The sequence below is a fragment of the Mangifera indica genome, chromosome 14 (assembly GCF_011075055.1).
Source record: "Mangifera indica cultivar Alphonso chromosome 14, CATAS_Mindica_2.1, whole genome shotgun sequence".
Taxonomy (NCBI): domain Eukaryota; kingdom Viridiplantae; phylum Streptophyta; class Magnoliopsida; order Sapindales; family Anacardiaceae; genus Mangifera; species Mangifera indica.
Genome location: NC_058150.1, coordinates 3,772,853 through 3,843,499, shown reverse-complemented (window position 1 = coordinate 3,843,499; position 70,647 = coordinate 3,772,853). Strand labels below are relative to the sequence as shown.

Below are 70,647 nucleotides of genomic sequence, written 5' to 3'. Positions count from 1 at the left end.
ATTCTGCAATCGAGTAGAGTTGCAGAACACTACTCAAGAACACAGGAAAATATAGCAAGCAAAGGATAAGACGCAATGTGACTTTGCTGGAAGATGTTAGCTGTATTCCGAGAAGGTTGCTTGTCCCAAATGGCTGTACCAAGGGCCTTTGCATAGGCACAAAAAGAACCCAAATTAAATTATGCAATGATGAGATAAGGTTAATAATTCATGAAACAAGTAGCAGTCACAACCCTAGGCTCCCTTGGCTTGGCTTGCTGGAATATTGTAGAATTACGCTGGAACTTTGGTTGCTGGATCCCTTGACCTGCACTCCTTTGTTTGGTTGCTGGAACAAATGGTTGGACACGCTACATTGCTGTTGCACTCTTGTTGGAACTTGTTGCGTGCCTGTGGGTTGCATTGTGAGAACCCTTTGTCGGCCTGCCTATTTCACAATTCCCGCATCGCGGCACTATGAGTCTGACCTCAATTTTTCCTTTGGTCCACCTGCTTTTCCTCGTTCTCGACTCTCCTAGTCTGAGTAACTACTTTGCCCTAGTGCCCTGCTGCAGTGCTCCCCCGGGCTTCCTGTCCTTGTATGTTGCTTATGGTGTTTTCCCTTAGATAGCCCCGATGCTCCCTGCGTTGCCTTGGAAGGTTGGATGCACCCCCATGACACATCCAACTTCTCCTCTTTTGTAGCCCCCACGACTATCAAGCCTACTTGCGGTGTGTCTCCACAGAGTGTCATGGCAGAAATAGACTACAACTAAAGCTCCCTATTCAATATAAGACTATTTAATATTTTATTATTTATTCTCATCTAATAAAAAACGAACTCATTTTGGTTGGATGGGTTAATTTCTTCATTTTGATGAATTGTAAAACAAGAAAGACTTTCCTTATTGATTTCATCAATTATTTTGATGATTATAATATTACGGTTGGTACCAGTATCCATATCAACCCAGGATTGAAGATCAATCTTATTTATATGCTATTATAATATAACAGCATTACAGTTGAGCAGAAAACAAAGCGAGAAATGGCCACACAAGTTTTAAGGTAAACACAACTGAAAAAAGCCAATCTGCATAGATTATATAAAGAGACGTCTTCAAGACTTCAACTTCATTGTTCCCTTGGTTTCTCATTTCTGAATTGGCACCTGCTTAAGAAAGCTGCTTCTAGCAGTTGTCAAACTGCGCAGAGCTTCTCTGATGCTGAGGCGACTGTCAGGTGACTCTTTGGTGCAGGAAAGTCCCACTCCAAAAATTGTTATCAAACAATCATTTTGTGTTTCTGGGTTTATGCTTTGGCCTTGAGTTTGAAGTTGCAGATTGTTCAGCTCAGCGTCTAAAACCAGCACCACGTTTTCGGGAAAATTTAATTCAACCCATTTAACTAGATTGAGCTCTCCTTTAAAGCTCTCCTGTATTGGACTCATTCCTGTGAAGAGTTCCAGTAACATCACTCCGAAGCTGTATACATCTCCAGCAGTTGATGGCTTCTCACCTAGACCGTATTCTGCATCATGAAAGAAAGGAATAATTGTGCTTTTCCAAGAAAATTTGGAAAAATCGTTTATATGAACATGAAGCAAAGAGTTAATATGGCACTAACCTGGAGGTATGTAACCGATGGTGCCCTTTACAGCAATTGTAGAGCTGACTGAAGATCTTGTCTCATGCACCAACCGAGCTAGGCCGAAATCCCCTACTTTGGCTGTCATTTCTTCATCCAAAAGAATGTTTTGGGGTTTCAAATCACAGTGTACAACTGGAATTTCACAGTCATGGTGAAGGTAGTCTAGCGCACTAGCAACATCGATGGAAATATTCAATCTCTGGAGAAAAGAAAGTCCCTTGCCATTTTCGTTCTTTCTCTGGCCCTGAATCCAGTCGGCTAAGCTTCCATTACTGAGGAACTCATAAACTAGAGCCAGAAATTCCATGTTTCTGAAGTCCAAGCTTGAGCATGAAGTAATCAGTTTAACAAGATTACGGTGCCTCACATTTTTCAAAGCCTGGCATTCAGCAAGAAAGCTCTTCGAGGATCCAGTCCTTTCCACATCAAGAACCTTGACGGCAACTTGAATTCCTTCTGGAAGACATCCTTTGTATACTGACCCGAAGCTCCCACTCCCAATCAAATTTTGCTGGTTAAAATTCCCCGTTGCTTGACGGAGCTCACTATATGTAACCATTTGAGGCTTTCCATTTGATGATTCAGAACCTCCTTTGGCCTTTGTTTTTCTTCTCCTCACTATGATCACCAAGGCAATAAAAAAACACACTGCTATTGTTGGCAAGAGGGCGATGATGATAATGTGAAATTTGTTAAGTCTTCCATTTCTCTGAGAGTTCTCACATCCCAGATGCCAGCAGAGTTTTTGGTTTCCTTCTAAATGGACATTAGAGATATTTTTAAAAATCCCATTGCTGGGAATTTTTCCTTCCAGATTATTGAATGATAAGTTCAAGGACCGAAGGGCTTCAAGTTTCTCAAGGTCAGAAGGAATGGAGCCAGAAAGTTGGTTTGAGGAGAGGTCTAGAACTTCCAGGCCCTTCACTTCTCCTAGAGTATTTGGGATAGGGCCTGAGAATTTATTGTTGGCCATCAATAGTTCCCCCAAGCTTTCACAGCTTTTGAATGAACTGGGTATATTGCCAGACAGGCGGTTGTCAGAGAGGTCAATGGTAACAACATTTTCTAGGACCCCAACTTCTTGAGGCAGTGGTCCATCCAGGATGTTCCGGGACAAATTTAAGATGGTGCTCAAACTGGGAAGATTTAGAATCTCTTTTGGTATGCTTCCATTGAGCCTGTTGTTGGATAAGTCCAGCGAAAGTAGACTCTGAAGATTCTCAAAACTAGTTGGTATTCCACCCACCAATTCATTTCTTGATAAATCAATCTGGTTTAGCTTTCTGAGATTACCAAGCGAATTTGGGATACTTCCAGAGATTTGATTTCCAGCCAAACCCAGATATTGTAGTTCCTCCAGTTGGCCTATTACATCCGGGATTCCACCAGAAATTGAATTGTTGTTCAAATTTAGCAATGTCAAGCTCCTGAGATGACCAATTGAGGTAGTTATTTTACCATAAATGCGATTACCTCCCATGTACAATTTTGAGAGCACCTTGGAAAGATTGCCAATGGATTCAGGAATCACACCTTCAAGCAAATTGCCGTCAATGGCAAGGAAGTTGAGACGAGTAATGTTTGCTAAAGAAGTGATGAATGCAAGGCCGTTATCTCCAGAGCTAACAATCCTGTTGAACCCAATATTGTACATCTTCAGAAATGGAAGATTTCCCAGGCCTGGTGGCACTGTTCCCTCAAGAAGGTTGTGTGCCATGCGGATAACTTGTATGTTAGTGAGGTTGTGCAAAGACCCTGGAATTCTTCCGGTGAAATTGTTGATGCAATAATTGAAGATTAGAAGATTTGGGAGTTTATTCCCAATATCAAATGGAATTTCACCGTGAAGTCGGTTTGAAGCTACAGCCACATCAACTAGAGACGTCATGTTGTATATGGAAGAAGGAATAGTGCCAATGAGATTATTTATGGTGACATCAAGAACTTTCAGGTTTCCAAGACGGCCTAAATCACTGGGTATCCTTCCACCGAGGCTGTTGGTGCCCAAGTTTAAGTTGGTAAGTGAAGAAAGATTTGATAGGGACGGTGAGATATTACCGGAAAGACTATTTCGCCCCAAGTTCAGAACCTGAAGCTTGGTTAGATGGGTGAGTTCTTCAGGAATTATTCCTGTAATCTTATTTGACATCAAGTCAAGGACCTGGAGCATAGTCAACTTGCTTATATTGAGCGGTATCCCTCCTTCCAAGCTGTTGGAGCTCAAGTTCAAGACTCTTAAACGAAAGAGTTTACCTATTTCGGCTGGAAGAGTTCCTCTAAGTTTGTTGTTTTGGAGCTCAAGGGAACCAAGAAAGGAAAGATTGGTAATATGAGGGCTGATGGTTCCTTCGAGTCCGAATCCAGATAGATTGAGAGCAATGACTCTGTGGCCAAATTCATTGCAGGTAACTCCAGTCCAGTTGCAAGGAGAGATATTACTATTCCAGGAAGATAAGAGTTTTGAAGGCTCCAGGTTCATTAATTGAGACTTGAATGAAAGCAAGGCCTCTTTGTCTGTATTGAGGCTTGGGGAAGCTGACGCCATTGGAAGTAAAAGACATTTGAAGCCTAGAACGGTAACCAAACAGACATTAAGAAGGAAAAACAAGGAAGACGAAGACATGGAAGTTTGAGCTAAATTACTTGGAGGAGTATGTTGCGTTTGAACACGTAAGTAAGAGTATTTATAACAGTCCATTCCAGAGAGAGGCCTAGCCAAACCTTACAAGGTCAGTAATAGTTCTGTATGGAAGTCAATTTTAAGCTCGTACGTTTGCAAGCCAATTTTCTAAAACCCAACGACCATTCAGGTATCTAAGTCTATGAAGTTGAAGGGAGGGGAAAGTATCACCACATATTGTAAGGTAAACGCCAGCTACAAGCAAGTGCTAGCTAGCTGAAACAGTTGACAATTAGCTCTGTATGGAAGTCAATTTTAAGCTCGTACGTTTGCAAGCCAATTTTCTAAAACCCAACGACCATTCAGGTATCTAAGTCTATGAAGTTGAAGGGAGGGGAAAGTATCACCACATATTGTAAGGTAAACGCCAGCTACAAGCAAGTGCTAGCTAGCTGAAACAGTTGACAATTAATCTTGGATCAATTCAGTGACAGTAATTTATTGACTAATACTCAGAACACTAATTATAACGCATTAAATCCCATGTGTGGTTGATCCTACTTGATCTTGGTCCGTTACTCTCTCTATTTATATAATATAAACCAAAGTTTTCGGAATTGGATCGGACATCAACCCGGTGGAGGGGGCAGTAAGGAGCATTAAGAAGGGGCTAGAGTGATTACCTGTAAAAAAAAAGCAAACACTATCGGTACAAGGGAAGCGGAAGCACGAAGAGCTACCATATTATCCTTTATATGGGTGATTCCTTTCGTTTCTTTTCCTATTCGCTTAGACATGAAATAAAACCCAGGTTGCTTGGCATGCTCTTTTAATGCATAAATGTAGTCTAACTCTTTAGCTATGAGGTTGCTTATCTCGTGGACCTGATAATAAGCATACATGTCCAGGATGCATCAGTATGCATTGAGGACACCTAAAATGGAGCAACCTCAAAATAACAGAGTATCTTCTTCGCAAATTAGTGCAAAAGGAAGGCTACTCCGAGGTCACCTCCAAAAAATGGTGTCCATCATTTCGAAGGATTATGAGCCGTGTAGTCCCTTAGCTCATTCAGATCAGCAGACAGCCCATATCAACCATTGATCTACTCTAGCTTAGACATCATGTTTGAAGACTGCTCTCCTATATCTTTTATGTCCTAAGATTTTGTCTCATCATATTGGAAACTAAAAGAAAAGAGTCTCATATCTAATAAAAGTGAGTAATATATAAGTACAGTGAATTAAACCTTAACACAAACAAATTATTTTTGTATAATATGAATTTCGATCTTTACACTTATATGCTCAATATATTTCGACATGGTATTAGAGCGCAAGCTATGTTAGCAAACTAGAATATTGAAGTTGTAGTTCATTTACTGTTTTTGGTTAAGCATTTTGTTATTTGATTATGTCACTTTAGTTGGAGTAAGTAATATGTGTGGCTTACCTTAAACTAAGGAACTTTTGCATATAAAGTATGGTCATAGGTATGGCTTTTTTGTACTTATCTTCTTGTATAAGTATCCTTAATTAATGAAGAAAAATGACTTCCGAAAATTTATCTTTCAGCTCTCTTTCTTTCATCTTTAAGCTAAAAACTTGCTCCTTTGTAGGGCTGGATTCGAGCCGAGCCAAGCTCGGGCTCGGCTCGGCTTTTTAAGGGTCGGCTTGAGTTCGGCTCGGCTCGAGTTCGGTTCGTTTTCAGCTCGGCTCGGTAACGGCTCGGCTCGACTCGTTTTTTATATTAAAACGATACCGTTTTGTATATATATATGAATCAAAACGACGCCGTTTTGTATAAAAAAATATACCGAGCCAACCCGAGCCAGCTCGGGCTCGGCTCGAGCTCGATCGAGCCGAGCTGAGCCCGGCTCGTTTCGGGCTCTAACCGAGCTGAGCCGAGCTCGAGCTCGAGCTCGAGCTCGAGCTGGCTCGGCTCGAATCCAGCCCTACTCCCCTGTTTTTCTAAAGCTTGCTGTAACTTTGCTGCCCAGTTTTTTGGAAAATTGCTGAAATCTTGCATATTAAAAATTCAATAAGGTATGTTTTCAGTCTGCTTTAAATTGAACATGGTATCAGAGCATTGAGATCTTAAGGGGTGTATGAACTTGTCCGAAAAAAAAAAATCAGTCTTAAAAAAAACAATTTACTCAGTTATTGCTCCATGGCATCCTTGTCTTCTTCTATGTCACCACCAATATACAATGGTGAGAACTATCACATATGGGCAGTAAAAATGAAAGCATTCTTGAGGGGTTTAGGATTGTGGCAGTATGTTGAGGAGGAGAAACAACCCTCTCCTTTGGGGCCAAATCCAACTTTGAACCAAATCAGAATGCATGAAGAAGAGATGACCAAGAGTCTTAGAACCTTGTCTATGATCCATCAAGCAGTAACTGATGCTGTTTTCACAAAAATTGTCTCATGTGAAACAGCCAAAGAAGCTTGGGACAGGTTGAAGGAAGACTCCTTAGGAAATGAGAGGTCAAGACAAATGAATGTCTTGAACCTAAAGAGAGAGTTTGAAGTGCTGAAGATGAAAGAAGCTGAAACAGTTAAAGAATATGCAGATCGAGTGCTCAAAGTGGTGAATCAAATCAGGCTAATGGGAGAGACCCTTTCTGATCAAAGGGTTGTGGAAAAAATACTTGTCACTGTTCCAGAGAGATATGAAGCTAAGATCTCTTCACTGGAAGACTCCAAAGACTTCTCTAAACTCACCTTATCTGAGGTGTTGAATGCCTTGAAAGCTCAAGACCAAAGAAGGGCATTAAAACAGGAAGATTCAACTGAGCAAGCCTTGAGTATGAGAGTTCAAGATAAAAACTGGACTGATTATGGCAACAAGAAACAATCCTTTGGCAGAAGAGATGAAAAAAGAGATAAGAACAAGTCACAAATTGACAAGAAAGGAAAGCTTACTTTGTGTCCTTACTGTAAAAGAAAAGGTCATTCTCCAAACAATTGCTGGTTTAGGCCAAATGTAAGATGCAGACTGTGTAATCAGCAAGGACACATTGATAAAGTGTGTAGAAACAAGCCATCAAGCCAAGGTCAGAATACTTAGCAAGCTCAAATTGCTGAAAATCAAGAAGTCTCAAATGAAAGTTTGTTTGTGGCTTCATGTCATGTTTTACAGAAGAATCAAGTACCTACAGCCTGGTTGATTGACAGTGGCTGTTCAAGCCATATGACACATGATGCTTCACTTTTCACCAATCTTGATTCTGCTTTCTGCTCCAAAGTCAGAATAGGAAATGGAGATTTGCTGGAGGTCAAAGGCAAAGGATTAGTCCTAGTTAAGACACCAAAAGGTACCAAACTCATACATGATGTACTTTATGTTCCAAATATAAGTCATAATTTGCTGAGTGTTGGTCAAATGATGCAAAATGGATATTCTCTCAACTTTGAGAATAATACATGCTTTATTTTTGATAAGAATGGTCTTGAAGTCATGTCAGTGGATATGAAAGACAATAATTTTGCTATCAAATGGCCACTTCCAGAAGCTAATTCAGCAAACACAGTTGTTGATGAATCAAAATTATGGCATAGTAGACGAGGACACTTCAATTTTTCTGCTTTAAAAAGTATGCATGATGATGAACTAGTTCTGAATTTGCCTGCTATAATTAACCCCAAAAAGTTGTGTGAAGTATGTCAATTTGGGAAGCAAGCTAGGCTGCCTTTTACAAAAAGCAGTTGGAGAGCAAATGAAAAACTTCAGCTGCTGCATTCTGATTTGTGTGGTCCCATAGATAACTTATCATTGAATGAAAACAAATACATGCTAATCTTCATTGATGACCTAACTAGATATTGTTGGGGTTACTTTCTCAAGCTAAAAAGTGAAGTCCTAGACACTTTCAAAAGATTCAAATTGGAAGTGGAAAAACAATCAGCAACAAAAATCAAAATTCTGAGAACTGACAATGGAGGTGAGTACACCTCTCATGCATTTGCTGATTACTGTAGAAATGAAGGAATTATCCATCAACTTACCACTCCTTATACCCCTCAACAAAATGGGGTTAGTGAAAGGAAGAATAGATCAATAATGGAAATGGCAAGATGGTTGTTATTTGAAAAAAGGTTGCCAAAAAGTTTTTGGACAGAAGCTGCCAATACAGCCATATACCTACTGAACATGCTGCCTTCCAAAGCATTAGATAATGCTACTCCTTTTGAAAAATGGCATGGAAGAAAAGCATCAGTGGATCATCTAAAAACCTTTGGTTGTATCTGCTATGTCCTTATTCCACAAGAGAAAAGATCAAAGTTGGATTCCAAGGCTGACATTGGAATTTTTATTGGCTATAGTTCAGTCTCAAAAGGGTACAGAATATTCCTTCCTCAAACTTCAAGTGTTGTGGTTAGTAGAAATGTTAAATTTGATGAAGCAAAGTCTTGGAGCTGGGAAAATAATTTAGATGACCATTCTCAGCCCATAACTTCTTCAGAATCAGTTTCCAAGGCTGAAAGTTTGTTGCATGAAAGTAACAATGATGAGATAGTTCCTGCTTCAAGAATGAGGTCACTTGATGACATTTATAGGAGGTGTAATTTAGCTCTGAAAGAACCAGAGAACTTTGAAGAAGCATCCTCAAATAATGAATGGTTAAATGCCATGAAGGAGGAATTGAATATGATCACAAAAAATGGAACCTGGAGCTTAGTGGAAAAACCTGCAGGCCACAAACCAATTGGAGTTAAATAAATTTTCAGAACAAAACTGAAACCTGATGGTTCAGTCAACAAACTCAAGGCCAGATTGGTGGTTAAAGGGTACATGCAGCAACCTGGGACTGATTTCTCTGAAACCTTTGCTCCTGTAGCAAGGTATGACACAATTAGGCTTTTAATAGCCTTATCCGCTAAAGCTGGTTGGAAGATACATCATTTTGATGTCAAATCAGCCTTCTTGAATGGAATTCTGGATGAGGAAATTTATGTTCATCAACCTGAAGGCTTTGTAATTCCAGGAAAAGAAGAATGTGTTTATAGGTTACACAAGGCTCTTTATGGGCTTAAACAAGCTCCTAAGGCTTGGTATAGTAGAATACATGGTCACTTACTAAGCCTAGGATTTGTATGCAATCAAAGTGAACCTACCTTGTACATTAAGAGACAAAATGATGAAGTTAAACTTATTGTATCCTTGTATGTTGATGACTTATTGGTGACAAGAGGAGATGTTGCTCAATTGTTGGAATTTAAACTCAGCATGGAAAAGGAGTTTGAGATGTCTAATCTTGGCCTGATGAAGTACTTTCTTGGCCTGGAAATTCTCCAACTTCCTGATGGAATTTTCATTTCACAAGAAAGATATGCCAAAGACTTACTGAGCAGGTTCCATATGACAAATTGCAAGTTAGTTTCCACTCCACTTGCTGTCAATATAAAGCCTATGAAAAATGATGGAGCTGAAAAAGTAGATGTCACTCAATATAGAAGATTAGTGGGATGTTTGCTTTAGTTGTGCTCTAGCAGACCTGATTTAATGTTTGCCACCTCTTTACTTTCCAGATTTATGCAAGAACCAAGCATCTTCCACTGGTCAATTGCCAAAAGAATTTTAAGGTATGTCAAAGGCACCTATGACTATGGCTTGTGGTTCTCTTGTCAACAAAAGGATGAGCTGATAGGGTTCTCAGATAGTGACTGGGCAGGATGCCAAGATGACTATAAAAGTACCTCTGGATACTGCTTCTGCTTTGGAGGAGCTATGTTTTGCTGGAATTCAAGAAAACAGGAGATTGTTGCTCAATCCACAGCTGAATCAGAGTATATAGCTGCTGCTAATGCTGCAAACCAAGCTGTTGGGTTGAAGAAACTGCTCACAGATTTGGACTGCCATTTCTCCAAGAGTGTTACTATATATGTTGACAATAAATCAGCCATCTCAATAGCTAAGAATCCCATTCAACATGGAAGAACCAAACATATAAGTGTAAAATTTCATGCAATCCGGGAGGCTGAAAAGTCAGGAGAAATAACTTTAAAGCACTACAGCTCCACTGATCAAGTTGCTGATATTCTAACCAAGCCTCTTGCTAAATCTCAATTTGAAAAATTGAGACACTTGCTTGGTGTAACAACTTCAATTTCTAAGGAGGAGTGTTAGCAAACTAGAATATTGAAGTTGTAGTTCATTTACTGTTTTTGGTTAAGCATTTTGTTATTTGATTATGTCACTTTAGTTGGAGTAAGTAATATGTGTGGCTTACCTTAAACTAAGGAACTTTTGCATATAAAGTATGGTCATAGGTATGGCTTCTTTGTACTTGTCTTTTTGTATAAATATCCTTAATTAATGAAGAAAAATGACTTCCGAAAATTTATCTTTCAGCTCTCTTTCTTTCATCTTTAAGCTAAAAACTTGCTCCCCTGTTTTTCTGAAGCTTGCTGTAACTTTGCTGCCCAGTTTTCTGGAAAATTGCTGAAATCTTGCATATTAAAAATTCAGTAAGGTATGTTTTCAGTCTGCTTTAAATTGAACAAGCTAGATGATGTACCGAACAGTCTAAAATATTCCTGGATACAAGTGACAATACATTTGTCCAAATGAACTCAACCAAAATGTTAGGCCTAATAGCGTGATTACATTTGAGAGAGGGTGTTAAAAACTAAAAGAAAAGAGTTACACATATAATAAAAGTAAGTGATATATAAGTGTGATAGATTAGACCTTAATACAAGTCAATTTGTTTTGTATAATATGAGTTTTGATCTCCATAATTATAAGTCGAATATATTTCGACACACCTATATTAGCCAATATAATACCTATTTCAGGTGAAATAACATTTTTTTTAGTAACGAGAAACTCTATTTGAACTAAATCATTCCTTTGGGGATTAAATTAATCACATTAAATAAATAAAAACCTAGATTCAGTAATCGGCTCCATAACCCTAGATCCAGTGAAAGAACATTCTTCTCCACTCCTTTGCCACTAAGAACAACCTTACTAGGCTGGACCCTTAGGTCAACCTCTAAAGAAAGCTCTAGTACAACTCACTTCGGAGCTCTCCTCCTCTTCACCAACAGGGCCACATTTTTGGTACATGAGTTTTTTGAATCAACATAATAGCGGGCTTTGTCATTGGAAGAAGTTTCAAAAGACATATGAGGATAAAATAAGCTAATACTATTAGTCACCGAAAAAGCCAATTGATGACCAACCATACATATGTCTACATGAAAATACTACATAGTTCTCTTAAAAAATGGTAAAAACCCTATTCACATACACAAACTAAAAATACAAGTGAAATTGAAAGGACTCATTCTTGAATAACTCTGAAGATGCGAGTACAAAATCGAATATAAAATGTCGAAAACTTCTCTCAGAGGGTTAGAGTTTCACTGAAGGGGCTGAAAGCAGTCAAAGGCAGCAAGACAAGATACATTGGATTCAATGTCCTTTTTGTAAACATTTGAGGAAAGAGTGGAAAACAATCCCAATTGTTCAAGACAACACGATGACACACGTCATCAATCCAATCACAAGTTCAAGACGCGATCAACAAGACATCCTAAACATTTGAATAGACTCAATGAGAACATGGCCTTTGCATGTGACATTCAATGTTTAAGAAGAGTCATCCTTACCACAGTGAGGAGATCATGGTCATCCACATGTCACTCGTTCAAATGTAGAGATAGAAAGTTTTTAAAACATTGTTTGCACTTAAAAAATTAAAGAGTAATTATTTTATGATTAAAACTTTTTTTCAATCAAACTCTTAGATATAACACCTAAAAAATAATTAACAGTTAGTAGATAAATACATCATTAGCCCACAAATTGAAATAAGGAGCAAATAAACACAATCTCATCCAAAAGTAGCAAAGAGGAAACATAAGTTAATAACCATCATAACTCTCATAATTTTTCTATCATTCAATAATAGTTTCCTATCATCATAAAATCATTTCATATAATTTCAGTAATTACAATAAAAATGCAATTTCTCCCTTATTATATTGGGATCACACAATGATAATAATACTAATCAAATTGTATGGTATCATATTGTACTTATTTAATTACATATATAATCTGAATCTTTATTAGTATAAATTCTTAATTATGGAAAAGTGGGAATTGAACTTTTATATCATTCTGGCCACAAATACTTACAACTTCTAGCACAATAATACTATTACTTCTCCAAGTACTAAGTTAATAACGTCTCTGTAGACTTCTTATTTGTCGGCTGAACGACACTAAAAATATTATAGTTTCTTCAAGTAATAAGCCAGTGCTCATCTCCCCAGAAATAGCTACACGACCACGATCTGGCTAAGTAGTTAATGATTTGATCGGCAATTGCTGGAATTTTTGGTTTTGCAATTGTTATGCAGACCATAGATGGATGTGGTGATTTCTGGAAGTGGAAGGCCCCAACATCCCTCGCTTTCGGTTAAACCGGCGCCTCCTGCATGTTAAAAGCTTCTAGCTAGCCCCATTTTGGTCTATTATCCATAGAATGTATACTGTGGATTGGGAGAGCTTAACAGTTGGGGTGCTGCTAAACCTGGATGTCATTGCTTGATTTTCTGAAAGGTGGCAAGAAAGTAAGAAATCCACATGTTTCTGTTTTCTTATTTTTTGAATTTGTATTACTGCAAGTATACTCCAATGTCTAGTTATTTATATGTATCGAAAACTATGCTGCCTCTGCTGATTGAAATTTGTTGCTCAATGTAAATTTGGCAAAAAAATTGATTGAAGAACTTTCACTTTCAGATTAACCTGGTAAAGAGTATTTACAGAAGTTGCTTATACACTGAATCAGATAGTTGGCTTCTCTGCCTTTATTTTCTGCGTCAAACACCACCCATAAGGTATCATATGAAATTCTGGAATCGAGTAGATTTGCAGGCCACTACTCAAGAACACACAAAAATATAGCAAACAAAGGATAAGACACAATGTGACTTTGGTGGAAAATATTAGCTGTATTCCTTGAAGATTGCTTGTCCCAAACGGCTGTACAAAGGGCCTCTGTATAGGCACAAAAAGAACCTAAATTAAAATATACAATGATGATAAGGTTAATAATTCATGATACAAGTAGCTGTCACAACCCTGGACTCCCTTGGCTCCCCTTGCTGGAATATTGTAGAATCAGGCTGGAACTTTGGTTGCTGACCCGGACTCCTTTGTTGGGTTGCTGGAAAAAATGGTTGGACACCCCACATTGCTGTTTGCACTCGTCTGAACTTGTTGCGTGCCTGTGGGTTGCACTGTGAGAACCCTTTTCGGCCAGTGAAATTCTCCCCCGCCTATTTCGCAATTCCCGCATCGCGGCGCTATAAGTCTGACCCCAATTTTTCCTTTGGTCCACTGGCTTTTCCTCGTTCTCGACTTTCCTAGTCAAGCGAATAATTTGCCCAAGTGCCCTGCTGTAGCGCTCCCCCGAGTGTCTTGTCCCTGTATGTCGCTTGTGGCATTTTCCCTTAGATAGCCCCAATGCTCCCTGCGTTGCCTTGGAAGGTTGGATGCACCCCTGTGACTCATCCAACTTCTCCTCTTTTGTCGCCCCCACGACTAGCAAGCCTATTTGCAGTAAGCCCCCACACAGTGTCACGGCAGAAATAGACTTAAACTAAAGCTCCCTATTCAATGTAAGATTACTTAATATTTTATTATTCATTCTCATCTAATAAAAAAGGAACTCATTTTGGTTGGATGGGTTAATTTCTTCATTTTGATGAATTGTAAAACAAAAAAGACTTTTCTTATTGATTTCATCAATTATTTTGATGATTATCCAACCCAATATTACTGTTGGTACCAGTATCCATATCAAGCCAGGATTGATGATCAATCTTATTTATATGCTATTATAACTGCATCACAATCGAGCAGAAAACAAAGAGAGAAACGGCTAAACAAGTTTTAAGGCTAACACAACTGAAAAAAGGCAATCTGCATAGAATATATAAATAGACATCTTCAAGACTTCAACTTCATTGTTCCCTAGGTTTCTCATTTCTGAATTGGCACCTGCTTAAGAAAGCCGCCTTTTAGCAGTTGTCAAACTGCGCAGAGCTTCTCTGATGCTGAGGCGACTGTCAGGTGATTCTTTGGTGCAGGAAAGTCCCACTCCAAAAATTGTTATCAAACAATCATTTTGTGTTTCTGGGTTGATGCTTTGGCCTTGAATTTGAAGTTGCAGATTGTTCAGCTCAGCGTCTAAAACCTGCACCACGTTTTCTGGAAAACTTAATTCAACCCATTTAACCAGATTGAGCTCTCCTTTAAAGCTCTCCTGTATTGGACTCATTCCTGTGAAGAGTTCCAGTAACATCACTCCGAAGCTGTATACATCTCCAGCAGTTGATGGCTTCTCACCTAAACCGTATTCTGCATCATGAAAGAAAGGAATAATTGTGCTTTTCCAAGAAAATTTGGAAAAATCGTATTTATGAACATGAAGCAAAGAGTTACTATGGCACTAACCTGGAGGTATGTAACCGATGGTGCCCTTTACAGCAATTGTAGAGCTGATTGAGGATCTTGTCTCATGCACCAACCGAGCTAGGCCGAAGTCCCCTACTTTGGCTGTCATTTCTTCATCCAAAAGAATGTTTTGGGGTTTCAAATCACAGTGCACAATTGGAATTTCACAGTCATGGTGAAGGTAGTCTAGCGCACTGGCAACATCGATGGAAATATTCAATCTCTGGAGAAAAGAAAGTCCCTTGCCATTTTCGTTCTTTCTCTGGCCTTGAATCCAGTCGGCTAAGCTTCCATTACTAAGGAACTCATAAACTAGCGCCAGAAATTCCATGTTTCTGAAGTCCAAGCTTGAGCATGAAGTAATCAGTTTAACAAGATTACGGTGCCTCACATTTTTCAAAGCCTGGCATTCAGCAAGAAAGCTCTTCGAGGATCCAGTCCTTTCCGTGTCAAGAACCTTGACGGCAACTTGAATTCCTTCTGTAAGACATCCTTTGTATACTGACCCGAAGCTCCCACTCCCAATCAAATTTTGCTGGTTAAAATTCCCCGTTGCTTGACGGAGCTCACTATATGTAACTATTTGAGGCTTCCCATTGGATGATTCAGAATCTCCTTTGGCCTTTGTTTTTCTTCTCCTCGTTATGATCACCAGGGCAATAAATAAACACACTGCTATTATGGGCAAGAGGGCGATGATGATAATGTGAAATTTGTTAAGTCTTCCATTTCTCTGAGAGTTCTCACATCCCAGATGCGTGCAGAGTTTTTGGTTTCCTTCTAAATGGACATTAGAGATATTTTTAAAAACCCCACTGCTGGGAATTTTTCCTTCCAGATTATTGAATGATAAGTTTAAGGACCGAAGGGCTTCGAGTTTCTCAAGGTCAGAAGGAATGGAGCCAGAAAGTTGGTTTGAGGAGAGGTCTAGAACTTCCAAGCCCTTCACTTCTCCCAGAGTACTTGGGATAGGGCCTGAGAATTTATTGTTGGCCATCAATAGTTCCTCCAAGCTTTTACAGCTTTTGAATGAACCAGGTATATTGCCGGACAGGCGGTTGTCAGAGAGGTCAATGGTAACAACATTTTCTAGGACCCCAACTTCCTGAGGCAATGGTCCATCCAGGAAGTTCCGGGACAAATTTAAGATGGTGCTCAAACCGGGAAGATTTAGAATCTCTTTTGGTATGCTTCCATTGAGCCTGTTGTTGGATAAGTCCAGCGAAAGTAGACTCTGAAAATTCTCAAAACTAGTTGGTATTCCACCCCCCAATTCATTTCTTGATAAATCAATCTGGTTTAGCTTTCTGAGATTACCGAGCGAATTTGGGATACTTCCAGAGATTTGATTTCCAGCCAAACCCAGATATTGCAGTTCCTCCAGTTGGCCTATCACATCGGGGATTCCACCAGAAATCGAATTGTCGGTCAAATTTAGCAAAGTCAAGCTCCTGAGACGGCCAATTGAGGTAGGTATTTTACCATAAATACGATTACCTCCCATGTACAATTTTGAGAGCACCTTGGAAAGATTACCAATGGATTCAGGAATCACACCTTCAAGCAAATTGCCGTCAATGGCAAGGAAGTTGAGACGAGTAATGTTTGCTAAAGAAGTGATGAATGCAAGGCCGTCATCTCCAGAGCTAACAATTCTGTTGAACCCGATATTGTACATCTGCAAAAATGGAAGATTTCCCAAACCTGGTGGCACTGTTCCCTCAAGAAGGTTGTGTGCCATGCGGATAACTTGTATATTAGTGAGGTTGTGCAAAGAACCTGGAATTCTTCCAGTGAAATAATTGAAGCAGTAATTGAAGATTAGAAGATTTGGGAGTTTATTCCCAATATCATAAGGAATTTCACCCTGAAGTTGGTTTGAAGCTAGAGCCACATTAACTAGAGATGTCATGTTGTATATGGAAGAAGGAACTGTGCCAATGAGATTATTTATGGTGAGATCAAGAACTTTCAGATTTCCAAGACGGCCTAAATCACTGGGTATCCTTCCACTGAGGCTGTTGGTGCCCAAGTTTAAGTTGGTAAGTGAAGAAAGATTTGATAAGGATGGTGAAATGTTACCGGAAAGACTATTTCGCCCCAAGTTCAGAACCTGAAGCTTGGTTAGATGGGTGAGTTCTTCAGGAATTATTCCTGTAATCTTATTTGACATCAAGTCAAGGACCTGGAGCTCAGTCAGATTGCTTATATTGAGTGGTATCTTCCCTTCCAAGCTGTTGGAGCTCAAGTTCAAGACTCTCAAACGAAAGAGTTTGCCTATTTCGGCAGGAAGAGTTCCTCTGAGCTTGTTGTTTTAGAGCTGGAGGGAACCAAGAAAGGAAAGATTGGTAATATGGGGGCTGATGGTTCCTTCGAGTCCGAATCCTGATAGATTGAGAGCAATGACTCTCTGGCCAAATTCATTGCAGGTAACTCCAGTCCAGTTGCAGGGAGAGGAGTTATTACTATTCCAGGAAGATAAGAGTTTTGAAGGCTCCAGGTTCATTAATTGAGACTTGAATGAAAGCAAGGCCTCTTTGTCTGCATTGAGGCTTGAATAAGCTAACGCCGTTGCAGGTAAGAGACATTTCAAGCCTAGAATGGTAACCAAAAAGACAAAAATTTTTAAATGGAAAAACAAGGAAGATGAAGACATGATAGTTTGAGCTCAATTACTTGCAGGAGTATGTTGCTTGTGAACACAAACACATACGGGTATCTGTAACAGGCGATTCAGAAGAGAGGCCAGGTCAAGACATAGCAGGGGCAATAACAGTTCTGTACGCAAGTCATTTATAGCCATTCGCTCAAAGCTTGTACTTTCGCAAGCCATATCTTACACACAAAGTCAATGAATACTAGTCTAAAGTGTTTCAACTAAAAACGCGCCAAAGTGAACAATCAACTGCACTTCAAATGACGTGGGAGCCCAACAACAACTCAGGTATTAAGTCTAGAAAGTTTTCATTTTCTTATTTATTTGTAGGGAAAGGGACTATTTTCTATTCAAATTTTCGGTCATTCACAAATTTATACTTATAAAATATATCATTTTATCTATAAACTTTAAAACTTTAAAATTTTATCATTCACCCCTCTCTCAAGGTTTTAAAAACTAAAATTTCAACCCATTCATAAAGTTTAAAAAGTTTAGATTTCACTTCCAAGGTTTGCTTTCTTCTCCGACCACCACTGATGGTTGACGCATTTCACTAATCTCCTATCTCTAACTACAAAGGACAATGAAGGATGACCCTTCGTCGTCCAGATCTAGAAGAATAGATAAAGGACGATGAAATGTCATCTTTTGTTATTTCGCTAGTGTGACGAAGAGATTTCTGTCTCTTCGTCGCACCTGCAACGAGGAGATGAAGATCTTTTCATCGCACCACTGTTGTCGTACCAAGAGAAAGAGAAGGTCGGAGACGACACCGAAGATGATATCGAAAGATGAAGTTGAAGAATGAGGGTGAAACTATTATTTTTGAAAGTTATAGGGGACAACTGAGTTTTAAAAAATATGGAAACCCTAGGTTGGGGGGTGAAAATTTACTTTTTAAAGTTTAAAAACTTTAGATGAAAGTAAAATGTTAGTTTCTAAAACTTGTAAGGCAGAGAGTAATAAACCTTATAACTTTTTAATATAAACAATAAAATGACTATTTTATCTCTCTCTTTAATGGAAAAAATTAGGCCAAACGAACTATTTCCCACCCAAACTATGCTGAATTGTTAAAGTTTCCCCCATTAAGTATGGAAATATCGTTTACCCACCCATGACAGGTTAAATTTAACAAAACTCTAACGCCTGAAAATTTCATCTCTTTTTGCCCCCTTAAACTTTAAAAACTAAAATTTTTCCCAGCCTAAGTTTTAAAAAATAGCATTTTCACCCTAGAGTTTCGTTTTGAAATCTTCAGAGACATCTCCGGCTCCATTGCCGACGACCTCTCCCTCTCGAAGTATCCTCTTCTTTCGACGATCTCTTTCCTCCCATTTGAACTTCCGATTGATGTCAGAGAAGCCTTAGAAGACGAAGAACTTCATTGAGGAAGACGAATCGACTTCGTCTGGGAAGACGATCGTCTTCCCAGGCGAAGGTCTTCCCAGAGGTCTTCTTTTGGGAAGATGACTGTCTTCCCTGACGAAGTTCTTCATCTCCCAAGTTTCTTCGACGTTGATCGGACATCCAAATAGGAGGAAAGAGATCGTCGGAAGGAGAGGATGTTTCGGGAGGGAGAGACTGTCGACAATGGAGCCGGAGATGCTGTCGAAGATTTCAAAACGAAACTTTAGGATGAAACTACAATTTTTTAAAACTTAGGCTGTGGGAAAATTTTAGTTTTTAAAATTTAGGGGGGCAAAAATAAATTATATTTTAGTTTATTTATAATATTATAGAGAAAATGATGATTTTACCCTTATCACCGTTAATTTTAATTACGTATGGATAGGTAAACGATATTTTCATAGTTAATAAGGGGAACTTTGTTAATTCAGTATAGTTTAGGTGGAAAATAGTCGTTTGGCCAAAAAATTAATGAAAGTTTGACCATAGGTGAGAATTAGGATTTTTTATTTTTCTTATATGTAAGTTTGAAAATGACCTAAAATTTAGATAAAAATTAGTCCTTTTCCCTTTATTTTTATAAAGAACTTCATTCCAATTAAATTATATTTAAATAAATAAACTTACAAAACCCAAGTCTACAAAGTCGGTGGGATGGGAAATATCACAACATCCAAGTCGTTAAGTAAACGCCAGCTACAAGTCAATGCTGAAACAGCAACAAGGGGTAAAAAATTCATCTTGGGCGAATTCAGTTCAACACATTTGACAAATTCTCGAAGCGTTAAATCGCACGTGCGGCTGAGCCTAATTGATCTTGGCCTTTTCTCTCTTTCTCTCTCTCTCTCTATAATTAATGCAAACATCATTGAAAAATTACTTATCACTTTGTCAAACTCAAAACATAAATTATGAGATTTGATTTGACTGGATTGTCAAAACTCTGACTCAATCAAATTCATAAACCCGTTATTTGAAAGGCATCAGAACTTAGTCACCAATAGAGGCTGCCAATTGGATAGAATCAAGGCCAAAGGGCTATTTCCCATTCATGGTCCTGTTTTCCCAAATTTCTCTGGTACCTTTAAAAATTTTATTTAATCACTAGCAAGTAATTAAAATTAATGATTTTAAAAATAAAATTATTATTTTATTTGTATTAAATAAATTTAAATTTGATTTGATTTTTTTTAAATCTTAAAAATTAATAATTTTTTTTACCTCAAATTTTTAAAAACAACATTTTTTCTTCTAGGATTTTCAATTTTCAGAATCAAATTTTTTATATCTTTTCTTTCTCCCTGGTGACATTCAGACGATGTCTCTTTCTCTTCGACGTGGCCTTCTTCTGATGATTCTCTTAGACATTATCATCGACAAAGACGAGGTCATATTGAAAAAGAAGAGACGTCGTCTGAAAGTCATTGAAGAGAAAAAAAATAGTGCTAAAAATTTGAATTTAAAAATTGGAAACCTTAGGAGGAAAAATGCTCTTTTTTAAAACTTGGGTTAGAGAAAAATTGTTAATTTTTAAGGTTTAAAGAGGGAAATGATATAACAACCGAACTCAATTAATTATAATACTCTATGGGTAGGTAAATGAAAATTTCAAAATTAACAAAGAGAAACTTGAGAAAACCACATACTTTAGATGGAAAATAGTCCTTTGGCCTAGAATCAATTTGAAAATTAGACAAAAAAGTTTCATACAAAAAACTTTGATAAACAATTGTAATAGGTCAAGTGTGGCTCACGGATGGTCTAAATCAGACATGAGTTTAAACAACAAACGCATGATATATATATATTATTGATAATTTAAAAAAACTTTAATTAAAAAAATATTTTAAAAAAATTAATGAGTTTGACTTGATTCGATTTGATATATATAAAATTAAATTATGTGTCTTATATTTTTATTGGAGTAACCTGGCCCATAGGTTCGATAAGTCGTGGTGATTTGATTCACTATCATCTCTAATTATCACCCCGAAAGTTTAGACATAACATTGATAGGGCACGAAATCATCCGGAAACAATAATGAAAAAACAAAATCAATAACAATCACAGTTTATGTAATCTTTCTAACAATAAATATTAGTTTTCTATTATTATAGAATCAAATCTAGCAACTTTAATAATTATAATTAAAGTATAATTACTTCTATATCAGATCATACGAGGGTGATAATACTTATCAAATTATAAAATAATATATTTTATTTATTCAATTGGACATGTTATCTTAATCTTTATTAGTATGAATCACATAAAAAAACACGTCTATGTGTATGTAGGCTTCTGAATTATAAACAGAACCACATAAGAAACATGTGGTCTCTTTGCCTTCTTGCATTGAATGCCACGTTTGTTTGTTCGCTATACTTGTTATTGGGGCTAATCTTATTTCATCCCCATCTTCTTGAATTATGGACATTTGTATTGATGGATGTACCAAACTAGAATTACATGAGCAATCAAAGGAACATTTCTATTTTGCCCGCTGAAGAGTGGAGGAAAGGCCGACATAGCCAGAACTAGGACAAAGACCACTCTTATTTCCACATTCAGCCCCGAATTGAATTCAGGGATGGGCCAGGGGCAATAACCCTGCAGAGGGAAGCTAGAATTAGCAACTTCACAACAAAAAATGAAGAAGAAAAGTTAGTGCATAAGGAAACCTTACTGGACAACTTCTTCATCTGTTGGTCGACCAAGAAAATGGTCCTGGCATGCTCTTTTATCGCATTAATGTAGTCTAACTCTTTAGCTATGAGCTTGCTTGTCTCATGGACTGAATAAAGGGCATTCATGGGCAGGATACATCAGCATGCAGTAGGGGCAACTGAAATGGAAAAACCCCAAAATAACCAATTACCTTCTGCTCAAACTAGTGTAGTACCGTGGTTCCTTCAAATCAACAGACAACCCATAGCAGCCCTTGATCTACTCCTACCTAGACATTGTGACTGAAGACTGCTCTCCTCCATCTTTTACGTCTCAGAATTCTGCATCACCTATATCGGCCAACGCAGAACCTACTTTAGGTGAAAGAACATTCTTCTCCACCCCTGAAGGAAATTCCAGTACAACTCGCTTCAAAGCTATCCTCCTCTTTACCAACAAAACCACATTTTTAGCGGTAGAGTTTTTAAATCAACATAATACTGGGCTCTGTCATTAGAAGAACTTCCAAAAGACATAGAAGATATTACTATTGGTCACCAAAAAGCCCAATTGATGACCAACCAAACATATGTGCAAATGTAAATACTACACAGTTCTCTAAAAGAAACCACAAAAACCTTATTCACATACACAAACTAAAATATGATAAGTGAAATTGAAAGGACTCATCCTGGAATAATTCTAAAGATGCGGGTGCGATATCGAATATAAAATGTTGAAAAACTCTCCCAGATGGGTTGGAGTTTCACTGAAGACAATGACAACACTCAACAAACAGCGAAACAACCTACATATGGACTGAATGTCCTCCTGATAAACATTTTAAGAAAGAGTCAAAAGCAATATTAATATAAAATTTCCGAACAGCAATTACATGAGCAAATATTAATAAAAGTTGAAAAATAAAAAACACATGCAATGCAATCAACAATATAATTCAAAACAGTTGGATGATGTGAATTCCTTGAATAATTACCGGTGGACTAATGGCTCCTACTTATCCTTTACCTTCATAATTAATAATTAAATATCATAAATAAACGGCCGAAGGACTATTTTCCACCCAAAATATTTTCTTATTTTAAAGGCCAAATGACTATTTCCCACCCAAGGTTTGATGTTTTTCCAAGTTTCCATCATTTAACTATGGAAACACCAAACACTCACCCATGGCCGGTTAGATTTAACAAAACCTTAACGGTGGTAAATTTAATCTCATTTTCCCTCCTAAAAGTTTAAAAACTAACATTTTTTCCCTAAGCTAAGTTTGAAAATATCGCATTTCCCCCCCTAGGGTTTATTTCCAAACCCTTTTACTTTCTCCGGTGCCATCACCGACCGTCTTCCCCTCCCGACGATTTCTCTTCCATCGACGGCCCCTCTCAACTCTTGCACTACGCATCCGACGCAGAGAGAAGTCGTCTGGGAAGACGATCGTCTTCCCAGATGAAGATGAAGACGACGACAATCGCAATTGTCTTCATCGTAGTTGGAAGATGAAGACGAAGATTAAGCCCGATCAAGTTGGAAGATGAAGACGACGACGATTGGGAAGACGAAGAATTTCGTCTTCCACGACTTCTCCGACTCCGATGGGGCGTCCAAATGGGAGAAAAGAGATCGCTGAAAGGAGAGGATGCTTCGGGAGGGAGAGACCATCGACAATGGAGCCGGAGATGTATTCGGAGATTTCAAAATGAAACCCTAGGGTGAAACTGTGATTTTTTAAAACTTAGGCTGGGGGAAAATTTTAGTTTTTAAAGTTTAGGGGGGCAAAATAGATTCTATTTTAGTTTATTTTTAATATTATAGAGAGAATGATAATTTTACCCTTACCACCGTTAGGGTTTTGTTAAATCTAACCGGCCATGGGTGGGTGTTTGGTGTTTCCATAGTTAAAAGGTGGAAACTTGAGAAAACATCAAACCTTGGGTGGGAAATAGTCATTTGGCCTATTTTAAATTCTCATCTCTTAACTTTAAAAATCTCATTTACCTACTGATAACTGTTTAAAATTAATAGAATTCTAACTTCTTAAAATTTTATTTTTTTTCTTCCTTAAACCCTAAAAACTAACTATTTTTCCTCATAGGCTAAGTTAAGTTTTAAAAAATGATATTTTCTCCGTTGGGTTTAATTTTCAAACTCTGATGTCATCTTTGGCGCCATTGCCAATGACCTCTTTCTTTCTCTAAGCTTCCTCTCCCTTTGACAATCTTCTTCCTCTCACTTAGATACCTGATTGACATTGAATGAAGCTAGAAAAATGAAGATTTCGTTTTTGTTTAGGAAAATAATCATCTTCCTGAAAGAAGATGTTTGAGGAGACAAAGAGCTTTGCCTTTTGACGAAACTCTTCATCTTTTCAGACGACATTTTCATTAACTACGTTTTAGAGGAGAGAAGAGAGGTGATGTGTTGAGGAATCTTTGTCGCAGATGATGATACTGGATTTGACACTGGAGATTGAAAACTAAACCTTAACAGAAAAAATGTTATTTTTTAAAATTTGGTCTATGAGACAAACTTTAATTTTTAGGGTTTTAGGGGAGAAGAAAAAAGAGATTAAACTCTAATTAATTTTTAATATTGTAGATAAAATGATGATTTTATTCTTGAAACTAATAAATATAATTTTCTATAAGTGAGTACTTAAGATTTTCATAATTAAGATATAAAAACTTGAGAAATTATGATACTTTAGGTAGGAATAAGTCCTTTGGCCTAAATAAACTCTCAAATCACTTCTGAGCTTCAATAAAATTTCCCCATAGCACGTATTTTATGCCAACGGTGACACCACTTGTACTTTTTTTCTTTTTCTTATCGCTATAACTTTATTTGAGTTAAGGGTGGGATACAATTTGATAGATTTTTTAAATTAAATTAAAAAATAGTTTAAAAAAATTTTAAATTATTTTAGATTTCAAACTAAACCAAATTAAAATTAAAAAAAATTATTGTTTACTCTAATTTAGATTACGATTTACTTCATTATTATAAATATTTTATAATACATGATATGATATAATATAAATACAAAATTATACATATCATAAGATGTATCAAATTAATATAATACAGTAATATATTAAACATTATGATATATATTATTGATACATTTTTCCGATAAAAATGATGGTGCAATAGATGTGTTTATGAAAAATTTTTAAATTTTAAAAGTGTTTATGATATTTTCTAAAATAATAACGTATCAATTATAATTTTTTATTATTTTATTTTTTTAAAGATATATCATATGATATGATACACCATATGTGATATGAAAATTGAATTTTCAATATAAGATTCGACTATCATAGTTTGAATCTTAAAAAAAAAATATATAAATTGAATTATAATTTTCTAAAATATAATATAAATATATAAAATAAATATCATATATATTTTAAAAAATAACAAAATAAATATAAAAAATAAGTTATATATAGTATGAAATATGGTTATGGTTTGAATTATTTTGAAAATTGTTTAAATCGTAATTTAAACTAAAAAATGATTTAAAAATTTTTTAATCTAAAATAAAATAAAATAAATTATAATTTTTTAATAATTTAATTTAATTTTATAATTTAAATTGAATTATAGACGCACCAAATATGAGTTAACTACTTTTTGGGGATAGAATAAATTATTAAACAGGAAATACTTTAATATGATGATCGATTTCTTGAGTATTAAGGAGGTGAGACTATTGGTCCAATGACAATTCTATCTATATGATATTTGTTGAAAGGGATTTGAAACATTAATTTTATGTTTAAAATCTCATTTTTTTGGCCATCAGACTATTCTGAGTGGCGTACCACTTGTACCTTCAAAACAAAAGGACAAAAGTCGTCTAAACTGTATCACCATCAAAAGCACAAATTGTCTTAAAAAAATCTTAACACATTACAAAAGACAAGAAAGAACACAAAATCACATCCTAAACTTGCATGTATATAGCATACCCATCACCACCGCTTCGCCCACAGTCTTTGTCGCCATTGAAACATCATCGTCTTCAGATTCAAGCAATCTCCAGATTGCTCAAACCCTAATCTGATGCGGAAGCAGAAAACAAAACCTTTAATTCAACTCTGAAATCATGAATTTATAAAACTGATAAGACGAAGCACGATTCTACTGGACACGGCGGCGTACCAATATAACAAAGCTGTGTGGAGTCTCTCCTGTTTTGTTTTGAGTGAGAAGCTCGAAAATTAGAGAAACGAAGACGAAAATACAGAAATGCCGAGCGTAGCTGTAAAGCTATACAGTGTATTCTTCAAGTTCCTCCTGAAACACCGACTACAAAACCGGATCCAAACACCGCCCGAGGAATCCAGCCCGTTTGGAGTAACTACCCGACCTGAAGAATCGGTTGCCGCGCCCAATCCTTCATTCTCTGACGGAGTGGCGACAAAGGATATCCATATCGACCCCTTCACCTCTCTCACGATCCGGATTTTTCTACCCGAATCCGCTCTTCATCCTCCCGAACCCGATTCCAAACTTCAATCCAGAACTAAAGCCCGCTTGAACGTTAGGCAAGCCGATCTGGAACAGAGCGAGGTGTTGTTACGGAGAGGCAGTTACGGCCCGTCGAATGTGGGGACCGCGATAACGAGACTGGAAGAGAATCGGAGAAGTAGTTACACTGGTGTTGGAACTGAGGCTTTGAATTCCAAATCGGACGCGTATAGAGGGTACTTGCCGGTAGATGTGAACCGTAGGAAATTACCGATAGTGTTACAGTTTCATGGGGGAGGGTGGGTGAGCGGGAGCAATGATTCCGTGGCGAACGATTTTTTCTGTCGACGGATCTCGAGATTGTGTGATGCGATTGTTGTGGCAGTCGGGTATAGGTTGGCGCCGGAGAATAGGTACCCGGCGGCGTTTGACGATGGGCTCAAAGTGTTGAATTGGTTGGGGAAGCAAGCGAATTTGGCGGAGTGTAGTAAGAGCATGGGGAATGCTCGTGGTGGCGGTGTGGAGTCTAAGAAGTCTGATAGTAATCGACATCTTGTGGATGCGTTTGGTGCGTCTCCGGTGGAACCTTGGTTGGCTGCTCATGGAGATCCTTCAAGGTGTTTTGATGCTTTTTGTGGTTTTGTTTATTACTATTACTCATGATTGCTGATGTCTATGCTTATTGAAAACTGTCCAAATCTTGCCTATTGCAATGTGGGAACTCATACACCACATTTTTAGTTCTTAAGGGCAATGATTGCTGTAACATTAAGAATGTGATTACATGTATTTTTTCTGGCCAAAAGTTTATTATCTGTGTCTAAATGAAGGATAAACACTTGATCAACTAGTTTGGGAATTATTTACATATATGGAGACTGTCAAACTTTTTAACAATGCTTTTCAGTTTGATAATTACTTTCTGGTTTAGGGTTTAGTTGTATATTAATTGCTGTTGTGTTACTTTAGCTCATTCATATGTCTCTTAAAGGGTAGTGACTTGGTTCTTCCCACGTCTTGGTTTCAATTAGTTGCAAGAAATTGTTTTTTTGACCAAGTGTGAAACTAATATTCTCTTGTTCAACAGTTTTAGAAGAATTACAGTTTAGTTGGTGCAAACAACATTCAATATGATGTATGGTATGAAGACATGGATCTGAGTATCTTATTGTGACATAAGTGGGGATGTCACAAGACATCTTTGAAAAATTTAGACATAATAACCATTGGTATTCATGTTTATTATAAAGTACATATATAATATTTAGTACCAATTTTGACTTTGTGTTTATATACTTTTAAATGAACCATAGAAAGTAAGATGGTTATGTAATTTGCTAGCTTGTGAAAGTTTCATGACAAATTCGTCTAGCATCTGCATAATCCTGCACATGTTTTAGGCAAGTCTTGGTGAATTTTACCTATATGGATGTTAGACATAAATGAAGAGGTGAATTATAATACAACTTTTTTATAGGAGAGTTGCTTGCAAATCATAGATTGTGGTGAATGTGTGTATATGCAAGTCGTGAAATTCACCATTTAGTACCAATTTTGACTTTGTGTTTATATACTTTTAAATGAACCATAGAAAGTAAGATGGTTATGTAATTTGCTAGCTTGTGAAAGTTTCATGACAAATTCGTCTAGCATCTGCATAATCCTGCACATGTTTTAGGCAAGTCTTGGTGAATTTTACCTATATGGATGTTAGACATAAATGAACAGGTGAATTATAATACAACTTTTTTATAGGAGAGTTGCTTGCAAATCATAGATTGTGGTGAATGTGTGTATATGCAATTCGTGGGCCTAATTTATTGTTAGAGATACCTTTGCTCCTTTTGTGCATGAAAATGAATAATGGCATCAGTATGGAACTTTCATTGTAGAGGGACTGGAGTTATGCTGCTTTTCTGTAAACTAGGTTGTTGGATGGTGAAAGTGGTCACAGTGGTAACTCTATAGTTTTTCTATCTAATGCAATGAGGATGTGTTCTATGTATTCTAAGACCAATGATATTGGAATTGAGAATTAGGATTTTGTGCTTTGGATTCGATTTGGTGGAATTTGATGCTACTGTAAAACTGAGCGTTGAGAGCTTATTGTGTGTTCTATTGTTATGATTGCTAGTAATTTATTAATTGATAAAAGTTGGCCTATGAAAGAAGAGTCCTTCCGATTTTCTTGATGAGTGTTATATCTATGGAGGCTGGAACACTAATGAGGAGGTGTGGATACATTATTTTTTCTTTTTGTAATGATAATGCATGCAACGTGCAGAAGAGCTCATATTATTTGCTCTTTATTTTCACTTGTTGCTTTCTTTGTTGGTTACTTTTCTTGCCATTCTATGTCTGCTTGCCTGTAGTTAAGCTGAGATCTATTTATAATTCTGTACAGTTGGCATTTTGTCCAATTATTTTTTGTTGATAAAGGTAGAGCTGGATAAATATAACAAGTCACACCTGTTTACATTGACCTGGGAATGGTTTTTAGCTGTTTGTCCTGAAATGAAACTGGTAACCTACAACTGTTGTATTTAGTGATAATTGGAAATTTCTTTTGAATGCTTATTCTTTACAAGCAACTTGGAGGGTTTGGTTATGGAATTTTAAGCTATACAAACCTGATCGTTGTGGACTTGTGGTATGTTTTACAGATGTGTTCTACTTGGGGTGAGCTGTGGTGCAAACATTGCAGATTTTGTGGCTCGGAAAGCTGTTGAGGCAGGAAGGCTTCTGGATCCTGTGAAGGTTGTTGCACAGGTTCTGATGTATCCTTTTTTCATTGGAAGTGTCCCCACACATTCAGAGATAAAATTGGCAAACTCTTACTTCTATGACAAGGCTATGTGCCTACTTGCCTGGAAACTTTTTCTTCCTGAGGAGGAGTTCAGCCTGGACCACCCAACTGCTAACCCCCTAGTACCAGATCGAGGGCCACCTTTGAAGCTGATGCCCCCAACACTGACAGTGGTAGCTGAACATGACTGGATGAGAGATAGGGCCATCGCTTACTCAGAGGAGCTCCGGAAGGTAAACGTTGATGCACCTGTTCTTGAGTACAAGGATGCAGTTCATGAATTTGCGACACTCGACGTGCTTCTGAAGAGCCCGCAGGCCCATGCCTGTGCTGAGGATATTGCCATCTGGGTTAAAAAGTACATCTCATTTCGAGGCCACGAGTTCTCTTATTAAGTAAGAGATTTTTAACTCGTACAAAGTTTCCTGAATTCCTGATACATGCTTTGTTATTTGATGGGAAAGAGAGCAAATTATGGCCATTGCATTACCATGAGGTTTGCAATATTTTGCGTTGGCTCTTTTTAGCTTAACTAGCTGCTGGGTTGTTCATCAGTTTTTATCTTTTACCACACCCTATTTTGTTCTTTTTGTAATATAGAGAACTTCTGAGAGTAGAAAATTAGTGGGCTTTGAGATGATATGATATCCTGTTTGAGTATTGTGCACCACATTGGGACGGTGTAGTAACAAATTTTCCTGTATATAAGTGTACTATCTCAGTATTTCCAGTGAATAGAGTTCATTTGAAAGAAAACTCTCTCTCTCCTTAATTTACATTTAGTATGTGTTTTCTGCACTTGCTAGCATGTTTTAACTTGTACATTCAAAACCAGAAAATGCTTATACCGGTAGAGGTATGACCCAATTTTGTTTCTTCCTTCAGAGACAATAGCAATTTTTATTGTTTTAATTTTCTTGTAATCTTCTTGAAGCACTGACAACACCCATGTATAAATCTCCCATTTCATGGCAGGTGAAATCCCCAGGCATATGTTAGACAAAGCCTCAATTTGGTCACAATCTCTCTCAGATTGGACCCTGGAACCATGAAGAGGCTGAACAGGTGAGTTTTGCAATGGAAGTGGCTCTGTTTCTTATTCAAGTCCTTGCCCTTTTGACTAACATGCCCCGATAGTGGAAGCATTTGAGGGAAGCAAGTTTGAGCTTGCAGCCATGGAGACGACAGCCCTGGCCTCTACTGGAGACGTCAACCCAATGATCATTGTCACGCCCCACTATTTCCCCACGCATTATTAGGAGTAATTCTCAGCACACATTTCAGTCATTGGGTAAATTTCAGTTTGCAGTATCCAGCCTGCAAGTGCAGCCAGTGACAGCCCAAAAAGGATGCAATGTAAGAATCCAAGATTTCCGGTCTAATTTATAGAATAACATATTTTCTTGTAAAAGTTTGTAGATTATTTGAATGCGGGAAGATATTTCTACGAAAAAATTATTTAATGTAATAATAAAATTATGTATATTTATTTTTAGTATATAAATAAATATATATTTTTATATATTATCAAGTAATTGAATAATTTTAAATTAAGGATAAAATAATATTCAATTACATAATGACATTTTATATGTATACTTAAAAATAAGTACATGTAACCATTCTTTTAATATAAATATTTGGATTTTTTGGATTCTTTTCACAACCATTTGTGCCTTTGGAAAAGAGCAATTATACAACCCTAAAACACCTCAATAAAGATGACTTTTCATCACATTTATACACTCTCACATTTCAATATTTAACTTTTTTTTTGTTCTTCCTTTCAATTTCTTGTGCATTATTTCTTTCTAATAAAATGATGAAAACCAATATTTTAAATAGAGTTTTGATATTTTTAAAGAATTTAAATAATAAAATTTTAAATTGTTAATAATATATTATTAATTTGATATTTGTATTAACAGTTCTGTAATTTCAATAGAAATAAAACACAATTATTTTCTAAGAAAACCAAACTTACTAAAGCAGTGAATAACAAGAGAAATTTAAAAGGTGAAAAATTTTTTAATATCAATTTCTAAAAGTTCTTATCCGAACAAGTTTTTCACCAGCCCATATACGGGCGAAAACCCGACCCTTTCGATGCAAAGATGACGGATGAACACCCCGTAAGCAAACCCGAATATACGATCATATTTATGTACGGTTCTTTAAATTTACTTCCGCTTTAAGAGCGAGATAAAGAAACTTTCACGGATCTCACTGGTTCCTCGCTTCACTGCTCTCACCAGCTTATCAACCAACCTTTCCGAACACGGTACGCTTTCACATTTGTCTTTTAATTCGGTACTCACTTATATTTGAACGATCTTTATTGATTCAGCTTTAAATCTTTGTTGTTTCTTTTCGCTTTCTGTTGGATACATCTCTTCTATACTGTCGCCAGCGATGATTCTATGTTCAAATTTTAATTTTATGAAGCAGATCTATGAAGAATCAGCTTTGTGTGCTTACACTTTGTTACTTCTTTTGATTGTAACGAGACCTTTGATACTTGTGTTGCTAAGTTGATGAGCTACTTTTTCTTGGCAGGGTGATGGTAAAAGACACAGTGGTTTAGCGAATTTAGTGGAGTAGATATTGTTTGTCGATTCCACGATGAGAGGTTTTGGAGCGACTTTGAGAGTTGCGACTACTGTAATTTTAACTCTGTGGATCGGCATTGCTTCTCTATATCATTTGTTAAAGCCAATTTCGAATCTTTGTGTTATGACCTATATGTATCCTACATACATTCCGATTTCTTCAACTGAAGGTGCTTCATATACAAAGTATGGCTTGTATTTGTATCATGAAGGGTGGAAAAAGATTGATTTTAAGGAGCACCTGAAGCAGCTTAATGGTGTACCGCTTCTTTTTATTCCTGGGAATGGTGGTAGCTATAAACAGGCAAGGTCTTCCTTCTTCTTTATTACTTTTGATTGTTATTTTATTGTTGAAAAATCTTCATTTTATATTGATCAGTGTTTTGTTGGATTAGAGGAGTACTTTTAGATTTAGTCTGGCTATGCTAAACTGTTCTTCTTTAAGTTTTTTAATTATGAATTTCGTTTAATAGGGTGTTGTAAAAACTAATTCAAGTTGAAACCAATTTTGAGATTTTTTCTTCTGAGAAAATACAGATGGAAGATTTGGGGCATAGGTTTAGTGCATTGGAAGATAGAACTCTGTGTTATGATGCAAGATTTATAGTTGTTGTATTAAGAGTTCTGAACATATGTTATTGAATATGGAAGAGTTGATTATGGAAGGTCTGTTCTCTGTTTCATGGGCTTAAGTGACTCGTGATGAAGACTGTAAGTAAGGGTTCTAATCTTAGCATCATTTTTTTTGTGTCTATTTAAGATGTTAATAAAACCAGTGAATTTGGGTGAGTTGATGGCTTAGTTGGAGCTTTGCTTACAGTTGTTTGCTGGTCAGGCAGAGGTATTTATTTCAGTATAGATTGGAAGAGGATTATGTTTCAGTGTAGAATTTTTTACTCCATCTTTTAATTAGCCATTTTTTGGTAATTGTTTGTGATTTGATAATCTGCTAACAATCTGAATTATTTGAGTCCTGTTGGAATAGAATATTTTTGCAGATAAAGTGATCCAATTACATCATATCCAGGAGAGGCATTACAAATTTCATTATGCATTTATTTTTTTGAAAACTTTTGCAAACAATTAACAACAATGATAATGTTATATATAATTTCATATCATATAGTAAGTCTCCATTTGAACTGTGCAACCATCGTAAGAGAAAATTTTAAACAGCTTCATGCTTATCTCAGGTGCGATCTTTAGCAGCAGAATCTGATAGGGCATATCAAGGAGGTCCACTTGAACGTTCATTTTATCAAGAAGCGTTCCTGACTTCTGAGGAAGGCAGTACAGATATGAATGCATCGGGCTTTCAATTACCCAACCAATATTCTTGCAAACTGGACTGGTTTGCTGTGGATCTTGAAGGTGGACATTCTGCAATGGACGGTCAGATTCTTGAGGAGCATGCAGAATATGTTGTGTATGCCATCCACAGGGTATAGCTTAATTTCTTTGATTGTGTTAATTTCCCCAGCACAAATGAGTAATTATATTACTAATGTCAATCATGATGTTCAGTGTGATGATTTTTGAGATCATGCTTTGTGTTATTATTAATATTACACCATGAACCTTTTTTTTTCAATTGAAGGTTTAGAAGTTTTATCATAGAACTTGAAATTTATGTTGGAATTATACATCTGGGTTTTTATTGGAATGGAATTCAAAGTGTGTGCTTCATATTGCAGGGGGGTGGTATGAGACTACACAATGAAGGTCCATAAGCCCTTTTCTTGTCTCACTTTGATGAAGCATCATCCCACAACTTTTGAATTGGCTTCTGTGATCCTATATATATATATTGTTTTTACCTATAAGTACATGAATTGAAGAAGTTTTTTGGGTTAAGCTTATTGAGCATGGCCTCAGAACCACTTTTCCAGTTTTTAGGCCTTATTCATTTTTACATAGCCTCAAACCAATTACCCCTTGTGTTTAACTTTTGACTCCTGTGTTTGTAGTACACTCAACATTGATAAGACAACACTTTATTGATACAATAATAATGCCAAAAATTCCTATTAACGATACTGCCTTTAAGTTTCTCAGACTGATTTAAGTTTGAAGAGTTTCTTGTTTGGTAGAATACAGGTACTTTTGTTTGTGACTTTTCATTTATGCCATTGATTAATGTCTGGGAATATTTGCAGATTTTGGATCAATACCGAGAATCTCATGAAGCTCGAGAGAGAGAAGGTTCTGCAGCCTCTGGGAGTTTGCCTAAAAGTGTGATATTGGTTGGTCACTCTATGGGTGGCTTTATTGCCAGAGCTGCTATTATCCACCCACTTTTAAGGAAGTCAGCTGTCGAGACTGTACTCACGCTTTCAAGCCCACACCAGTAAGTTTAGGTTTCTTCAATTTCATTGGTTTTAAAATTTCATTGATTTATTGGCTTTCGTATGAGATTTTCCTGTTTTATCCAGATCTCCACCTTTGGCATTGCAGCCATCCCTGGGTTACTATTTTGCTAGTGTTAACCATGAATGGAGAAAGGGGTACGATGTCCATACCACTTCAACGGGACATCATGTATCTGATCCTAGACTTTCTCATGTTGTTGTTGTTTCCATTTCTGGTGGTTATAATGACTATCAGGTATATTGGTGTTTTGAGTCTATTACACATGGTATGTGGTTGGTTTCTCTTTAGAATGTTTGTTCGATCAAATAATTAAAGCTGCCTTATATGTTAATAATTCTCTACATGCAAAATATGTTAAGATTTGCCAGGAAATCACATCTAATACTTGTTTTGATCGCTTTAAAAAGCTATTTCATTACATTACTTTGATTTTCAATGGAATGCTTGCTATGTACTTGATTTGGATCTTCTTTAAATGTTAACGCCTTCATTTTTTTGTTCTGTTTTTAGCTGTAGACGTTTTCCAACTTTTTTTTCCCTTTTTGTTCAGGTGCGGTCAGAATTAGAATCCCTTGATGGTATTGTGCCTCCCACCCATGGCTTTATGATAACTAGTTCTGGCATGAAAAATGTGTGGCTGTCAATGGAACATCAAACTATTTTATGGTGTAATCAACTGGTCATTCAAGTGAGTGAAACTTTCTTTTAGAATAAATATTTAATTCTTTTGTGGATGGTTTTGAATATCTATCTTTTATGTAGGTCTCGCATACTCTCCTTAGTTTGATTGACTCCAGATCTGGCCAGCCTTTTCTTGACGCTAGAAAAAGACTTGCAATATTTTCAAGGATGCTTCGTTGTGCAACACCCCAAAGTTTTAATTGGTTGATGCAATCACAACAGTTCCACCACTCAACTACTCTTCCCATCAAGGACGTAAAAGATGCAACTGGTATTAACTTTCTTCACATCATCTTTATAGTTTTAAATACAGTATATTCCACTTTGTAGCTGTCCAAAATATTTAAGACTTTCTTTTTTCTAATTCTGAAATATCTTGCTGGAATTATATTGATGGTGATTTTAGCTATTATGGTTTGTGAGCTTTCAAAAACTTTGTCAATTTACCAAAATACAAACTTCGTGGTTTACATGTTATTTCCTTGATATTGGCAGAAACTTACCCTGGAGAGCACAATTGTTTGATTTACCTCAAAAACAGGGCCTAAAAATCTCATCTTAATGTAGTATTCCTAGTTGGAAAAACTATAATTGTAAATGTTCATTCTTTTATATTCTCAAATTTTAGCCAAGTGATATCTGCATCATTTAAGTATGACCATGTATCAGATTGCTAGACTTATAAAAACCTTTTCTTCTCTTGCACTGCATTGTGTATGCAAGAATGTGTTACAAGTTTTATACCATTTTTTATGTAATTAAATGCAGTCTAATATGTGTAATAACACCTTGCAGATTCTCAAGTGCATTCTTTTTCTAGTTGTCCCAGCTCTGTGCATTGGAGCGATGATGGCCTTGAGAGGGATCTATACATTCAGACAACTACTGTGACTGTGTTGGCCATGGATGGGAGGAGGCGGTGGTTAGACATACAGAAATTGGTAAGCTAAGCAGCACTTTTCCATCTCGATTGAAGAAATAGCTTAGTCTTTCTCTTTCTTATCATTTCTCCACGGTGAAATACTTAGCATTGTGACTGTTGAGAGTTGGTTTTAACAATTTGCCCATATTTTCAATCTTCTTGCTACTTAACGAAGTTTGAACCTTGGTCTCAGGTCAGGAATTCTCCTTCAAAATTCCATATTTGGTGGCTTTAAGCTTTCTTTGGGAGTTACTGGTTGCGATGAGTTGTCTTAGAAGTGTAGATGATGAATACTGAATGAAAAGTTTACGAGGCTTAAACTTTAAGTCAGTTATATACCCTTAATGGGTTATGTAAGAAACATAGTAATTTTAGCTGGTTGGATCTCTTAGGCATGTACAAGAGGTCTTGGGATCAACTCCAAGTATGCAAAGCTGTCTTTTTTTTTTTTTGGGGGGGGGGGGGGGGGGGGGGGGGGGGAGGGGGGGAAGGGGAAGGTTTCAGTTTATAATTTTTAGTTTCAAAAAAGAAAGGAAAAAAAGGATCTCTGTCAAGGCCAAGTTGATTTTTTTTTCTGATACTATTAGCTCTTTTGCATTTTATTTTATACTTTTGAAGACCAGAGTTCTATGGCTTACAGTTTGCCTTGTATGGTTAGAGTTCAAATGGAAAAAGTCACTTCATATTTGTGACAAACCTTGCTCCATGTTTTGGGGTTAGAATTCACCTGTGGCCTGAAAAAGGGAAATCAACTCTGGACCTGTCTGCAAGTGAAAGGGCTCTAGAGGTGACGTCAAAGATGGTTCACATTCCATCACGACAAGCACCTAGGCAGGTACTAGTTGTTGAAACTATGATGCTCAATTGTCAATTGAAGTAAATTGTTTGTCTTATATAAGTGAAGTATAGTGTTAAGTTTTAAGATCATGTTGCAATAATGTTGTTGAGACACATTCCTGAATATGTTGTTTCTTCATCAGACAGAACCTGGCAGTCAGACAGAGCAAGTGCCTCCAACTGCAGTATTTCAGTTGGGTCCAGAGGATATGCATGGTTTCAGATTCCTGACTATTTCTGTTGCACCTCGTCCGGTATTGTCTGGCCTTCATTCCTATTCTCGTTTCTTTTTCAATGTGACAAACTACATTTGCACAGGAATTTTTTTTTTCTTCCTCTTCCATAATTGGATAGATGAATGTTTTGATTGTTCTCTTGCTGGATCTGATTTCAACATGTACTCTACATGATTTGTGGTGATTTGCTGGTCCTCAGACTATTTCAGGTAGACCTCCACCAGCAGCTTCCATGGCAGTTGGGCAGTTCTTTAATCCGCAGGAAGGGGAGATTGAATTTTCTCCACAAGCAATGCTGCTATCTACATATTCACCCAAGGTTAATATTTTCATAAGCAGCTGACTTATTTTCAGGTTATGATTTTAGAGGATTAAGTCTATAACTGCTTAGATTAGTTTTGCCTGTTCAATTAACTGGGCTTTCATTATTTGAATGCTGTACAGGAAATGTTTCTGAAGGAGGATCATCCCCTCACTTTCAATTTGTCATTTGCTATTAGCTTAGGCCTTTTGCCTGCTACTTTGTCTTTGAGAACTGAAAGCTGTGGAATAAAGAAAGCTGGGCTTCCAGATGAAGAAACTGGACACACGGAAAACAGTGGTAAGGAATTAAATCTTACTAACTGCCTTTTCTTGTAATTCATGCAAAACCTAGGTATAATCTTTCACTGTCATGTCTTCTTATGTCCCTTTGACTGTATGGATTATGATTGAGATCATTGTAATGTTTACAAGTTTCCATGCAATGCTGACATGCTCTCTCTCTGAAATGGTTAATTATGCAGGCTGTACTAGACTATCTTTTTATTTTGTTTATAAAGTATTAATGAATATTCATATGAAAGTTCACAAATATATTAACTGAGTGCAAGAATAAGTGGTTCCAGTGCCGAAAGTCAGAAACTAGTTGCTGAAAATTAAATCATTTTCTGACTGTGGTAAATTGTGTTGTACGCAACAGTTTTGGTGCTAACATTTTACTATTGATTAGAAATATTTAGCATAGTTTAGGAGTCTGGTTAACAAAATAGTCTTATGTTTGAATATCTCCATTGCATTAATGAAATTACAATAAATTGTATGTATTTGTTGTGGAATTTTATGCACTTGCGTTTCATGTGAGAGGATATGTTGGAGTGTACAGTTTCTTTTGTTTTGTTTTGTTGACTTCTTGGTGTCACCTTTTAAAACTTAAAATTTTAATCCTTTGAACATTTCTAAGGTTTAAGTCTCTCTATTGTTCAAATTTTCTAGACATCTTTTGTTTGGTGGACTCTATGTTGAACACATCTTGTGGCTTTCAGTCACCAAACAATATCTTTTTAATCATGATATTGTTAGATTTTTCCTTTAATTTTCTTTTCTACTGAACAAGCTTCTTGGCATTTCAGGACTTTGCAAAATGCGTTGCTTCCCACCTGTGGCACTTGCCTGGGATCCAATGTCAGGTCTTCACATATTTCCAAACTTGTACAGTGAGACTATTGTTGTTGATTCTTCACTAGCACTTTTGAGTTTCTCACAGAGATTTAAAAGAACCACTGTTATATTGCTGGTATGAAGTTTTCCAAATATGTTTATTTTCTTGTATTATTATTGTTATTATAATATAATTTTTATGTATACTTTCACTTTTTATTAATTTAAGGTTTTCATTTCTGCACCCTTCTGCAGGTTGATCCACATTGCTCATATAAAATTAGTGTAGCTGTTTCTATTACTGGATCTGCGATCAGATTTTTGCTTTTATACAGCTCACAGGTGATTAAATTCAAGATTGCTGGATATTTTTGTGTATTTGACGTTGGATATAAACTTTCATCAGTTTTGTAAAATTTATCTTTGATTTACCATTAATTATAATGTTGAGTTTGGGAGTGTAATTTATTGGAGACATTTGCATCTTATGACATGGACTTTCTCAACCTTCAGTGTTAGTTTAAATATTGTCCTTTGTCCAAGCAGTTAGTATATGTAATGGGCCTCACAATGATGGAACAATTAGTCTATTTCACTAAAGTTGTCTTTAAAAACCAATCAAACTTAATTTTTGTTGTAGAAATGGCTGTAGTTCCTGTTCATGAATAATTTTCTTATATATAGCATAGATGCAAGGAGAGGCATTACATACCATATACAAAACAAAATTCACTACCACGAATTGGTTTGTAACATTTTTGTGTGTGTTTGTGTGATTAATTAAGAAGAGCACACAAGGGCGCCTTGTACATGTGATAAGCTCCAAAGTTGTAATCCAACTACATGGATGCACTTTCTTGTTTTTCCATGAGTCCTTAGAGAAAACTCTGTTATGACCATTTGTAGCATCCAAGTTTTTATGAACTATCAGCAAGTCTTTGCAGAATGCATCTTCTGTTTCCATTACTGATATAGATGTCTTTTTATTTTTATATTTTTGGGTTAAAAGATATTATTTATGTTGTTCATGATATAATTTTTGTATTGTCATGCTGCTGGACTTGTCTTTTGCAGATAGTTGGTTTGTCTGTTGCTGTTATATTTTTTGCTCTCATGCGGCAAGCATATGCATGGGATCTTGATGTGCCTATCCCTTCTGTTCTGTCAGCCGTAGAATTCAATTTACGAATGCCATTTCCATTTTTGCTTTTAGCTGTTCTACCCATTTTGGTCTCCTTGTTTCTTTCCTTCCTAATGTCTCAACCATTTCCTCCCATCATGAGCTTTGCCATTGTGTCGATGATTTGCTACTTATTCGCAAATGGGTTGATAGTTCTACTGTTATTGGCTTCAAAATTGATCTTCTATGTGGCTGCCACTATATATGTATTCATCAAGACAAGGTTGGTTGGCTTTCTCTCCTTTTCATGTGGTGTAACTTAGTATTTGTATAATTTGTTTTTCAATGGTTTACAGCTGATACTTTCGTATAATACTGGAAAAAGAAATTACAATAAGATAAGTGTTGGAGAATTATCCATGCATCATTGAGCCCTCTTCGAAGTACTCTGGAAAGTTTTTGAAAAGTGATTTAGAAAAATTGTTATGATTATCTTTGTGAGATGACGTACCATTTCTTGGGATTTGATGGACATTGTATCAAGTTTCATTTTCGAATTAAGCAACTTTTTATTATTATGTTTTACTTCAAATAATTTTTAGCTTTCCCTGAGATCTTGTTGGTGGGAATTGAATTTTATGAAACCTTTATTGGAGTATGAAGCTATACTGTTTTTCTTTTCTCCTTGCCATTTTCTTCTTCTGCAGTATTATAGTTGTTCATCCTTGTGTAAGTCTGTTGAAGTTACTTGTTTATAAAATAAACAGTTGGGTTTTAGTATTTCAGGTGGCAAGCGTGGGAAGGAAATTTTTGCTTTGGATTTCTTCTTTGGTTTGCCAATCTTTCCTCTGGTTTCTTTTCATTGAAGGTAAATTGACCTCTTTGGTATTTGCATGTTTAGTGGCTTACACTGGGTTAATGGCTACACTTATGTTGCATTTATTTGAGGTTAAAAGTGTGGCTTGCTTTTATATTTTGCTGTGTTTATTTAAATAAACAATCAAGTTTGCTACAACTAAAACTGACCCTTTTAATATGTTAGACAATTCCTTTAGAAGGGTAGATATAAATATAGCACAATTGAGTGTGAATTCTGGTGGATAGGTTGTCAATACACTTAGTCTTGATTGGTGGTTGAAGTTCTTTATTCCATTTTGATCCTTTTTCACTTTACTTTCCTATTTCATGGATGGAGATTGATGATTTCTCTCATAGACCTTTTTCTGGTTCTCAAAAAAAGCAGATGGTAATGGTTCTAAGAGTCCATCCATTAATTGTTACAACACTGGCTGCAATTACTTTGGTGTGCATTGTTCATCCAGCTTTGGGTCTATTCGTACTTCTCATGTTTCATTTTTTGTGCTGCCATAATTCACTGTGCAGGTATATTTTTAATTTCAGGTCTCTTCCATTACCACCATCTTTGTATTCAATACAAGAATTAATTTTCGAGTTAAATCTTCAGATTATGCTCATGGTGAATTTGATTGGCTTCTTGGGTCTGTAATACTTTTAATCCATTATTTTTTACACTTACTGTTCAAAATTTGAGGAAAGTTAGGTGTCTATTAATTGGACCATAAGCATCAAACAGGTGTGGAATTTGATCTATTTATTGCATCTAGCTGCCACTTCTCTGATAAACTGGTGGTTTTCAAAAGGCTTAGTGTTTCTGTTACAGTTCTTTGACAGCTTCCTTCCATAGCAATGTTTGGAGAACAGAACTATTTGATTACACCAGTGACAGCAATGGTGGATCTAGGCAATTTGCATCATCACGGGATGGAAGATTCAACCATGATCTCCCATCAGAAAAAAATAACTATGATAGTCCAGATCCAACAAAAAGTTATAGTGACACTCAACTAGAGATTTTCCATCACCAACATGGCTTGCTGATCCTGCATCTTCTTGCAACCCTCATGTTTGTACCGTCATTGATAGCTCGGTTGCAGGTATGGATTATCCTAAAGCACCATGTTCATAGACATAAATTAACTTGTGGCATTAATTTTGTAGGAGCACTAAATAATTAAAACATTGATTTTGCGTCCATTTCTAATTTACCATTCATGTTGAATGAATCTATGTAAGAGTTAAGGGAAGATATGCTTGGTTCATGTTATCATATAGCATTTGTTGAATGTGAAAGATATGCATGTATGCATATATATATCTATGTGTGTTTATTGAATGCATGTATGATATTGAAGCTGTGGGCTTGGACTTATATTGACATGCCCTATATAACTTCAGAATAAATATATGCTCACGGACTTATGTGAAAGCAGAGAATATGGATTGGACATAGCTTGCCGTGGTTGTTGGATTCAATCCTTTGCGTTGGTGTAATTTTTCATGGTGTTATCATCTCGAAGCCCGAATTCAATTCCTTGGTCAGTTTCCCAAGCATCTTTGGTCAGAAACTGAGGTTGAATGTTGTGTATGCACTTGCTGGATACTATTCCTTTCTCTCTGGACTGGCATTGGCACCATATAGGGTGTTCTATGCTATTGCTATCATAGGAATCATTTCAGTTGCCTGTAAAACCATAAAAGGGAGAAATGGTTTAGGCAACCGGAAACATTCTCACCGACACTGAGTTAGCTTTCTCTGCAATCCATGCAAACTGAGTCTGAGAGTACCCAGACGACGAGAAGTTTGGTGCACAGTTAGTTTGATAGGTAAATTTGTGTAACATTAAGTTGCTGCATCTTCACTCCAAAATTTCAGATGGGAGGAGTTTATAGGTGAAAGATGTAATTCTGAAGACAGAAAGGAAAGGAAAAGAGTGCAATTTCTATTTAGGGCTGAGCCTTTTGAATTTTTATGAACATGGCTCGCTCTCTCTATTTTTTTTCTCACTAGATTTTTATGAGAATTTTTGACTTTTGGGAAGTATAGTGGGTCACATTGCTCAGGTAAACCTTAGAAAGTAAATAATCATCTATTAATGCTGGTGTGTGTTTTTTTTTTTTTTTATTATTAAGAGTAGGTTTCAATAATCACAATAGCTATTTATATATGTTCCACATTACCTTATATATGATAAAGGTAGCAAGGACTGCAAATTCGAGGTGGGAGATTGGGTCTATCTAAAATTGCAATCCTATGAATAGCTCTCTTGCTGACTAAAACCCTAGTTTAGAACTTAACATGCATTTTGTACCTCTTACTCGATTAGCTTTTTATAGCACTAACTATTGATTGTTTGCAGGTTGCATCACCACAACAGGTTGTACTTACTAATTTGTTCATGTCAATTTAACCGTAGGTCACTCCAAATATGCTACCTGAATCTGTTCTGGTGGACTAAATGAACATACATTGTCAACTAGACAATTACTGATTTTGTTCTTTTATTAATATCCCTACTGTTTTAAGATAGATTAAAAATGCGGCTGTACTGAATTATGTACTAGGATTGATTGCAGTACAACGGAAATTAAAAATTAAACCTGACGAAGTGCTCTGACTGATTGCATGTTTGACAGAGTCAGGTAAATAGATAGATCGGAATGGACTGAACTGAAGTGTTTAAATTTAATAGCCATTTTGATTGGATGGAGTCCAAAATAAAAAACTATCACTAGAGTTTGAATTTGAACTCAATTTACACTCAACTAAAATATATTTTTTTAACTTTAAAAATTATTTTAATAAATTTGATTGGATGGAGTCCAAAATAAAAAATTATCTCTTGAGTTTGAGTTCGAACTTGATTTACACCTAATATATATTCTTTAACTTTAAAAATTATTTTAAAAAAATTTGCTTTTTAATGAAAGAAATAATAGAATTATGTAAAATTATAACGAAGAGTAATTTGGGTTCGAATAATGAAATGTTATATGTAATTATAGGAATTTGAATTAACAATAAAATGACACATAATTATATAATGACATAATTATTATTTAAATTATTACTTATTATAAGGGTATAGAATAATCATTTTATTCATTGTAAATAAATTTATCCAATTCAAAAAAGTTAATGTGAGAAAAATTTTAGCTTAACTCATCACTCTTTTTCTTTGTTAAGACAATTCAACTTTAATGTTTTTTCACTAGGAATAGTAATTTTTTTAAATTTAATAAATATCTACTGTATCAAACTTGAGCCCGACTCGTCATATTAAACTTAAACTTGATTTTTTCAAAACTTATCGATGTTGAATTTAACTATTTAGAGTAAAATTGAATTCAAACAAACCCAAACTCTGAAACCCAACTCAAATTCATCCCTATTCCAAAATTCTTGCATATTAGACAACATTTGTTGACAATTATAGGTGTTGATGATGGAATTGATATATCTTTGAACAGTCTCCAGAGATATTGGATTAGCTTCGTTCTACTGGCTTATCTGTCGTAGTTGACAAATCCATGAAAAGAAAAGAAATAAGATATGCAGACAAGACAGATGATTGATCATCCATTATTTACAAGTAACTTATTCTGATACGGAAAGACTGATGGTAAAGCAGCCATGGCACCCCATGAATAAAGCTACTCCACATCTCTCCATTTTACACACAATTAAAAATAAAACAAGGAACAAGCATATCATTCATATTTTCCTAATTTTCTAAAGAAACGGAGCCAGCATGGTGACAATGAGGCTACAAAGGAAAACAATGGTGTTGCAGGCATATGCAGGGCTTCCTGCACTTGCTTTCTTTGTCGGAGACGGTCCCGGCGAGAGGGACCTTGGAGATGGAGCTGTTGCATCTGAAAATGTTGCTCCTTCAGAGATTGCCACCAATGTCAGCATCGAATAAATCACCAAAACCCAAGCAAATCGAGTAAGTTCCCTCGCACTGAACATTTTTAGTTTTTCCTACTTAGAGTGAAGACATTGTTAGCAAAATTAATGGCTTTATAGACAGTAGGATCAAGAACAACTTGGGTAGCTACTTTCTGTATCAACTGTCCAGATCTACCCGTCTCAAAGTTTTGTTTATTGCACTGGTTAGAGCAGTTGAAGCTGACTGATTCTTTAATCTGATGATTAGTCATAACAATAAATTAAGGAAGAAGTCAAATTGCTTCTACAAAAATATTATAACTGAACTTTCTCAAACGTAAACTTTAATCTGTGTTGATGGATAATGTCATGAATTTCGCATTATGCTTCTCTTAGGATAGTGTAGAATAAAATGCTGGACTCTTCCTCACTAATTATTATATACCTTAGCGATGGAGACATCATAACTGTTGAGAGGAAAACTGAACCATGAACCATCTCAAACTGGGATTCGAAATCAGAAGTAAAATCATAATTAGATTGGGATTAGAAATGGGAGGTTTCAAATTATAACTTAAGAGTCATACTACATATATAAACAAACCCAATCACAAGTTGTCACCTCAGTTTGTATAATTTATTTACACACATAGTTTTTCATAACTTAATCTGCCTATGTGTGTACCAGTTGATAACAGCATGGGTCTAATAAATCAATATTCAACCAATATAATAAATGCAAAAAAACAATGCTACTGTCAAACTGAAAGCAAGCATGCAATTCACAGACCAGAGAAAATTTGGTGCCACATAATTCTTTCCAACATGAAAAAAATACATTTCTACGACTACCAACATTCAACTTGATAGGAATACTTGATGAGATACTACAGAATTAACTACAAATTAACTTGTAAATGCTCCACTTATCACTAGATAGGAAAGCCCCTTACTTCAAATATGAAAATATAAAAATGCAACTAAAAGCAATACTATTAATTGTATGAGCAGTCACCATTAATTACTTCTATACACAGATTGAGCATTACATGTTTTATTTATTACATATATTTACTAATTAGCTTTTTCAAACTGGCAAGTAATAGAATCAGATTCCAAAGTGGCATTTTTTCCATAAAGTTTGCTGGGGTTTCTGACCAAATCCTCTAGAATTTCTAAATTAGTATCCCATTCTACATATCTCAACATTCGGAGGCTTGGCTTTCTGCACATCAGAGATCAACATCAACCTTATTTTACTTTTTTTCAATTATTCAAAGAACGAGCATCAACAACGAACCATCATATGTGTGCGTGTGCAAAACCAAACACACTAATTACTCTTTAACCTTTTTAAATAAAAATTTACAGTAGCAGAAGAAATTATTTTTATTTATCCTATGTAACATTCAGTTCTTGAACCAACATTACATTAAGAATAAAACATTCAGTTCTTGAATTACAAGTTAAAAATGGAGGCAGTCAAACTACTATCATCTAGATTTTGTAATACAGAATAAAACATTCAAAGTTTAAGTCAGCAAGAAGAAATTGGTTGACTTACTTTGTTGACACTAGAAGTTTGCTAGAGAATCGCTAAAAGTTGCTGAAGATGTGAAACAAAGAAACCAGAATGCTACGAAGAACTGAAGTGACGCAAAAAACAGCCAATGGTTCGAAGTTGCAGCTGGCGAACGGGAGAACTGGAGGAGGCGGCATCGAGGAGCGTGAATGATAGGAGGCGGAGAGAGTCTGAGGCGCAACGACAGCAAGTCGCAAGAAGAAGATGACTTTAAGACTCTAGTCGCAAGAAGTCGCCTGGGGTTTAGTTTATATATATATATATTTTTTTCAATTTTCAAAACTAACTGGCGCCACACACATGGTTTCATTTTAAACATCAAAATTTTTAAGCGAGCTCTGCTCAGCGAGCGAGTCAAGTATTGTTCTGTTCGGGTTCGTATTTTTTTTTTGCTTTAAACTTAAACTAGTGTTTGTATTTGTACTCGTTTAAGTTATACTTATTTCAAACTCATTCTAATAAAATTCATTTTGAGCTCGAACAAATTCACTTCAAATCCAGCCTTAATTCAAACAATCACCACCACCATTCATTGTCGACATTGTTGTAGCTATTAGAGGAGAGATTTGATGGCGTAAAAGGCACAAGCATGGGAGAGTTTGTACATGATTGAGTGGTCGGTATTGAAAGTATGGAAAAATTGGGATAAAATATGTTGGGTTAACCAAATATTTGTAAATTAAGATCGAGATTTTGTTGTCATGAGATTTTAGAGACTAATGGAAGAAAGAATGGTGAAGACTAGAAAAAGGAAGATGACGGCTATAGAGGGAAGTAATAAAATATCCAACTAAATTTAAGAGACAATAATAAAAATAGAATATAAGAGGAAAATATTTTAGAGTCAACAATAAGAAAATGACTTCTTTCATAATTAATTAACTCTTTTAATAAATTCCTTTATGAAAAAAAATGAAAACTATAAACCAGTGTAAATTAGATAGATAAAATTACTTGAATTTAAAGTTGATAAAAAATGGATGAAAGATAGAAATGTGTTGTTTTTCAAATTTAAAAGTGAAAACTAAAAATACTTAAAATTTTGTATCGATGATCCTCAAATCAATATATATGTTTCATTCTGCTCTGAAAAACAAGACTTTAACAAAGGTAAGTTGTCCCAACATTATTATAGTAGATCATTGGAGGTTTAACAGGTGGTAGATATAATACACAAAGTAGATTGTGAACCAAATTATAATGCTAAATGCTAAATGGACAATCTGATTGTGAACCAAATGAATGAGTTTCAAACAATGCATAAATTGACAGGTATTGCAGGGCACCAGGAACTTAGTGGTATTGAGTTGCATTAGTTGAATAAGTCATTGTGAAGAAATTTTTTTTCAATAATGGACTCAGGGTTGTGAACATTATTTGCCTCATGCATGTTGTAGTGGTGCAATTGATCATATATCTATTGACTTTAGGACAACAATAAACCTTGCTTGGTAGGAAGAATTTTAACACTAAGGAAAAATCTAGGGAAACCAAGATCCTTGATGGAGAAGTTAGGGCTGGATTCGACCAAGCTCAAACTTGGCTCGAATTCTGCTTGGCTCGTTTTTCGTTATTAAAACGACGTAGTTTTAATACATATTGGTCAAAACGATGTTATTTTATATCAAAATTTTTAATTAAAAAATCTGACGAGTAGTTTGAGCTCGACCGAGCTCGACTAGGGCTAACTCATTTCAGGCTTGAATTCGGTTCGAATCCAGCCCTATAAAAAAGTGAGATGCTAATGTACTAATAACTATTGCAATTGTTGTCGATGAAATGCCAATGATGAAGATATCGTCAACATACACAAGAAGGTAGATTAAAGTAGACTCTTGTGAGAGTATAAAAATAGATGTATCCGAATGTGACAACAACTAGTTGGGTCATTCCTCTTTCAAATATTTTTAACAATGACAGAAGGATGTGCTTGTCGAACAGTGGAAAAAATGTAACCAATCATGAAAAATAAATCAACAATAGTAAAAACATTATAATGGTAACCTCTCATATGATTACTAATGATCTTTTCTTGATAAGGAAACAATACTCTCAAATTTTTTCTTGACAAAGAAATAGATCTTTCATACTACTCTTTAGTTACCTTGAAAACCTCTATGAAATCTTCTTTCTGAAACGTTAGGGCTAATGTTGCATCCTTATTCTAGCTTCTGTGCATGTCTTTCTCACATTTGCATTTTCACTCGTGACAGATTTTCCTTTCCCATCCTTATAGCAAATGTAACCTCCTCATCTTGGCTTGTTATCTTTTTTATCCTCATACTTTATGCTCGCATCTTTACATTATTAAAATCCTAGTGGGTTATTTTTTGTCTACAACTTTTGAGTTAATTCAATGTCCTCATCCTCATTTTGGCTTTGTATCCCATTTGTCCTTGAATCTTTGTTTGATACTAGTGAAGGTATCATTCTTCGAGTCTTGAAAGCCTTCATGAACTCTTCTCTCTATAACCCTAGAACAAATGCAACATCCTTATCTTGGCTTTGTATAAGTGTCCTCATTACACTTGTATTTCTACTTACCAGTTGTGGATGATTTTCCCTTTACATCCTCAGCGCTAATGTGGTCTCTCCATCTTGGCTTGTTATCCTTCCTTTTCTCATATTTGATGATTTCATGCTTATGTTATTATAAAATCTAAGCAAACTACTTTTTGTTTGCAAGCTTTGAGTTAATTCAACATTGTCACCCCTATTTTGGCTTCAATCTCCTTTGTCCTTGTTTATACACTTGAATCTCTATTTAATACCAGTGAAAATCTCATACTTCAAGTCTTGAAAGCCTCCATGAACTTTTCTCTTTGTAACTTAGAGCCAATGTTGCATCCTAAACTTTGTATGCGTGTCCTCCTCATACTTGTATTTCTACTTACCAATCGTGCAAGATTTTTCTTTTTCATCATTAGAACTAATGTGGTCTCATCATCTTGACTTGCTATCTCCATCTCCACATACTTGATGCTTACGTCCTTACATAGCTCGGATGAAATATAGTTGTTCTCCCTTACAGATATATCTAAACCTAATAGTGTGATCCTTTACCTAACTTGAGAAGATCTAAGCTAAAGAAAAAATGCATGAAGAGAAGAAAATTAATCAACTAGCACTGAGCAAAATGTGATGTTGAAGAAACGTACTTTGCTTACAGAAACTTTACCAAACAACCAACAACTTGAAAAATTACCAAATATAAATTACTAGAACTAACATTCTTTACCTAAAAGCTAACATAAATTATTTCCATGTTTTTGACAATATATATAAACTCCTTAACATTAAGCTACAACAACTGAATGAGTCATTCCTCTCTCAAATATTTTTGACAATGATGAAAGTATGTGTTTGTTCAACTGTGGAAAAAATCTAACAGATCATGAAGAATAAATTAGTAATTGTAAAAACACTATAATAGGCGACTTTTGATATGGTTACTAATGGTCGTGCATGACAAAAAGCCACAACTCTTCGATTCGACAAAAAACCAATTCAATTGTGCATGACAGCTATTTGATGGAAGGGGTCATCTCGTTCCATCTCATGCATTACAAAGAGTTAATTCGTTTATCATCGGCCCACAATGACGAACCGCTTTTTTGGTCGAATCGAATAACTATCGTGCATGAAGACGAATCAACTCTTTATGCACGACGAAACCTTAAGAGGGATTCTGATAGGAGAAAGAGAGTGTTGAGAGGAAGAGAGATTAGGCTGACTAAGGCTGTCAAAGATGGGTCCGATGGCTAAAAAATGTAGAAAAGAAAAATAACTTTTAGAGAGGGAATGTAACTTTTCAAAACTTAGGTTAGGAAGAAATTGTAAGTTTTTAGAACTAAAGTTAGGAATTGAGATAAATTATATTTTTTTTAATTTTAATTGTTAAACGATAATTATACCCTTTATACTAACGAATTTTGTTAATTTTAATAGTTAACAGATGAGTATTTGAATTTTTTTAAAAAAATTAGCAAGTGAGAGTTTGACAATAGACTAATCCTTGGGTGGGAATAAATCTATTGGTCTCATATTTTATTAGGTTATTTTCTGTTTACAACCTTTAAGTTAAATCACCATCCTCATTCTCATTTTGGTTTCATATCTTTCTTATCCTTATACTTGAATCTTTATTTGATATTAGTAAAAGTCTTGTACTTTCAATCCTAAAAGCTTCCATGAACTCCTCTATGCAACCTTAGAGCTAATGTCGCATCTTAATCTTGGCTTCGTATGCAAGTCCTTCTCACACTTGTATTTCTACTTATCAGTCATGCAAAATTTTTTTCTTTCCATCCTTAATGCTAATATGGTATCCTCAAGTTGGTTGACTATCCTCCTTTTCCACATACTTGATGCTTGCATTATCCTCCTTCTCCACATACTTGATGCTTGCATCATCCTCCTTCTCCACATGCTTAGTTGCTCATGTCCTTACATTATTATAAAGTCTTAATAGCCTATTTTATGTCTACAACCTTTGAAGTAAATCAACATTCTAATCCTCATTTTAGCTTTGTATATCTCTTATCCTTATACTTGAATCTTTATTTCACATAGTTGAAGGTCTCATATTTCATGTCTTGAAAGCCTCCATGAACTGTTCTTCTTTCTACAATCTTAGAGCTAATGTCACATTCTCATATTGGCTTTGTGAGTGTGTCCTCCTTGCACTTGCACTCTACTTACCAATTGTGTAAGATTTTCCTTTTTCATTATGAGAGCTAATGTGATCTCCTCATCTTGGCTTGCTATCCTCTTTAAATTTATACTTGATGCTCGCATCTTAACATTATTATAAAATCTTAGTTAACTATTTTCTATCTACAATCTTTTAAGTTAATTCAACATTTTCATCCTCATCTTGACTTCGTATCTCACTTGTGCTCATACTTCACGTCCCCATCAAGTCCTCTCTTGTCATCTTGGCTTTTGTAGGTTTTGATGATCAGCTTGTTGGCTATTTAAGGCTCAAACAACCTTTCTTGCTTCAGCCTCTTGGGGATATAGAAGTTTAATTGTCTTCCAAAAAATTGTGTTCATAGTGCAAGATCTTCCATTGTTTCATAATCATGCAACTATAATACACTATCTTAGTATTGAAGTATTTAGAATAAAATGCGGGTAATTTTTACCTAAATAGATGTCTACACGTTGGACACTTCCTCCCAGATTTATCAACAGCAAATCGCAAACATTTCTTATGGAAATTACACACAAATACAAGTAATTCTTGTAAAACAATGAAACATAAGAGCAGAAGCAAGTAGTTGTACTAACGAAGAAAGTATTTATGCTCATATTCATTATGCAAGCTGCCTTTAATTCAAGTCCACAAAACATGAAACCAATAGACTTAATTAAAGTCCGTAACAGAGAAGAAAGCCCAAAAAAATGTGATAGTTACCTGTGTCCACAAGTGGTGGTGCTAGGTTCATACCAAATTTCCAGACATATCTGCCAAATATACAAAGTTCCTAAAAATTAATTAAAAGCCTTTTTGATTTTATTGTGAATGTATTAAGAAATTAGTGATAAAATGTGAATTCAATGATTCTCACTGCACAAGAAAGTTTATCCCCCAGCATTAACAACAAATCGCAAACAGTTCTTACAGAAACTACACACAAATACAGGTACTTTTTGTACAACAATAAAACACAAGAATAGAAGCAAGTTGTTGTACTAACGAAGTATTTATATATATGTTCATTATGCAACTCAATTAACTTTCATCAGTGTCAAACCCCACAGGCAAACCATTTAGATGCAGAAGTCTACAAAACATGAAACTAATCTATAGTCTTAAGTCAAATCCTTAACAGAAGAAGAACGCCCAAAAAAAAGGTGATGGTTACCTATGTCCACAAGTGGTGGTGATGGGTTCATAACAAATTTCCAGACATATCTGTCAAATATACAAAGTTACTAAAAATAAATAAAAGCCTTTTTGATTCTATCATGAAAATATTAAGAAATTAGTAATAAGATGTGAATTCAATGATTCTCACTACACAAGAAAGTCCATCCCTCAGTATTAGCAACAGATTGCAGCCATTTCTTACATAAGCTACACACAAATGCAAGTAATTTGTTGCGTACCCACAGGATCAGAGGCTATTTGCTGAGGTTGAATGAATTTTGTGTCTGCTTTAGCTACTGGATACCTGGGAATATGGTTATTTGCGTGTAATGAATTTGTAATGACAGTGTAATTATAAGTAAAGGAAAGTTAAAATGAACAATTATATTTGAACAAGTAATGTTGCTTTATTGAATGAAATATGAGATTATAGCAAAAGGTTTATTGTTGAAATGCTAAATAAAACAAGAGTTTACAACAAGAGATTTTATTGTCGAATGCTTAGAAAACATAAACTTGATACAGAACCAAGTTCCCCATCCTAGGCCAAAGGCCACCTAATTCCCACCCAAGACTTCATTCTCTTTTTTTTTGGATGCCTGAACCTTCGTTCTTCTTCTTCTTTTAAACTACTCAATCTTCAGTTTCTGCACTATTTCAACCTTCTGTTCTTCCTTCAGTTTCTGTATCATTTCAGCCTCCTGTTCTCCCTTGGTTCTTGCCTTATGATCTGCTTTATTAAAAAGATAATTAAATTGGTTTGATTTGCTGATTCTGCAAACTGATCCATTGCTTCCGCTGATTGAATTACAGCTGGAATTGGTGCTTTCTTCATTTTGCCCTTCCTGTGATATTGTCTAATTATGGGAGGTCTATCATAATTGTTGTAAAACAATGAAACACAAGTACAGAAGCAAGTTGTTTTATGTTTAGTTTCTTGGACGTGGATTTTCTTTTCCATACTTCATTATTATGAATTTCAGTTATTTATACAAACAATTTTCTGATTTTACCTTCCTCTTCATTTGTTGCAAAGTTGCAGCAGCTACTGGCTTGGAAAATTCTGTGTCAAGTGCAACTCAAAATAAATACAAAAATGAAAATGACAGAAGAGATCATAATCTTGAAAATATACGTGATTGTTCTGAAAGTTTGTCTGAGAGGATCACTACCAATGGCTCAAAAGGTCTTGAGTCAACCAACCTTACCACTGAGCAAAAAAACATTGATAATGCAAAGAACTATACCTCAGATAACCTTTCACCTTTGGTTATTTGTGTACAGAGACAGTTCACTTGAGAATGATTTAGCAGTACCAGGAGAACCATCAAACCATCATGTGACAGAATCTTCTGAGAGGGTGGCAAATTCAGAAAGCAATAGAAAATGTAACAAAGGGACGATTAAGGATTCAAGGATAGAAGAGCCCTCAAATTTAGAATGTACCTTTACGAATTCTACATTGGGAAAGTCTCCAGTACCTAATGATTCCAACAATCTTCAATTGTCCCACTTGGACCCAGCTGTGTCCAGAAGCAAACATTCCTTAATTAACTTTCATCAATGCCAAACTCCACAGGCAAACATTCAAATGCAGGAGAAGAAGTATACAAAACATGAAACTAATCTATAACCTTAATTCAAATCCTCAACAGAAAAAAAAAGCCAAAACAAATGTAATATTTACCTGTGTCCACGAGTTTAGTAAGGCTTGTCAGAATCTGCTACATAATTAAACTGAAACATTACATGTAAAATTAGAAATCACTTAGATGATGTTCCATCCACAGAGGTCATTGCATAGTTAGGGACCTGTTTGTATAGAACATTGATAAGATTCCACAAGCAACGTATAACAAGGATTTAATGAAAATAAGAAAACAAATATTACCGAAGGCTTTCCAGAATCCAAATATGTCCACTCAACATCAGGATCTCATTCAACTTAATTATCTGGATGAACACGAACTCCAGGTAAGTCTCTAAAATTTGCTCCCTGGTTAATAGAAGATGAAACAGATTTTCCTTGCCAAAGTAAATGCAAAAAAGTTGCAGTGACTAGAAACGTAATTAGTGTGACAAAATGATAATTTATTTGATACTGAATTGTTATGGTGGCTGCAGCATGTGAAAGTTCTTAAACAACATATAAATTATATTTACTAGAACTGCTGCGTTATGTGATATCCATAAAAGCAAAAAAAAAACCATCAAAGGGTAACTTAAAATGGCAGCAATAGGATGTATAATCAATAGACAGGACATCGAGCTACATCAATAAAAAACTGTATAACAGATCGTTATTTATTTTGGTTTTCCTGCAAAAGAAACAACAAATACTGAAAATAGTTATGATTGCTACTGGATGTGAAAGTTCTGTAACAAAATTAAATTACACTAACTGTAATTGCAAAAGAAACTGAATCTTTTAATTTTCTTTTCTTCAATTCTACATTCTGTTTCTCTTTCTCTATTCAAATAATAATGTATCCCAAAAGAAATCGTTTTCTTTACCTTAGGACTTTCTCAGAATTCAAAGAAAATCTCAAGAAATGAAGACGAAATCAATACCTTCTTCAGCAGGTTTTTCTTCTGCTCTTTCGTTTTCTTTTCTCTTCTGTTTCTGCTTATCTATTCAAATACTAATTTATCCCAAAAGAAATCGTTTTCGTTACCTTATGACTCTCTCAGAAATCAAACAAAATCTCAAGAAATGAAGACAAAATCAATACCTTCTTTAGCGGGTTATTCTTCACCAAGGTCTAATACGGGTAGAGGAATTGATACGGGGCTCCTCCTCTGAGCTCTACCTCTCCTGAAAAGCAATAAAATCAAAGTTTCCTTCAATTTCCAAGAAATTAAAAGAACTTGTTAAAGAAACTGAATCTTTTAGTTTTCAAACCCCTAAAATTTCTCTTTCTCTAAACCAAGGACGATTATACCTTCGTGAACTGGAATTGAGAGACTTGAAGAGCGAATCAGATAGTTTCTTGTGCTTAGACTCTCCAACAGGCGTGTCTTCCACAACAAGGGCGGCGGCCTCCTCGTCCCTACCAGCCATGGCTGCCGCTGATTTGAATCTGGGGCTGACAATCTCCGCATTTCGGCCTTTTTCGGTTACTGGGTTAGGTGGCTGGGATGGGAGGCGAGGGAGAATAAATTGACTTAACGGTCGATTTCTTTTCAATTTATCGTCTTATTCAAATTTTAACCCTCTTGCCAACGTGGCCTCTTTTATATTAGGGAAGGAAGGTAAAAAATAATTCAATTTAAAAAAAATTAAAGAGAAGAGAAACGAGGAGAGGTAAAAAAATAAATAAATAATTCCCTTTGAAAACTATCAAACAATTAATTAAATATTATATAAATCATGATAAAGAAAACAAACAATCTAAATATAAATAATTAAATAAAAATTTTAATGGTTATTATTATTATTTAAAAAAACTGATAAATACTATATAAAATTAAAAATTTTTTAAATATATCTTTGTCATATCTTCACTTTTCAAAAACGTATATCAATTTATATCATTAATGTGTCTTATGATATTATACGGTGTATTTTATATACATTCCTAATATTTTAAAATGTTGCCAAAAATTAAAGCAGATGAATGGCACCATTCAGTTAAGGGTTTGTCAAAATTCTATGTTTCATTTCTTCAACTTTAATTAGTAAATTTGTATATATTTACAAAAAGAATAAAATACACTACCCTGTATTTCTACATGTATTCATTCCCCATCATATAATCACATGGCTTTTCTCTCTCCTACCGACTTCATTAAATTCCTCTTGCCATGGCAAAAGTTTCGTCTGCGGGTTCACAAAACTTCTCAGCACTTTCTCCCTCAGCCCACTGTCATTCACCTCACAGAACCGTCTCGACCAATCCTCTGGCTCCACCGCTCTCGTCCCTAACCCGGGTGCCCGATCCTTCGACCCGACACTATGAGTATCTTGCCAATCAACTACATAAGCCGCCACTCTCCTGTAAAACTTCTCTTTGAACACTTCCCACACTTGATATTTATAGTGATTAATTATCAACTTTCCTTTATCCACATTCAAGTAATAAAATCCAGCCCTCAGATGAAAATGATGCACCACATTGATCAACGACGGGCTTAATGCCTCTGGTTTTACTATACTCTTGTGCCTCTCCGAGGCAACCATTCTACACGTGTAACCCAAAGTCACTCCGTCAGTCGGCACGTGTTTGAGCCCCGATGGTCCGAAACTATGACAGGAAACACGTAGCTCTCCGATTTTACTATCCCCTCCTGAGTATTTTCCCACGACGTCATATAGCATTAATCCTGATGGCAAGTGAAAGAACTCATCCACATCGATGAACCCGACCCAATCGCAAACCTCCCGTGCCCGTAAAGCGCAGTGGGCGAACCCGGCCTCTTGTGTCTTGGTCCATGGCCAAACATGTCTGGTAATGTTGTAGTTTAAATCGGATAATGACTTGATTATGCTCTCGATTTCGTCTTCACTGTTGTTGTCGTAAATGAACCACCGTTGGACCCCGATTTCTGCGTGGTACATTATCCACTCCTTTATATACTTTGCCTGATTCCTCAGCATGGTGCATATGCACATTTCGTACTGTTTTTGGGCGGGCGGGTAACTATTCAACAGGCGAATCGGGCGGGCTATTGTGCGATATATGCCTTTACCTTTGATCCTAATTGATACTTTGACAGAACGGTTTCCTCTTTGGCTGCCCTTCAAGACGCTTAGAGGGGTTTTACACCGTCCGATCTCCTGGGCAATTGACAACATTTCCGTTCGTAACAAATACTTAGTGCTATTGAAATTCCAACCGTACACGCACTCGAATTTCGATGCATTAGCCATTCTTTCTGGCCGTAGATTAAGTCCCTTCACAAAAACAACCGTAGAATTATCACGGTCGATTAAAGCTTCATAAGCAAGAGCGTTCCACCATTGAATATGCACGATTGGAATTATCCCATGCGGCTTTAAATCAAGGGATAGCATAAAGCCACTCGGAGGGATAGAACACCGCACTATCTGGTTCTCAAAATCCTGGCCGTCTATTTGAATTGGCGGTCGCTTGATGAGATTCCGCGAGGATGAGTTGGTCGAGGAGTAAACGCAGCGTAAGTCCTCTTTGGTAAAAAATGGAGCTGACGGAGGGTATTTTAGGAAAATAAGGACCTGATCTGGAAGCATGACCGTTTCTCGTATTGAGACGGCCGGAAAAACTGGAGTTACATCCTTAATAACTTCCATATTCGAATTTTGACTGGTAGAACCGAGAACTGGATTAAAATGAAATTAACATTTTTTTCAGTTAAAAATGATAAAACTGAAAATTTCCAAGTAAAAAAAAAAAGTGCCCACCTGCAAAGAAGAGGCGAACTGCAGAGAAAGTGAAACAAGAGACGACAATGAAAATAGTACAGCGAAAGAAGTTGCTCCATGAAACAACGTCGCCTTTCCTACGAAACTTCATCGCTTCCATATAAGTGCTCCGTACGTTGTTGAAAGAGCTAACAACAACTACAATGGCAACAAGGTTACAAAGAATGGCAGAGGGTACAACTCATCATCGTCATTCATATATAATTTTATTGTCATTTTTCTTTAAATGGAGTTGTGATAGTTCTGCGTGTTGGTTTTTTCTTCTGAGTACTCGAAAACCTCTAAGCAAAGTGGGAGAGAGAAAAGGAAGAGAGGTGAAATCAAGAGAGGAAAGGAGAAAGAGACGGCTTACAACTCAACTGATATCTTCGATTTGGTGTTTCGGCCGTTCATGTCGGTTTACATGCGGTCGTTATTTTGTCTCATTTGGTTTCCGTCTTGTGTTTCTGTGATTTTATTCTGTCCAATGACATACTGACACTTAATATTTAAAAAAAAATGAAGTTAATATTTATTTTGGTTGTGGAGGCCATAATGATACAGGTATGTTCGTATTACTCTAATATTATATAAATTGTGTATCAAAAATATAATTTTGTATATTATATATCAGATATTGTATTATATAATACAATTTTTAAAAAATAAAATAACAAAAAAATTTAATTGATATATTATTATTTTAAAAAATATTATAAAAACTCTTAAAAATTTAAAATTTTTTATATACACTTATATTATATTATTATTTTCTTTAAAAAATGTATTAATATATATTAGTAATATTTATTATATTATACAATATATTTACTGTATTGTATTAATATGATATATCATATAATACATATTATTTTACATATGAATCGTATCATAAGACACATATCATATATCATATAAGATTGATGACAATATGTATAATTTTTTGGTTTATAATTAAATATACAATAATATATTATTATATAATTAAATATTATTTTATTTTTAATATAAAATTATATAATAATATGATAATGTATTATTTATATATTTAATTATATATTTAAAAATATTACATTTTAACTTAAATAAATAATTAGACTCATGAAAGGGAAGAATGTTAATTATAAAAATATAACTTTTAATTTTATTAATAATATATTAACATCAAACCCGAGCCCACTTACCCTTATAGTGTCGATAAAACTCAAAATAAGATTTTTTTTACCTTCATTAAACATTACATTTTGGCGTTTTATTATTATTTATCTCAAATAAATTAGTATTTATTTTATTTATCGTAATTATAGATTAAATTATTAGTTTATCATTATGAGAGTGAGAAAATGACTACATACGTACAAAGCCATCAACGTGGGCTTAACAGGGGATTGCATATTTGTTCTCTGATTTAATTGATTGGGGGCCACTTTTTCAAACGTGGGTCCGACTACTTTCTCACAAACAATAATAGGGCTCATCACTTTTCTTAAACTAATTGCCAAACAAAATGTTTTTATACATACCAAGAGACAAAATTAAAATAAAAAATAAGGCAAAATAAATATGTAATACCAATATAAATATAGAATGATAAAAATAAATTAAAAAATTATATATAAAAAATAAACTCAAATGTTAAATATTAGTAGTTTTATAATAAACTAGAAATCGGACTCAATCTTTATCAAAATTATTAAAGTGCCTTCTTATTTAATTGAATAAAAACCTATTTTATTTTGCAAACGAAAATTCACTGTTTAGAATGATAAAAATAATAGAGATAAAATTATTCTTTAAAATAAATTATTATTTTATTGGCCGTGGGCGTGGCATAGAATTTTATTTACAGAAATGGGGAAGTCAAGGAAGGTCCTCCAACTACTAAAATCTATGTTTTTTTTTTTTTTGGGTTTAATTAAACCTAAAAATGTCAAATTAGAAAGTGATTACCCACCCAACGCAATCTTTCAATTAATATCTTCAAGTGCAAGTTGGGAAGTTTTTTCAATCAAGCACTTGATATGATAATCTATAATTGATTATATATCACTGATTAATCTCTTTGAATAAGATCATTAATAATATATTAATTTGTTTTTTTAATTAAAAATCTGAGTTAAAATCTTTTATAAAGGCAAGTCTAAGGGTGGGTGTAAGCCAAATTAATAGTTCATCGTGTGGTCATTTGATGCGGCCGATGGAGGATTGGTGTAATTTTGCGAGTTGAACGCAACACGAGGGTGTGCTCCATTTTGAGTGGGAGAGTATGTCACGGGCTCAGGTTGAGAGTCGTGATAAGACTTTAGACAGTTACGAGTGATAAGGAGTTTAAGAGCGAATGTACATGATCATTAGGTTCGTGGAATAAGTTTAATTTAAACTTGAATTAAATAAATTTTAATATATCAACCTCAAATTATTATTATTATTATTATTATTTGTATTTAGAGAATCTTGAGTTAGTAATAAGTGATCAATTATTGTACATACAAGTGGGTTATTTTTCAAAATCCAAAATGGTCACTTTCAAAAACAGGTTTTATTTATTTTATTATCTTAGAGATGAAAATTAGTGCAAAGACTAAGATCACTAATGTCTAGTCAGTGGGAACGAACCTTTTTAGTCGTAATAATTCATGGGGAAGAAAATTAACCTCTGAAATGCTTCCACTAGAATTAATTATCATGATTTACACCTAACCAACCAACTCTTGTATTTAATTGGGTCTTTACAAAATGGTGATCTAATGGGAATCACTGTTCTAGAGTCAGCAATTAACCATTTGGATGTAATCTCTTTTGATCCGTTTGGAAAAAAAGAGATGCATATGTAGAAATTTAATTTAAGTATACTTATAAATGACCAACTTGGGATTTTAGTAGTTAAATATGTAAGCTTACCAGATGGAGTAAGCTTTGAAGACACAACTTAAAGTCTTCGGGCCGTGCTTTGAAGTCCCTTAACAAATGAATTTATGTGTGTCTATGGGTCGACCTACTAAATTATAATTTTTAATTTTTTAAAAAGTTATACTAAATCAGTCTGTATGTCTTATTTTTTAGTTTACAAATACTACTTGTCAAGTGTATAGGTATAGTGTAATTCACTTTTTCTGTACCAAACCAACACGGGCTGCCCAAATTATACGGGTCAGGCCAGGACAGGCTGCAGACCATCCCATCCCCTTTGACACCTGCAGAGAAAATGTAGTAATTATCTGGCCCTAACCAGCCATTGTAGAGAGTTTGGCCCTGCTTGCTATGCTGATAAAGTAATGCCGAAGGAGACAAAGGACACAAGTCTGTTATTACAATTCTTAACTAGAAATTTTGAACTTCCGTTTCCAACATGGCCACTAAAATTCTTCCCAGTTTGTGAGATCCCTAGATAGTTGAGATTCCTGAGTCAAGATTATCTCCTTCAAAATAATTTATATAAAGTTTGGCAGGCCAAATTTGAAATTTGATACACAATATTTTGTTTTTATATGTTTGTAAGCTCGATGTCATGTAATATTCACCAAATTAAGAAGTACATTTTATCTTCTCTAACTTATCTTTTACTTGTCTTCTTCGCCGATGTCATGCCTCGCGATTGCTGAAATAATTATGTGAGACCAGAAGTATTTAATTAAAATAATGGGTAATTTATAAAATAATCATTTTCTAGGGAGTTAAATATAAATAATCCCCAATTCCAACTGTTAGATTTTTAGAATAACCATTTTTTAGGAAGTTATCTCGAACAAAGATGACTAGAGAAGGAGGGAGAGAGAAAAGGTCGGAGACCGCGAAGTTTACCAGAATGTGGTGACAAAAAAAACTCTAAAAAGGAAATAATTACTTTTCAAACGTTAGATGAAAAAAATTATTAGATTTTTAAATTAGGAAGAAAATATGATTATTTTAGTTTTTTTAATATTTTTAATTAAATGGTATTTTTACTTTTAACCATAACAGTAAATTTTAATAAAATTATGAGTATTTGAGTTTGTAAAAATTAATAAGTGAGAGTTTAAAATTTTACCTAACTTTGGGTGGGAATAAGTCTTTTGGCCTAAAATTTACTGTGTAATACAAAAAGGCTTATTAATATTGGCTTATGTATAATATACGGAGTCTTATTAAAACTTTGCAATGTGTACATATGGGGTTTATGAAAAATTTTATATTTAGGAGATTTTTTTTTTAATTTTTACCATGTGGCATACAAAGTATGCATGAAATCTCATGTAAAATAGAAAAAAAAATTTAACATAGTTTAGTTCTTTAAATTCTTAAATAATTCACTTATATGTTATATATTACCATAGTAAAATTAATCAAAATGTTAGATATTGTTCTTTTGATTGAATACACAGAGAGAGCAATGGATGAAGATGAAAGGTAAGACAATTATAGTTAATGCAAATCCCTATTATGTGTATGAAAATTCCTTTAAATTGTCAAAACTATAATGAGGTGAGTAATATGTATATCGACAATATAATATACAGGTTTTGAAATGGGTCGTACTAGAGTCAAAAACTAGTTTACTCATGAGAGTATATTGGTTCAACTCTACTTTGTTGGTTACGAAAATATAATCCTTGCGTTAGAGATTATTTTTGTATAACCTCTTAGAAAATATTTATTTTAATTAATTACCATAAAATAATAATTTTTTGGTCATTAATTAACCTAAATTCTCTCTTTCTTTTTAAGAGAAAATTTTCATTTCGAAACGATATTGTTGGAGCAGCATCAATGATTCATCCCACGTGAAAACTTTGTCAAATTATTTTTTAAAATTCAAATGAAGTGGCAATATTCGGGTTTAAATTAATTAATTATAAGAAGAACAAGTCTTGCTTGTCCACCAACACCCATTCAATTCAGAATTAAAATGCAGTTCATGCATTGATCAACATGTTAATTCAATCTTCAAAGAGTTGTGAATATTCGTCGTTTTTATGTGCATGAACCAACACGAAATCGTTGTATTTCCAATTTTCTGGACATTTTTCTTACAGTTTGCATACTTTGGTTCATAAATTTTTGGTCCAACATAATTAATTAGTTCATATAGTTGCTACAAAATTCAAATAGTTTGTTAAGCAGTCAAAAGAGGGACAAAACGTTAAAACTATCTTAAAAAAACATTTACGGAATATCAGAGGTTAGTAAAATTGATAAAATATTATAATTTAAAAAAAAAATTTGGATTTAAACTTCCGTTATACATATAAAACCTTTATTCGAATTGATTTTTAAGTTATTCGATTCAACGGCGAGCTTCTTTGCCAAGATAGAGTGAAGAAGCCTCCCTTCCTTTTGTCATTCAATGCTAAAAGTTGGTCTCTCTTTCTCGTCTCACTGTGCAACTCTCTCTTTAGAGAGCAAAGATTGAAGGATATTATTGCAATATCTCTTCATATAGTAACGAGGAATAGACACTAATTACTGCAATTCTTGAAAGATAAGTGATCTGGGTCGATTTTGCTAGCATAAATAACATTTATACAAACAAGATCATATAAATATGATAATTATTATAAGTAGTGTTATTACCTTATACTTAATGTGATGTAGATCGTTTGATTGTTGTAATGACAATTTTCTCTTGATATGTATTATGATGATAATTAATACGTATCATTTAACTTAACGAGAATATATGAGCTAAAATTTGCTTTACTTGTTTAACAATAATTAGAATCCTCTTATTTGCTTGGTAATTTGGATACTATTCATGATAGATTTATCCAGAGGTAAACTTACCCAAACAACAATTTACTTGTTAATTTGGATTTAAAAGAAGGAATCAAACATGATTGAAATAGACAAAAGGTAATTAAACTAAGTACATATAAATACTTGGTGGACACATATAAGTTAAGTCTCTTTCAATAAACATTAATTAACACTGACCAAAGACTATTTACATATCACAAGCAATTGAATTGACCAATCAAGAGTACTCCAATCAAGTGCATCCATGGTTGGAAAATTTTACGGCAGTTTCACATTAACAGTGATGGCATCTCTCAACTTCTCTTAAAGAATAGAAGAGTCGCCTCCAACGACAAAACTGGCCAGCCGTTTAAGGGGCCAAGGAATCATATTATCAATAATATCTTATAATAAAATAAACTTGTGTTGTTTCAAAGCCAATGGAGGAGGAAGACTTTAGTTGCAAGAATAAAAATTTGTCAACCACGTCGTCTGGTTCTTCTTTCCTGTTCATTTTAAAGACCCATTCCATTGTCTCAATATGAGTGGTGGCCATTTTATTATTAGTTTCTCTCCATGCTTTTCTATGGTTATATTATCAACTCAGATAACTTTTTCCCTTCAATCATTTATCTCCCTTCTTAAACTACAGGGTCCTCTTTTTTTAAGTGTTGATGAACTGGCAGCATCTTTGCTTCTATTATAAGTTTCGGCTTTTTAAACAATCCTTTTACATCTTTTCGCTGCTCTTCAATCGATCAAATAATACTCTTGGCTATTGTGAAAATGGGAAGGCAGCCTTGTTGTGATAAGATTGGTTTGAAGAGAGGTCCATGGACGATTGATGAAGATCATAAGCTTATGAACTTCATTCTTAACAATGGGATTCATTGCTGGAGAACAGTTCCCAAGCTTGCAGGTATATTTATACATTTAAATTATGCATTCTTCAATTTGTTAATGAAGGTATTAATTAAAATGTTGGTGTTTTTGCATGGTGATTAAGGTTTGTTAAGATGTGGGAAAAGTTGTAGATTAAGATGGATTAATTATCTAAGACCAGACCTTAAAAGGGGAGCTTTTACAGAAGCTGAAGAGGACCAGATTATTCAACTTCATTCTCGCCTTGGTAACAGGTAAAATTATCTTCTTCTTCTTTCTTGTTTTAATTAATTTCTCTCAACTAAACTTAATTAATTATCTTCTAATTATGGATTATCTAGGTGGTCGAAGATTGCTTCACATTTTCCTGGTCGAACTGATAATGAAATCAAGAACCACTGGAACACTCGAATTAAGAAGAGACTGAAGCTCCTCGGTGTAGACCCTGTGACTCACAAGCCCATTGATAAAACTGAAGAAAAAACCAGCACGATTTCTGAAGAGGAACAAGATTCGACAAAGAGCATTGATGACGATTTGATCAAGAAAGAAAATGATAATATTCCAGCAGAGAAAGTTGAAGTACAAGAAGAGGCGAAGTTGATAACCATGGATGACACAGCTTCTCTTTTAAACAACTACGAAATGCTGTGCGGAAATTTGGAGGAGGGATCGATATTGTTTAACCCAGAAACCAACACAGCTTCAACTACTTCAAATTGTAGCACATCCTCCTTCTCCTGGGAAGACTCAAATAATTGTTCATCTTCTCTACATCAGCAAGAAGAGTTTCTTCAGCAATGGATAGATAATGTGGATTCGATGCTTTCTTGGGACTGCTTCAATCAACTGGAAGGGAGCCCTCAGTCTTCTTGGAAAATAATTTAACCATACTGTCTCTTGGGTTCTTTCATGAGTGCCATAATCATGATCATTCTATTTCAAGCAATAAATTAAAATCTGTTCAGCTTAAAAAGTTAATTAGAGACGATGATGAAAGCTAATTACTGCATGCCATCATGAACTGTTGCTTTAAATTATTAACCTTATTCTTTTGTTTTGTGTGCAATTTTTACCGTTCTTTCATATGTTCATAAAGTTTTTTCCTTAAAAAGAAAAGTGCATTAAAAAAGGAAAAAACCCTCAAGCCCATGAAAGATATCCGATCGCAACCTAAACTCATTCTATCAAAAGACAGAATAGCAGATAATAAACAAAAGCAAAACCAACAAACAGGGAAACTCTTAATTAAGATCACTCCTCCTCAAGATCTTATCAAAGAAAGGGCTGGTGAGTTGGGGTCGTGCTAAGCACTGAAATTAAGTGGCTAAGTGAAATTAGTTGTTTAATCAATTACTTTTAGTGCATGCATCTGGTGGAAATGCATATTTATATGATAGCTAGGGCTTGGAATGTTATATCTATGAAGCTGCGCCTCCTACATATATCATATTTGAGAAAAAATAATTTAGAAAAGTGTATCTAATATTATTTCCCCTTTCAGAAAAGTCATGAAATAATTTAGACTTGTTTTCTATATGTCGACATTAGTTTATGAATCTTCTAATACATTGCATCTCTTTATTCATGGGTCTAGTTGATAACAATGCTCGTCCTTTCTTTTCTCTCTTTTTTCTAAATATAATAATAACCAAATAATATAATATAATCAATTTGTGTGGAAATATTTTATTAAAAATAAAATTATATATACAAAAATACTTTTTACTAATTTATCATTACAAACTGGCTGACAATATGTAATGATATAATATAATTATTTATATTTTATAACTTATTCATCTTAATTAATATACATAAATAAGTTAATAAAAAAGAAAAAAAAAGTTTATACTTGCAATATTACTTTACTCATCATAAAAAAATCGTGTATTTATATCACGCAAGCTCAAAATAGTTAAAAGAAATTATATTCAATGACATTATTTTAACCCTCGAATCTAATATTAACACTATTTTATCTTCATTTAGTCCTCATATTGACTTCATCTTCATTGAACCTCTCAATTTTTACTCAATCTCCACATTCATTTGTTATTCGATTAATATGTGTAAAATTCCTTTACTCACAATTCATTGTTATGATGAAGATCAAGTGTTCTTGTTTGTGTTGGTTATTTCTTGATTGAGAAATGTAGGGATGATGATGATGTGTCATTAATTTTAATTCATTAAAGTATATTAGGGTTAGTACGTAAAATTAATTCTGATTTAATAAAATTATATATATATATTTTTTAATATACAAATAATGATATATTATTATATATTTAAATAATTTTGAATTAAAAATAAAATAATATTCACTCATATAATAATAAATTATCTATATACCTATTTAAATACTTAAAAGAAATATATATATATATATATATATATATATATATATATATATATATATATATATATATATATATATATATATATATATATATATATATATATATATATATATATATAATTAGCTACCAAATTATTAGAGGCAATTTGACTATGCATTAAGTCATAATAAACAATAACTTTGATAAGACCTGTGAACAAACTGACTAATACAAACCTGGCTAGATAGATACCAAGAAAGCAATCAAGTTCAGATTTTCTTCCACAGCTAGCTTCTTCATTTGTCAAAATATAAAGTAATATTTTAGTAAAATTAAAATTAATTTCCCCTGGCATTGCAACATAAATTATGATTCAAAGCAATAAGATGATATTTATTTATTTTCAAATAAATAATAATATGATCATATTTGACAAGATCCCGGCAAATCAACATGAAGTTGGTGATTAATTAGCAATTAAGCTTTGTTAATTATTAATTAGAAGATGTGGGTAGCCTAGCCTAGCCTAAGATCATCATCAATTTGTGGTAATATAATAAATATTATATAAATAAGAAAGATAATGATAGGCTTAAGTTTAATCATAATAATAATTAAAAATTAAAAAGATAATGATGAGATCAATTTTAAGATAATGATAGAAATGTACAAAATAAGCAAGTTGTCACGCTAAAGTCTTACTATATACATTATCAAACTTGTTTAGTAAATTATTAGTTTCAAACTTAAAAATAGCAATTGATACTTGTCCTTTATTCAATTTAATAAGAAAGGTCTAATGGGATGGTGATGACAACTAATAATTATATGACTAGGAGTAATATTTTATATATTTATTTTAAATATATAAATAAATATGTTATTATATATTTAGATATTATTTTATTTTTAATTTAAAATTATCTAATTATATATTTAAAATGAATATGTTTAATTTTATTGGTATATGATATATAAAGAGTTGTTATGCTTGAGACCCAATACACTCAATGACCAAATCAAAAAGTCAAAATTAGACTAGTTCAAAATATTTAAACTATTACATTATGAGGGTGCAAATACTCAATGCCAAGGGCAAGTGTTGGAAAAAGACATTTTTTTTGGTCAATATTACTTCGATCAGTGCAAATGCATAATCAAAATGTAATTATTCTAAGGATTGCTTTTGTTGCAGGTCTACTGTGAGGGAGGTAAAGTGATTGAAGCAATACATGAGGAAATCCGACCAAACAAGGCTTGCTTTGCTTGTATCTTTAGATGTTAACAATGTCAGTGCTGCAACTTGCAGCCATGTGGCTAGTGTTGCTGATTATGAGAACTCGCATGTCTCAAGAGGTGAGCTCCATGACTTGTTTAGTAAGCCCTCATTGTAGCAGTGTGCACGATCCAGATGGATAGAGTTTAAAATTTTCCAAAAAACGTAGCCTGAAAATTTTCAAAAATTATAAATCACCTTCAAACATACGATTATACATTATTGGCACTCATATTTATACTTGTACTCGTATATTATTTTTCACTTTTAATTGAAATTAACATAAATTGGAGATACGGAGAATTATTTAATAAAATTTTAGTGATAAATTATTATTTAACTTGAGAAATTTTTTGTCTTTTCAAAAATTAAAATTTTTTTAAAAAAATTCCATATGGGTGAGAGAATTGTTTTTTTCAAACCTAAATTGTGAGAGCCAATTTACGGTTTGGTTTAAAAACTATCCAAACTGTAACATAAACCATAAATCCTTTTTTAAAAATTTATTATCTCAAACCACACTGTTTTATAAACTAAATCAAACTAAATTGTAATTTTTGAATAGTTTGATCTAGTTTTATAATTTGAACCAAATTATGTTCACCTCTACCTTTTTGAATGGCTTCCCATTACTGATTTTGGGAAACAAGATTGTAAACCAAAATCCTTTTCTAAAGAGAATCTGAAAGAACAAATGTCAGTGGGGATTCTAGAAATAAGAAACTTGTCTGTGTGATCATTCAATTTATCAATGAAGTGTGCATGCAGGGGACTGAAGTCTACTAATGATAGAGAAGTTCACTGCTAGCTACACGATTTCATGCAAGAACTCCACTGGCATTGCATAATCAAATTATTGATTGATTTAGTTTTGTATTATGTGAGTTTTAGAAGTGTTGGCATTTACAAGAAGCAGCTGTGGAACTATAAATTCATGGCTTACACTGGTTTTCCAATCAAATCAAGGCTCTGGGCAATCTGAAGCAAAGCTATGGATGAGTTTGACCTGAGCTCAGTAATCACTTTCATTATCCCCACAATTAGGTCAAGCCCTTTGCCAATTCCGTCGAACCGAGCATGAGCTAAGCAATACTCGGTTTGATTCATTTGGACGCCTACCAACAATGATTGCAAGTCCTTCTTATTATCCTTTGCAAACCTTGGGCATTTGGACTTTTCATTGCCTTTTAATAGGAGGTTGCCACAATCAGAGGCTTAACATTACCTTGAAAGTTAACCTTGGCTTCCCAGGTAACCTCCTCTAATGAAAACCCCTTTCAATCCGTCAAAGATTTGCAAAGTGTGTGCAGATCAGTGTTCTAATGTCAATTGACAGGAACTTAAATTGCGATAAACAAATAACAGGAATAAGTTTATCGAATAATAAATAAATACAATCAGAGGGTAGAAAGTAACATAATGTAAATAAAATAACCTAAATGTTCCTCTAGATCAGGACAAAGGTGCTTCACATACCATTAAAGAGTTACTTTGTTAATAATGTTTTGAAATTAATCTACACTTGTTTAAATAGGTAAATCTTTTCCATATTTAATCCTATATCTTAGTTCAAAAATGTAATTTTATCCTCAAGATAATTATCTCTTTATTTAGCCCTTAGCTTTGCTAAATCCTTCTTATCCTCTCCTTGTAAACCATCAAAGCATAGAATTTATGCTGTATTTTATGGTAGGTTGTCCTAATCAAAGGCCTAACAATGTGTAATCTAGTATGGATCAAACAAAGGACCATACTCCACTGCCACAAGACGCCTTCAGGTAACCATACTGCACAAAAACACCATCAGAATTGAGTGTTGCTCTATGATAGAAATTTTCCACTGATGCTGGCTTTACATAAGTGAGATCAAACCTTTGGCCATTAATTCTCAATTTTTACATGCAGCCTGACTTAATAAGATCACTCAGACAAAAGAATTCGACTTTCAAAGGTAGCATATGACAATTTCCTAGCCTCATTGACAACATTTAGGACAAGATTTCCATTATCAAGAAAACATAGCTAAAACAATCTTTGTGCGAAATTGGTCTCAGTTTGTTTAGAAAATAAAAAGGTCTCCTCCAATATCCATTGTTTGTGTCGCCAGCAGGGCATCTGTAGGATGGTTGAAGTTATCCCATAAGTCACCAGAACTACTACTTGCGAGCACAAAGTTGCCTGTAGTATTCATAACACCATAGGAAATTGCACCTGGACTCCTACCAGACTTCTAGATTTCGTTGTTATGAGGATCATTCAGCACCGGCCTTGATTGGCCGTAAGCTCTACTTCCGATCCCCTCGGTGTAGGAGTATCTCCATTTGCATACCAGATTATAGTTTTTCGAGGGATCTTTTCATACCATATGGAAAGCAAGAAAATATCTTTTTCTTGAAACTCCTGAAATCCAAATGCAAAATCACCATAAGGAGAAACCTAGCAAGAGTCCTCAGCATCGGCCATTAGAGTATCACCCACAGATACTCTTCCATAATTTTGAGCAATAGAGGAATATGGTAGCAGACATAGTAGGAATATAAAATGAAAACATAGCACAAACTATTGCTATAATTATTGAGATCAATGCTGAATACAAATTAATATTATATGATCTAGACATTTTATAAGTCAAGAAGTAGAAATTTAGCCACTATTGAATATTCTTGCCCCTTTAAAGGGTTTATAGTCTCCTAATTTATCTGACAAATCCACTCTGACTTATAAGTTTCCTCATTTAGGAAGTTTCTGAGAACAGTTATCAACAGTTCTGATCTAGTTTGAAACTTAAATTGGATTGTCAAACCCTAAAAAATCTTGATATAGCAAGAGCAGGCCAATCTGCAAACATGAAGAAAATCTTAAAGCTTCAAAATTCCCAGATAAGACTTCAAAGTCAACTGGATATTTCATTTGATATCAAAAATTCAAATTGCATATTTCAGCTTTCAAGTTCATTATAAATTATAAGTACCACACTTTTGTTACCCTCCAGTGACAAATTCTGTTCTTCTGAATTTCATATGCATATATACAACAAAGAATCCTCTTCAAACAATCTGTGATAAACCATGTGTAATTGACTAAATTAAGATTAGACGGCTAAAATTGCTTCAGATAAGGCCGTGCAATTTCAAATCTTTCTGTTCCCATTCCACAGTATAAAGTTCAAGATGTTTACTTAATTAGATCCAAACAATGGCTAGCTTAGTTTAATGATATTTTCATATGCAAAATTATCTGTTTTTATTGAAACTGTGCTAGTTATACTCAAAAGTTTCATCATTGCTCAATCTGAGACTCATCTTCTGCTGTATGATTATTTGGAAAAGGGTATCGATCTTGCTTCTTGATGTGCATTCATTTCTATAGTTTTTTATGGAGCATATTTGATTACAGTGGCAGCTTCATAGATCTTAAACCTAGCAACAAATGCAGAAATAGATAAAGCGTTCATCTCTTTACTTATCAAATGAAAACAGATTAAGGCGATAGACATAGTGCAGCAAGAACATCTAAAATAAATGTATAATTAGTCAGTTGGTATAACAGATCAACCTGTAATGGAAGCTTTCGAACAAATTAGCAATCTTTGAAGTAATCTAATAACTTTTCTGATATTTTCCTACATACTTCTATTAATACAATTCACTTCATCTCATCCTAAATCCTTTTGAGAAACCAAAGCCTGGATAGGAAAATAAATAATGAATCCATACTCGGAAATATAGTAAGTAAAAAGAAGATGAAAGTATAGAGATCCGATTCCCCTACCTATCCAACCATAAAAGTAAGAAAATGCAAAAATTCAGAAAGAGAGCTTCTTCTTATTGTTAAGATCTCCACATAAAAGCTGATAAAATTTACTTGTTCTGGCCAGGATTTG

General features: G+C 34.7%; 6 protein-coding genes and 2 long non-coding RNA genes across 21 annotated transcripts; 3 read left to right on the top strand and 5 right to left on the bottom strand.

Moving 5' to 3' along the window:
• Positions 1–1,011: 1,011 nt before the first annotated feature.
• On the bottom strand, positions 1,012–4,316 carry LOC123197071 (probable LRR receptor-like serine/threonine-protein kinase At3g47570). Its single transcript, XM_044611255.1, has 2 exons — positions 1,606–4,316; positions 1,012–1,509 (listed from the first exon to the last, which is right to left on the bottom strand). The coding sequence occupies exons 1-2, from the start codon at positions 4,250–4,252 to the stop codon at positions 1,133–1,135; spliced, it is 3,024 nt and encodes a 1,007-aa protein (XP_044467190.1). The 5' UTR covers positions 4,253–4,316; the 3' UTR covers positions 1,012–1,132.
• Positions 4,317–14,068: 9,752 nt separating this feature from the next.
• Positions 14,069–17,479, bottom strand: LOC123197072 (probable LRR receptor-like serine/threonine-protein kinase At3g47570). The gene is made up of 2 exons (XM_044611256.1): positions 14,732–17,479; positions 14,069–14,635 (listed from the first exon to the last, which is right to left on the bottom strand). Exons 1-2 carry the CDS (start codon positions 16,902–16,904, stop codon positions 14,280–14,282), a joined length of 2,529 nt encoding a protein of 842 aa, XP_044467191.1. The 5' UTR covers positions 16,905–17,479; the 3' UTR covers positions 14,069–14,279.
• A 7,886-nt stretch (positions 17,480–25,365) lies between these two features.
• On the top strand, positions 25,366–30,264 carry LOC123196600 (probable carboxylesterase 11). Of its 2 annotated transcripts, none has more exons than XM_044610655.1 (3): positions 25,366–26,582; positions 28,629–29,166; positions 29,747–30,264. In XM_044610655.1, the coding sequence occupies exons 1-2, from the start codon at positions 25,744–25,746 to the stop codon at positions 29,164–29,166; spliced, it is 1,377 nt and encodes a 458-aa protein (XP_044466590.1). In that variant the 5' UTR covers positions 25,366–25,743; the 3' UTR covers positions 29,747–30,264. The 2 variants fall into 2 exon arrangements, 1 of the variants encoding a protein (XP_044466590.1); XR_006497708.1 differs by lacking the exon at positions 29,747–30,264 and adding an exon at positions 29,295–29,527 and having other exon boundaries at positions 28,629–29,257.
• A 687-nt stretch (positions 30,265–30,951) lies between these two features.
• On the top strand, positions 30,952–41,864 carry LOC123196684. Of its 7 annotated transcripts, none has more exons than XM_044610754.1 (19): positions 30,952–31,052; positions 31,328–31,684; positions 32,574–32,822; positions 33,537–33,727; positions 33,835–34,015; positions 34,301–34,438; positions 34,513–34,702; positions 35,227–35,372; positions 36,012–36,188; positions 36,334–36,444; positions 36,626–36,745; positions 36,871–37,027; positions 37,818–37,981; positions 38,101–38,187; positions 38,920–39,248; positions 39,752–39,833; positions 40,209–40,348; positions 40,647–40,920; positions 41,257–41,864. In XM_044610754.1, exons 2-19 carry the CDS (start codon positions 31,394–31,396, stop codon positions 41,566–41,568), a joined length of 3,339 nt encoding a protein of 1,112 aa, XP_044466689.1. In that variant the 5' UTR covers positions 30,952–31,052; positions 31,328–31,393; the 3' UTR covers positions 41,569–41,864. The 7 variants fall into 7 exon arrangements, with proteins under 7 accessions (XP_044466689.1, XP_044466690.1, XP_044466692.1 ...); XM_044610755.1 differs by having other exon boundaries at positions 33,813–33,984; XM_044610757.1 differs by having other exon boundaries at positions 41,222–41,462.
• Positions 41,865–43,377: 1,513 nt separating this feature from the next.
• LOC123197042 lies at positions 43,378–45,532 on the bottom strand. 2 transcript variants are annotated; one of them, XR_006497783.1, is made up of 3 exons: positions 45,280–45,532; positions 44,161–44,219; positions 43,378–43,972 (listed from the first exon to the last, which is right to left on the bottom strand). It is a non-coding gene; the product is annotated as an uncharacterized LOC123197042 (long non-coding RNA). The 2 variants fall into 2 exon arrangements; XR_006497782.1 differs by having other exon boundaries at positions 43,378–44,219.
• Positions 45,533–51,643: 6,111 nt separating this feature from the next.
• LOC123195829 lies at positions 51,644–54,321 on the bottom strand. 6 transcript variants are annotated; one of them, XR_006497529.1, is made up of 6 exons: positions 54,115–54,321; positions 53,064–53,987; positions 52,860–52,984; positions 52,420–52,695; positions 52,186–52,235; positions 51,644–52,017 (listed from the first exon to the last, which is right to left on the bottom strand). It is a non-coding gene; the product is annotated as an uncharacterized LOC123195829 (long non-coding RNA). The 6 variants fall into 6 exon arrangements; XR_006497528.1 differs by having other exon boundaries at positions 52,186–52,524; positions 52,619–52,695; XR_006497527.1 differs by having other exon boundaries at positions 52,186–52,695; positions 53,064–53,814; positions 53,905–53,987.
• A 500-nt stretch (positions 54,322–54,821) lies between these two features.
• On the bottom strand, positions 54,822–56,882 carry LOC123195827 (glycosyltransferase family 92 protein RCOM_0530710-like). The gene is made up of 2 exons (XM_044609678.1): positions 56,553–56,882; positions 54,822–56,470 (listed from the first exon to the last, which is right to left on the bottom strand). The coding sequence occupies exons 1-2, from the start codon at positions 56,671–56,673 to the stop codon at positions 54,921–54,923; spliced, it is 1,671 nt and encodes a 556-aa protein (XP_044465613.1). The 5' UTR covers positions 56,674–56,882; the 3' UTR covers positions 54,822–54,920.
• A 5,791-nt stretch (positions 56,883–62,673) lies between these two features.
• LOC123195828 (myb-related protein 315-like) lies at positions 62,674–64,215 on the top strand. The gene is made up of 3 exons (XM_044609679.1): positions 62,674–63,183; positions 63,271–63,400; positions 63,488–64,215. The coding sequence occupies exons 1-3, from the start codon at positions 63,051–63,053 to the stop codon at positions 64,032–64,034; spliced, it is 810 nt and encodes a 269-aa protein (XP_044465614.1). The 5' UTR covers positions 62,674–63,050; the 3' UTR covers positions 64,035–64,215.
• The last annotated feature ends 6,432 nt before the right edge of the window (positions 64,216–70,647 follow it).

Coding starts and splice junctions, on each gene's coding strand:
- LOC123196600 (XM_044610655.1), top strand. CDS start 25,744: ATGCCGAGCGTAGCTGTAAAGCTATACAGTGTATTCTTCAAGTTCCTC. Junction 26,583..28,628: donor GCTCATGGAGATCCTTCAAG/GTGTTTTGATGC, acceptor TATGTTTTACAG/ATGTGTTCTACTTGGGGTGA.
- LOC123195827 (XM_044609678.1), bottom strand. CDS start 56,673: ATGGAAGCGATGAAGTTTCGTAGGAAAGGCGACGTTGTTTCATGGAGC. Junction 56,471..56,552: donor AGTTCGCCTCTTCTTTGCAG/GTGGGCACTTTT, acceptor ATTTTAATCCAG/TTCTCGGTTCTACCAGTCAA.
- LOC123197072 (XM_044611256.1), bottom strand. CDS start 16,904: ATGTCAAATAAGATTACAGGAATAATTCCTGAAGAACTCACCCATCTA. Junction 14,636..14,731: donor CATCGGTTACATACCTCCAG/GTTAGTGCCATA, acceptor TTCATGATGCAG/AATACGGTTTAGGTGAGAAG.
- LOC123196684 (XM_044610754.1), top strand. CDS start 31,394: ATGAGAGGTTTTGGAGCGACTTTGAGAGTTGCGACTACTGTAATTTTA. Junction 36,189..36,333: donor CACGACAAGCACCTAGGCAG/GTACTAGTTGTT, acceptor TTTCTTCATCAG/ACAGAACCTGGCAGTCAGAC. Junction 36,746..36,870: donor TATCTACATATTCACCCAAG/GTTAATATTTTC, acceptor AATGCTGTACAG/GAAATGTTTCTGAAGGAGGA.
- LOC123197071 (XM_044611255.1), bottom strand. CDS start 4,252: ATGTCTTCGTCTTCCTTGTTTTTCCTTCTTAATGTCTGTTTGGTTACC. Junction 1,510..1,605: donor CATCGGTTACATACCTCCAG/GTTAGTGCCATA, acceptor TTCATGATGCAG/AATACGGTCTAGGTGAGAAG.
- LOC123195828 (XM_044609679.1), top strand. CDS start 63,051: ATGGGAAGGCAGCCTTGTTGTGATAAGATTGGTTTGAAGAGAGGTCCA. Junction 63,184..63,270: donor AACAGTTCCCAAGCTTGCAG/GTATATTTATAC, acceptor ATGGTGATTAAG/GTTTGTTAAGATGTGGGAAA. Junction 63,401..63,487: donor CATTCTCGCCTTGGTAACAG/GTAAAATTATCT, acceptor TGGATTATCTAG/GTGGTCGAAGATTGCTTCAC.